We start from the raw sequence: 72,089 nt of genomic DNA on the forward strand, positions 1-72,089 counted from the left end.
TAGTACCAATATACCTGGCAAACACTTCACCATTCTGATTCTTAAACAGTTTATAGTTTGCATCAAAGGATTCATCAATAACAATGGGATTAGCACAAGTGAAGCCAGATAGGGTGGATGGATCCGCTGAAGGTTCCTTTGCAGCAACCCATGTGGTTTTGGGGTGCTTCTCAGGTTTCCAGTAAGAGCCATCAACATTCACTTTCCTTTCGAACCCAACACCCTCTTTCCTAGGGTTTCGGTTCAGGATCGGCCTTTTGAGGACATCACAAAGTGTTTGATGCCCTTTGAGACTTTTGTACATCCCTGTTTCAAGCAATGTCTTCAACCGAGCATTCTCATCAGCAATAGCAGTGGTATCCTCAGCAGAGTGGTTAGTTACCACATCAACAGTTGAAGATATTGCAACAGTAGCAATAGTAGAACATTCAACAACAGAAGTAGCGTTATCACGCTCAATGCATTTAAGACATGGTGGTTCAAATCCTTCCTGAGATGAACTGATCTGTTCGGCGCGAAGTGACTCGTTTTCCTTTTGAAGATCTTCATGAGCCGCTCTCAATTTCTCAAGATCTTGCTTCCTTTGAATATAATCATAGGAAAGCCTTTCATGAGTTGTTGAGAGCGTTTCATGATGACTTTCAAGTTCCTCATACTTAACGTGAAGATTTTTATGTCTTCAATTAAGGACTGAGATCGAGTCATTTCAGCGTCTAACAGATCATCGCTTTTGTCTAACAGTTTTTGAATGTGTTCCATAGCTTTCTGTTGTTTAGTTGCAATTTTAGCAAGGGTTTTGTAGCTAGGTTTGGAACCACAATCAAAGTCATCGTCACTAGATGTTTGATAGTGAGTAGTGCGTGTCTTTACCTTGGCACCACGTGCCATGAAGCAGTAGGAAGGAGCGGAGTAGTCCATGTCATTTGCATCGGTGTCGGTGATGAAGTCATTGTCTTCATTGTTGAAGATGGACTTGGCAACGTACGCTGTAGCCAGACTCGCAACGCACGTGTCATTGTCCTCAGACTCCACCTCCGCCTCCTCAGAAGCAGACTCCTCCTCAGAATCCATTTCCTTGCCAACAAACGCACGTGCCTTGCCAGATGAGCTCTTCTTGTGTGATGAAGACTTTGAGGAAGACTTGGAAGAAGACTTTGAGTATTTCTTCTTCTTCTTGTCGTCAGAATCATACTCCTTGCTCTTCTTCTTCTTGTTCTCATTGTCCCACTATGGACACTCAGAGATGTAGTGGCCAGGTTTCTTGCACTTGTGACATGTTCTCTTCTTTTAGTCATGAGCAGAAGCTTCATCATTCCTTGAGCTTGATCATGAAGACTTTCTGAAGCCTTTCTTCTTGGTGAATTTTTGGAACTTCTTCACAAGCATAGAAAGCTCCTTTCCAATGTCTTCAGGACCATCAGAACTGCTGTCAAATTCTTCTTCAGATGAGGAGACAGCTTTTGCCTTCAAGGCATGAGTTCGCCCATAGTTGGGACCGTAGATGTCTCTTTTCTCAGAAAGCTAAAACTCGTGTGTGTTGAGCCTCTCAAGTATGTCAGACGGATCGAGTGTCTTGAAATCAGGACATTCTTGAATCATCAGGGTTAGGGTGTCAAACGAACTGTCAAGTGATCTCAGGAGTGTCTTGACGACTTCATGCTTGGTGATCTCAGTAGCGCCGAGGGCTTGAAGCTCATTTGTGATGTCAGTGAGTTGATCAAACGTGAGCTGGACATTCTCATTGTCATTTCTCTTGAAACGGTTGAAGAGGTTGCGAAGGACACTGATTCTCTGATCTCTCAGGGTTGAGACGCCTTCGTTAACCTTGGAGAGCCAGTCCCATACTAGCTTAGATGTTTCCAAAGCACTCACGCGGCCATACTGTCCTTTGGTTAGATGACCATAGATGATGTTCTTGGCAGTAGAGTCCAGTTGAACAAACTTCTTGACATCAGCAGCAGTGACACCTTCTCCAGCCTTGGGAACGCCATTCTTGACGACATACCATAGGTCAACATCAATGGCTTCAAGATGCATGCGCATCTTATTCTTCCAGTAGGGATATTCAGTTCCATCGAAGACGGGGCACGCAGCGGAGACTTTAATTATCCCTGCAGTCGGCATAGCTAAAACTCCAGGTGGTTAAACCGAATCACACAGAACAAGGGAGTACCTTGCTCTGATACCAATTGAAAGTGCTAGTGATCGACTAGAGGGTGCTGAATAGGCGATTTTTATGAAAGTCTTCAAAACATGGAAGTTTCGAAGACAAATGATAGAAATAAACCTATTACCATGCAGCGGAAGGTAGACTACACTAGGCAAACCTTAGTCAAGTATTCAATGAAGTGAAAGCATAATGACTAATAGCAGCTAGGCAGTAAGATCAGGTAGGAAGATATTGTGAAGCCGAACAGAACAGGTAGTCACTCAGTGAAGACAAAAGATAATGCAATCATACAATGACTTCACAAGGACCAATAGTAAGCAAAGGGAAGGGAAGGATGAAACCAGTGACTTGTTGAAGACAATGATTTGTTCAACCAGTTCCAGTTGCTGTGACAACTGTACGTCTGGTTGGGGAGGCTGAGATTCAACTCAGAAGACCTCGTCTTCACCTTATTCCCCTTGAGATAAGGACACCCAGTCCTCACCCAATCACTCTGGTAAGTCTTCAAGGTAGACATCCAAACCTTCACAGACTTCGTTCACCGGCGATCCACAATGACTCTTGGATGCTCAGAACGCGACGCCTAACCAGCTGGAGGATTCACAGTCCTCAAGTTAATAAGTCTTCAGATCACACAGACAGGAAAACTTAAGTGATGCCTAACACTCTTTGGCTCTGGGTGGTTAGGGCTTTATCTTCGCAAGGAATTCTCTCTCAAAGGCTTCGAAGTGGGTTGCTCTCAAACGACAAAAGCCGTGCTTTAACTCTGAGCAACCAACCATTTATGGTTGTAGGGGGTGGGCTATTTATAGCCACTCAGCAACCCGACCTGATTTGTCCGAAATGACTCTGGGTCACTAAGGAACTGACACGTGTTCCAATGGTCATATTTCAAACACACACGGCAACTTTACTTGGGCTACAAGCAAAGCTGACTTATCCAACTCTGGACAAGATTTGCTCTCATAGTCTTCACTCGAAGACATAGGATTTTGGTTAAGAATCACTTTAGTCATTCTGACTGGTTCTCTTGGACCCCACTTAACAGTACGGTGGTTCCTATGAGTCAACAAAGAAAAACACAGAACAACGAAACTGCTAAGTCTTCGCGCTCCATAGTCTTCATGCGATGTCGTCTCTCGTCATAGTCTTCAATGTGAATGTCTTCACATACCACCTTTTACTTCAATGTCTTCATACAATTTTAGGGGTCATCTCTAGTAGGAAAACCGAATCAATGAGGGACTTCTACCTGTGTTATCCTGCAATTCTCACAAACACATTAGTCCCTCGACTAGGTTTGTCGTCAATACTCCAAAACCATCTAGGGGTGGCACTAGATGCACTTACAAGACTCCCATGCAGGCGGCCGTGCCATGCAAGCAGAGACAGAAGCCGGGTGCACGGAGAGCGATGGGTCGATGGCCAGCGCCTCCGCGTCCGCTGCCATCATCGAGGAGAAGTAGAACACGGGAGGCCGCCGCCTCTTGGGTCCCATGAAGGCCACCGCGGAGGCGTCGCCGGCGCACACAACAGGTGTCTTGCCGGATCCTTTTGTTGCGAGGACCTTCGTCGACCCCGCATGGGCTCCACAGAAGCGGAGAATCCCCCTTCCACCATCATCTTGGGCATCAGCCAACCATATCAGTTGGGCGGCATGAAGTGAGCCGTCCTTCGTGCTGAAGCATATACCTCCGGGGCTCCCGGTAGTCCGGTGATCGTGCTGTCGGACATGAGGAACACAAATCAATTGGCGGGCGACCATTTAGGCCAGGTATTATATACCTTTGCTGTCTAGAACTAGCACCGCTTAGTTGATTTGAATGTAATGAAATCCGTCATGTTTGTATGAAAATCCAGTATTTTATATGAATTCTGTCATTGTTTATGAGAAATATCGCCGTGTTTATATGAAGAATATGTGCGGCTACGATTGGATGGTGTAATATGCGGGTCGCCGGACGGTCTGCGGCCGGCTCGGGCGGCGTGGTGGGACAAGAAAAGCACAGCTCATGCGAGCTCGTCTCCAACATGCGCGCTGGAGGATGCATGAGCTCCTGAGCCATTCCTCGTTCATCGGTGGCAAAGGCACCGATGGACAAAAGGGTCGCCAATATTTTGGCTACCCCGGGCAAAATCCAAACAGCCCCTCCCAGCATATTCAAATCCCTCGTTCGCCATGAAATTTTGCCATGTGTTGTTTTCATGGACTAGCAAGATGCCCGTGCATTGCAGGGAACATCAAGATGCATTTTTAACAAACACTTGTTGTGATTGACCCATGCAGGAGTAATCCCATGTGTAAAAACTAATGATATCTCGAGAGTTTTATCGGAAAAATGGTATCTCGAGAATTTCATCGAAAAAATGATATCTCTACTCCTTTAAAAGACTTAGTTGGTGATGATGGTGTGTCCGCCATCCGTCATTTCTAACCATTAGATCTACATCTAATGGCTGCAAGGTAAGTTGTGGCATTTTGCAACAATAGCCCACTTCTCTGCTCCAATTTGAAGAAAATCCCTTATTATCTTGAAAGCAACCACATCCCTCCCTCGCCTCATCAAAACAACCTGAGAAATATATTTTGAGTGAAACGTAATATATTTTTAGTTGTGTATATGTATATCAAAACAAGAGTGTTTTCTTTCAAGTTTGTGAACAAGTACTATTCTACTTTGGATCCGTTGCAACGCACGGGCACATTGCTAGTCTCGAAAAAGATGAGAGATAAGGTGAGGAGGAGTGGGGCGTGGTGGTGACTGGTGGTCGGACTGGGCGGAGGCATGGGGATGGACGACGCATTATGTCTAGGTTTGTATCTCTGTCTCACACACCCACGTAGGTGGGGGACATGCACGAAGAGAAGAGGTGCACGCATGGCACACGTACTCCCGTCTCTTTCCCAACCACACCCGCGCGGGTACATGGTGGTGCTCATTTCTGTACGAAAAGGCAGCCCACGTGGTAATTTGACACGTGTACTGGTTGTCCACTTTATGGAGGATCGTCTACCATGGGTGAACAAACAAATTGTGACTTGACGCGTTATGTTAAAAAAGAGGCAAACCATGTGGGGCCTACCTTAGAGGCAAGGTTCTATACACTCGAGATGCACTGTACGTATTACTTTTGATGTGTCCCGTCAACTTGTAGAACAAGGAGAAGTTTTCTTACTACGCCGTCTCCCCCGCCCACGGGCGCGGTGGCTCGCGGGACGAGGTGAAGCTTGCTTAATACTCCTCATTGTATATTGGTTTATTGGTCTCCATTGTATATTGTGTCAAATTTTGACTATATATTGAACTAACAAAACGTTCGTGCATGTTACCAAAAATTATATTGTTGAAAACTATGTTGAAATACGAATCCAACTATATATTTTTTGTTGACATGCATTAACGTTTTTCTAGCTAAATATTTGGTAAAAATTTGGCACGAACTACAAAAGTGACCTATAAACCAGGACGGAGGTAGTAGTACTACGCCTTATACGCCCGGTCCCTTGCCCACACGCGCGGTGGCTCGCAGGACGAGGAGAAGATTTTACTACTTCCTCCTCGTCCCTACCTTGGTTAGAGAGATTATCATATTGTTTGGAATATATGTCCTTTAGTAGTACTCCCTCCTTTCCAGTTTATGGCTCAATTTCCTTGGAGTAGTATATAGGAGTAGTATTACTACATCAATTTCCTTGGAGTCCGTGGTGTAGCAAGCTACCCTAGGCTATGTTACTACTCCCTCCTTCCCAATTTATGGCTAAATTTCAAAATCTCTCCAACCAAGGTAGACGGTGAGTGGTGGAATTAATTTCGTAGTTTGCACAAGTAATGTATGCTCGTTTTTCTCAAGAATTTATGTCTACCGAGGTATTAATTAGAACGAATGCATGCATGAACACTAAATTTCCATGAACTTCTACATGCATTGGTGAGTTTTCTCTTGATAATGCTTGTATGGGGCTACATGTGATGGTACTACAACAACTACTAGTAGTAGAATTGAGACTTATAATACAGAAAAACAAACTTTTTTAGACAAGCCCTACATACCGGAAAGGAGGGAGTAGTAAGTAGTATACTACCTCCATAGTGGGTACGTACTGAGTAAAATCAGATTTTTCCAAAACTAAGTCGCTCAACCTTTATTTTCTTGTTTCCCTTCCTGCCTCATTGCCTCAAACAGACTATGCCAAACTCCCTTGCCTGCCGCGTGGGAAAAGACCCGCCCTCGCCTTTTTTAGTCCGGGTTTGTATCAATGGATCACGCGAAGCAGCAAAAACCAAGTTGTGTCTTGTACTCCTCCGTCAACGCTCGCTTTCATGAATTATGTACTTCCTCTCGCCGACATGTGGGACATATAGCAACCGGGTCGACGTGTCATGCACCAAGTAACAGTGGAGAACAGCAGGGGGACGCACCCCAGTCGTACCGCCCCAGTAGTAGTAATGAGCAATGAGACATCAAATCACAATGCCGCACCTTCCCAGACGGATGAAGCAACCATTATTTCACACTTCGCTTTGCCATCATATCCTTCAAGAAAACCATGTATAGTATTGCTTCTGCCTCAAGAGGGACACACGCATCGCCTTGGTACATCATGACATGTGGGACCGCATGACAGGCCATGCCCCCCGTGCCCATCGCTCGGTAAAATCACCTCATTTTTACTAGTACTTCCTCCGTATCGGTTTATAGGGCATGCACGTCGTTCTAGGTTGAGAATTTAACTGGCTATATATGTGATGAACAATATATGTTTAGAAACTACATCCACTTAAGAATCGAATGATATACTTTTTGTCAGATAGTAACTCATTTTAGTTAGTTAAATGGATGACCGAGAACTATGTGCGCGCCCTATAAACTGAGACGGGGAGGGTAGTACAATACGTATCTTTTTAGATCAATATAGTCGGGATTCACCAAGGAGCAAAACCAAGTGGTAGGCTGCTCCTGTCATGTTGGCGTAGCAACTCAAGCAGGGTCAGTCCGCACATGAAATGGTGACACACTTAACAGGACCCCTTTGGCCGACATGTGGCTCATCCACCGTCTTGTTCCACGTGTGATGCACCAAATTACAGTTCGGAGCAGCGGTTGGACTTGGAGGCACCCCGGTCGTAGCGCTGCAGTAGTAGTAAATGAGCGATGAGGGGTCAAATCACAAAGCCCCACCTTTCCCGCATTAAGTTGGATGGGCGAAGCAACCATCATTTCACTCTAGGGCACAAGAGCATAAAGAAAAGAGAAAACCAATGATGTGTGCGGCAGCTACCTAGGGTACTCTAGGGTAGGGGCCTCCACTACAAATCCTTTTTTTGAAAGCGCCTCCACTACAAATCCGCTTCTCCCTCGTCCTCATGAAGAAAACAGATGATGCGTGCGGCGGTAGGGTTTGTAGGAGTACTACGGCGTGCGAGCCACGTCGTAGTAAATGGGAGGGGGATTGAGTTCGAGTCGACGCCTTAATATATATGTGTGGGCCGCTTGGTTTTACGGGAATGAGGAAGCATCTTGGGTTCGGGGACCAGTGGAGATATACGTACAAAAAATTGTGGATGTAGGTTCGACCGAAAGGCAATGATGCATGGGCCCTGCATTTTGATATACCCGCGGCCGCATGAAATTTGCTACTCTACTCAAAACTAGTAAGGTACATGCATTGAACGCATGAGATTTGGAAACCAAATTATGAATAAATACACACTATAGCATGTAAAGCTTTAAGTCATAAATGCATGATGTAGATGTTCGTTTAGTTCTTAAAGTTGATCTCATTCAAAATCAATTAGTTTTATAAAAACTTTAAGATTCATGGGATTGTGCATTGTAAAGCATAAAGTAATAAACACATAAATGGAAATTCATTTAGAAAAAAAGTTTTGGCAATTATGATACGGAAGATTCTAGAACAAAGGAGAAGTGCTTGTGTTTTGGGAAAGCATGCACGACCCACATCTCTTATTGGTTGATATGTCACGAAACAAGAAATGAGGAGGGAGTTAATGTACCATGCCCAAGTGTTTTGGGATTATTTGGTTTTCGGAAGATGACTTACACACCTGGACGGAGTGAGTACAAAGAGAGAAAATGAATTGTAGTTAAAAGAATGGTATTTCTAACAAAAATGTGAATGTGAACTACATATATGTGCACGTGACCAGCACATACATTGTCAATGCAAAATTTAATGCAAGAAATAACTTATGAGTAACATGCACAAATTGATGATGTAGTGCTTGCATGCATAGAGTAGAAAAAACAATGTGATTTATGACTTGCATGTCTAGGAAAAAAGCTACTAGTGGGTTGTACTAGCTATTTAGGAATAGAAGATGTATACATGGAAGTTGTAGGGAAAGAGATGACATGTATCTCAATTCCCATGAGTAGGGATTGGAAAAGAGATGTCATTTGGTTCACATCATAGGATCTTCTCTATTGAATCTAGAGATGACATGTATCTCAATTCCTATGAGGAGGGATTAGAAAAGAGATTTCATTTGGTTCACATCATATGAACTTTTCTATTGAGTATATGCTAATGTTTATTTTCCTTTGAAATTATGGGAGTATAGGAATCCATTCATATAAACCAAGTGGCTCTAAAGCTATAAAAATTATATCACATTCATTTCCTTTGAAATGTGGAGTATATGAATCAATTCCTATGAACCAATTGGCTCTAAAGGAAAAAATCCTATAAAAATCATATCATATAGAGTTCCTATGATATTCCTCCACACCAAAGGATGGTTGAAATTGCTGCAGGTGATACGGCGATCTTTCTTTGTAGACTCCTCCTCCATCTTTATAGTTACCTCTCGAAGATGAATGAAATGATATATACTGGGTATACTATATGTGCATTTTGGTACACGAAAACTCGGTAAAAGTTTGCGAGGTTCAAATTTTCAATAAAGCTATATGGATTACATTTTGGAACGGAGGGATGAGAATATGACACTTGCTAACACTCACGTGGAAGATTTTTGTGTAGTAGGAGTGGCTGCTCTGTTAAATGACATGGCAAAACTGACACTGTCGAATGCCGATCTAACGGTTCTTACGGCGTTTGTCAGGAAACGGCTTGTGGCGAACGTTTGTCGGATAATGATTTATGGACACATGCATTGCATTGATACGTGCCCCCTCTTTCTCACGCACACACGCACCCTCATGAGTCACGACTCTCTCGAGTCCTCTCGTACCCACCGTCTATCTACAGGTAGACGTCACACACATATGTGCTCTTCACACCTACCCTGAGAACTTCTAAAAACAAAAGACGTCGCGCACCTTTTACTTTAGCTCACACGTCACACACTTATACTATTACTCTTGTGGCGAACGTTCTTTGGCATAGTATATTGTAAAGAAGCGGTGCACGCACGCACGAGTTCTCTCACACCCACTCGCGGGTACATGTAGGAGCGCATTTTTTTGAAGTTGGTACAACAAAATCACTCCACTATATATAAGCAGGAGCCTTAGGTTCCTCTCTTTCACTCTCTCATGCTCTCCAGATCTAAGCAAAACATAGGTGGCCACACTCTCTCTCTCTGCTCACGGCTGGTCACAAATCCGGCCGGACCACCTCGACCGGGGCAGGGGTGTAGGTGCATCATTCACGCTATCGTCGGCGGCGAGGGAGGAGACCAACGGCTTCCCGTGCATCCCGATCGACGACCGTGCCTGCTCCCTACGGTATTGTGCCAAGATGCGGCCTCCCGACACCGTCTTTGCCACATGCCAACGACCCTCAGGTATATATTCCTTCGAAACCTGCCTTGCTCTACTGCCCCAGCTCCCCACGTGGATGCGTGTGGATCTTTTTCTACTTCCGTCGGCTGTTCCAAAGCCACCTAGACTTTTACTATTATTAGAGGTAAAGCTAGTTCATACAGTTGAATCTAAGAGTTGGTTCAAACAGGGAAGAAACTGGGAAAGTTGAAGCATGAATCTAGGACTTGGTTCTATGAGGAAACGGGGGAAGGTAGTAGATACTGGCTACCCAACCGGTCTATTGGTTGAAAAGGCGAACAAAGCATGGTGGATGGCGAAGAGTGGGGGGAAGTGGACCTGTCTCTTGGTTGAAAAAGGAAAATAGTGAGGGGTGTTGGGGGACAACGCAAATGAGAATGAACAGGTCTAGATTTACTGTGCTCACATAGGAAAATGTCGCCGAGGAGATAAAAAATGGGACAAATGCAGACATGCTGCCTTAGTGTTTGCCGCTCTCGGCAACCACAACTGCCTCACCACTTTATGCCCTTGCCGGCCCTATGCCCATATCGCTACCGTTAATGTAAAATCACATGAAGCATTAAGCAATGCCACCTAATGTCACTATAAGTAATGGTCTAGTGCCGTCGATAAATTGAAGCAATGCCACCACCATTTTATGAAGTGCTTCCTCTTGCTTTATATGCTCGCTAACATTGCTTAATGCTTCCGTTTTTGCAGTTACACTTAAATCTCACACCGCTAACATTACTTCATCCCAGTGGAACTGCACAAATTTGATTGCACATTTACTGACCATGTGCTACTCTCATGATAGTAATACAAATGCTATTGTTCTGCATGTTAATCTAGTGGCAGTGTTGATGTGATGTGATGCTACTTACTTAACAACACTTTCATACTATCAATCTAGTGCCAATTATGATACAATAGATGTTGTTGTTAACATACGCCACTGCAAATATCTGTCACTGTTTAAATAATCATATTTCCTATTTGTGCAAAGTGGGATGTCTGTCTCCATATCATTTCTATCTGCACAATCAAAAGTAAACACCTCAGTTTTAGTACAACTGCACAAAATGATATGGCTATTCCTAGCTGTCGTCCTCTAACCACCAGTGTTCCAGGTATTCCTACATTGGTAGTAACTAGGTAGAATGACCAGCGCAATCTAAAAGAAGTTGATTCGTACGTTTTACTTCCTGATTGCAGTGCAGGGACGAGCGAAAACAACTGCATCCTAGTCTGGAATGCACTTTCTACGAGTTGATCCATGGACCGAGGACTAGCTTGCACGGCTGCACAAAGGTTTTTGGGATAGGTGCGCGGACAAGAGGCATTGTGGTCTGCTTATTTGTGCAAATAGCGGTGCTTAAATTTAGTGGAATGCACAAGAATTTCAGCTGGTCAGTACACTACATGGTTCAGTTCAGCATTCCAGCTGAGAACACAATTATAATTGGTTATTCTTAAATGAGAGAACCTAACCCTGGATGGTGGCAACAAGAAAAAACCAGAGTGAACTCCAGGAAATTTAAGCCTGCCGGGAGGCCTTTTGCTCAGAGAAGCCTTGCTTGTTTTTTCCTGATTTGTAAACCTTCTCACAAATTTGTCTTTTGATGTGAACTAGTATATGTTTGTTATGTTCTATGAATCATTCAGATGTATAAAGTTGCTTAACTTATGCTTTTCGAGTTTTTTATGAAGCCGAGTTTAATGTGAGTGTTCCACATAAACGCTGGACTAGCGTGTGAACGTTTGGAATTTACATTGTGGCCTTAGTTAATTGCATGAACCACTGTAACAAGATACATAGTTGCTTATATGTCAGACAACAGATTATTAATTGTTAGCTGGTCGATAGCCTAGTGTTGAAGTGAGTTGAACCAATGTGCCGTGTTTTGCACAACTGCTTACAAGTGGGGTAGCACCAAGAGTGTTTACAAGTACTTATGTATATGTCGGCGCACATTTCTCAACCACACACTGCTCGTATGATAAATCGTGACAAATTATGTCTTACAATGCCATATTCATGAAAAAACTAGTGAGGACGCATCTGTTTTGGCAACAATTATGATGGTTCTCACATGATTCATAGGCACATGAAAGTAGCAGCAGTTCCCATAGACGGATTCAAACAGAGTACTAACCCCAGAGGGCTTGATAATAGGCAAGGTTCGGATAAGTAGACACAATCCAAACTAGTATTAAACACTAGTTGGGGAAACTATTTCATGCCTTGATCTAATTTGGGCTCGACAGATGACGGACCTTGCCATTAACATCATCGAGGACGTCCGGCAGCAGCTCAATCTTGTGAACCTTCATGAAGATAACCTTGTGGCCTTGCCACTCATAAATTTGTTTGTGGAGGCATCCCACGTCATCTTCCTGCGTAAGCTTGACAAGAACAGTATGCCTCACAAACGAAGGAGTAGCTTTGAACTTCTGGTGCTCCAGTACACCCTGGACAACACGCCTGACAATAGTGAGGCTGGAATACAACTCGACATCGGTATAAGCGCGAATGGCTTCCATGATCCAACATCCTAAGAACTCTATTTTCCCAGTGCGTACATTCAGGTCATCCGCCTCATAGCGAGTGACATGTACAACCACACAATCCTTGTCTGCATCAAAGCTCTAATTGAAACAGAAACAAATTCTGAATTACTTTCCAATATAAGAAACACAAGTTATTTAAACCACTATGTATAGCATGGCACCGAAGCTAATAAAATTTTGCATTATTCATCACCACATACTTAGATAAAATACCACAATCGAGATCAGCAAAGAAGAAAATGACCTTGAGCAGCTCAGTGGGGGGGGCACATCCTCGAAGGGGGAAAACTGCTCCTGCAGTGCCAAGGGGGCTGTAACCTCAAACGGGGCATTGACCATCTTAGTAGTGGCTGTGAGCGTATCTAGGTTTGGCTCGGTGGCTGCCTCCACCTTCTTGGAGCTCTCTGTCTCATGGGGATCAACCTCCCACGTCTGCTCCAATATTGACAGATCTTTGCCTGGTTCCCCTTGGTCCATCATGAAACTAACGAATACTAGGAGACCACTGAAAGGAAAACATAATCGCAATGACAATGAAACAAAAATGAGAGTGAGGATCAGTTACCTCTTTGCAAAAGTTATTTTTTTTCTCCGAACGAAAATATACCAATATCACGGATCCGCTTACCTTCCCTTCGTTGGGAGAGAAGAACAGTGGCAGATGCGAATGTTGGCTTTCTTGAAGACGGTGAGGGAGAAGGAGATTCGGCGAAGAGTGAAATGATGGTTGCTTCGTCCGTCAAACTTAGACTGTGGGGAGGTGGGGTTTTGTGATACGACGGCTCATTTTTTAAAATATATACTGCAAGGCAGCAACCTCACAGCTCTTTATTGAATGCAACAAAGGAAAAAAAGAGTCATGTTACAAGTCAATTACAAGGAAAGAAAAGAAGAAGGCAGAAATACTTACAACCCAAGCTGGGTAAAAAAAACTAACTATGGGAGATTAGAGATCCAAGTTAGTAGGCTATCCTTGTATTTACATTTTATCCTATGAGAAAGTAAAGTTATGCCATGGATAAAATTATGCCTCCAGGCTCTGAAATAGGGCCTCTCATTCCTGAAAACCTTGCCATTCCTCAAGATCCAAATATTCCAAGCAACTGTAAAGACCACTTCAGTGAAGAAAGTATGCCCAAAATCCTTCCTAGCCTTTGCAGCCATGTTGTAGGTGGTCATCCCAGGCTGAGGATCACAGTGAATCTGCAAGTAATTCCAGACTCTAACACTAAAATTACAGGAGAAGAACAAATGTGCAATGTCCTCATGGATGAGATATGGGCATAGAACACAAGAATGATCCTCCACATGCCAATGCCTCCTCTGTAGCATGTCTCTAGTGTTTAAATGACCCCTCAGCAGAATCCATCCAAACATTTTAATTTTCAAGGTGCATGAAGATTTCCAAATCCATTGGAAAATCGGATCTACAATAATATCTTGATGCTCATGCACATAAAAAGGATTTAGGTCTGAAGCAGCCCTTATTAAAAGGCCATATCCATGTGTCATGATATGCAGAGCAAGTATAAGAATTTTTCAATTGTTGGAGGCATTCAAGTTCAGCAAAAGCTTGTATAGACAGGGGTAGATGCATATTTGACAAAAACTCTTGAGAAAGCACACCAGACACTGAAAGCTGTCCCTCAATAACAAATGAGAAGAGCCTGGGAAATTTTTCACTGAGGGAAGAACCCTTAAGCTCAACCACCCATCTATCAGTCCAAAAGAGAATAGACCTGCCATCCCCCAACATTGGAGCAGCTAGTTGACAATATTTATGTGCCAGATTAAACACATCACGCCACCAAAAGGACCCACAAAGGCTGGTAGTATGAGGGACAGAGCTATCATAGTAGGTGAGGGAGTCCTGGATTAGGGGGTCTCCGGACAGCCGGACTATATCCTTTGGCCGTACTGTTGGACTATGAAGATACAAGATTGAAGACTTCGTCCCCTGTCCGGATGGGACTCTCCTTGGCGTGAAAGGCAAGCTAGGCAATATGGATATGTAAATCTTCTCCCTTTTAACCGACCTTGTGTAACCCTAGCCCCTCCGTGTCTATATAAACCAGAGGGTTTAGTCCGTAGGAAAACATACAATCATACCATAGGCTAGCTTCTAGGGTTTAGCCTCTACGATCTCGTGTTAGATCAACTCTTGTAGTACTCATATCATCAAGAACAATCAAGCAGGACGTAGGGTATTACCTCCATCAAGAGGGCCCGAACCTGGGTAAACATTGTGTCACCTGCCTCCTGTTACCATCCGCCTTAGATGCACAGTTCGGGACCCCCTACCCGAGATCCGCCGGTTTTGATACCGACATTGGTGCTTTCATTGAGAGTTCGACTATGTCGTCACCATAAGGCTTGATGGCTCCTTCGATCATCGATAGCGATTCGGTCCAGGGTGAGGTTTTCCTCCCCGGACAGATCTTTGTATTCGGCGGCTTCGCACTGCGGGCCAATTCGCTTGGCCATCTAGAGCAGATCGAGACCTACACCCCTGGCCATCAGGTCAGATTCAGAAACTTAAACTACACTGCCGATGTCCGCAGAGACTTGATCTTCGACGGATTCGAGCCCGTGTTAGGTGCGCCGCACAGTCACGACGAGCACGACGTAACTCTGCCCTCGGACAGTGTTCGAGAGATCGCATCTGCAACTACTCCGGCTGTCAATCCGGAGCAAATCGCGCCATCCGATAGAGGAGGGATAGACCCTGCCATGGAAACCGCACTCTTAGTGGCGATAGAGCCGGATACTAACTTTACCCCTTACGAGAGCCGTGTTGCCGAACCACTGGATTCATCTCCGGCCATGGACTCTGAGCCGCTTATATCCGTGCCCGTCGAACCCGACTGGGCGGCGATCATGGAGTTCACCTCCGGGGATAACTTTCAGCACTTGCCTTTCGGCGATGCGCTAAATTCATTAAGGTCTCCCTCCCTATCAGGAGAACCTTGGCCAAACTATGTTCGGCTAGAATGGGATGCGGACGATGAATAAATTCGCTGCCCACCCACCACCACCTTGGTAGCCACTGTCGACGACTTAACCGACATGCTTAACTTTCAGTCCGAAGACATCGACGGCATGAATGAAGATGCAGGAGACGAACAGGAACCAGCGCCCACAGGGCGCCGGACAACCACTTCATCACATGACATATACATGGTGGACACACCCAAAGAAGGCAATGGCGAAGAGACAGCGGAGGATGCCCCCTCCAAGCAACCCAAGCACCGACGTCAGCGGCACCGCTCTAAGTCCCGCCATAGCAAAAACAGCAATAACAGCACAAGACAAAATAGCAGTCCAGTCGACTTTAGAAGAAACGACGACTGTGCCGCCCTGCTGGCAGAGCACGATCAAGCAAACGGCAAACACAGTGCGGATCCGGCGTCCGAACACGGCGACACCAAGGATAAGCCTCATCAAACCCCGTCTGGGGTGGAAAACAGTCCGGACGAATATGCACACATCACCCCGGAAACGCACTTGGAGCAAGAGAACCTCCTCAAAAGGCTTATTGCCACAGCGAGGAGCCTCAAGAAGCAGAAGCAAAGGCTTAAGACCGCACAAGATACGCTCAACAGCAGGTGGAACAAAGTGCTTGACAACGAAACAAAGTATGGTGGAAGTTACCACAGAAATAACTATCCAAAGCGCAAGCTATTACCTGAATTCGACGATGAGGCCTTAGAGCCCACACAGCCGAAAAATGATACGGCTAACCGGCCGGATCCACCACCTTGTGACCGCGATAGAGCGGCTAACAAAGTCGCACATAAGTCAACACACGATCTATGTAAGAAATTGTGCCAAAAATCCGGCGCGACCAGATCCATCTATGGATCTAGGAAGCGCGCTCCGGCACAAAATCAAAACCGAATAATACAACCGTCCGAACACCATGGCATATCCCAATACAAGAGTGCCGCACACCCCCTATGTTTCACCGATGAAGTGCTGGATCACAAATTCCCAGAAGGATTCAAACTAGTCAACATAGAGGCATACGACGGGACCATAGACCCTGGAGTCTGGATCGAGGACTTTATCCTCCATATTCATATGGCTCGCAGAGACGATCTCCATGCCATTAAATACTTAACCCTCAAGCTTAAAGGGCCAGCTCGGCACTGGAAGTTGGGAGGAGCTCGAGGATGCTTTTCGGGCTAATTTTCAAGGGACTTACGTCCGACCTCCGGATGCAGATGATTTAAGTCATATAATCCAACAGTCCGAAGAGTCCGCCCGAAAGCTTTGGAATAGGTTCCTCACCAAGAAGAACCAAATCGTTGACTGTCCGAACGCCGAAGCCTTAGCAGCTTTCAAACACAGTGTCCGAGACGAATGGATCGCCAGACACCTCGGCCAAGAAAAACCGAGAACAATGGCAGCCCTAACAAGCCTCATGACCCGCTTTTGCGCGGGTGAAGACAGATGGTTGGCCCGTAGCAGCACCAGCGACCCAAGCACATCCGAAGTCAAGGATGGCAATGGAAAACCACGACGCAACAAAAACAAGCATCGAAATAAAGATGGTAGCCCAGATAATACGGCGGTAAACGCCGGATTCAGGGGCTCTCGACCTGGTCAGCGGAAAAAGCCTTTCAAAGGCAGCAGAGAAGGACCATCCGGCTTAAAAAAGATTCTTGACAAGCTCTGTCAGATTCACGACACCCTCGACAAACCTGCAAATCACACCCACAAAGAATGTTGGGTCTTCAAGCAGGCCGGTAAGCTAAACGCCAAACACAAAGGGGAAGAGACACCAAGCGAAGATGAGGATGAACCTCGCTAGCAAAGCACCGGAGGACAGAAAAAGTTCCCACTAGAGGTTAAAACGGTAAACATGATCCATGTGACGAAGAGGAGAAGCAAGCATGCACTCCGAGATACACACGCCATAGTGCCCGTCACCCCTAGGTTCAACCCCTGGTTGGCCTGCCCGATCACTTTTGATCGTAGGGATCACGCGAAAAGTATCGGCACGAAGGACTGGCGGCCTTGGTGTTAGACCCAATAATAAACGGGTACCATTTCACACGAGTCCTCATGGACGGCGGCAGCGATCTAAATCTGATATATTAGGACACAGTCCACAAAATGGGAATAGACCCGACACAAATAAGCCACAGTAATACTACCTTCAATGTAGTAATACCAGGCCAAGAGGCTCGCTGTACGGGCTCTCTAGTGCTAGAGGTTGTATTCGCTTCTCCCGAAAACTTCCGAAGCGAAAGGTTAACTTTCCACGTTGCTCCATTCCGAAGTGGTCATCAAGCACTACTCGGAAGAACGGCTTTCACCCGTTTTAATGCAATACCGCATTATGCTTTTCTCAAGCTTAAGATGCTAGATCCACGTGGCATCATCACAGTTAGCGGAAATACTAAACGTTTTTTACGTACAGAAGAGGATGCGGCGGTTTTAACAGCCGCGAACTAGACGGCCTCACCAACCAGAAAAAAGATAGGTCGTCAAGACCATGGACATGGTTCGACGAGTCCGGCGCTCCACCACATATACATGAGACCGATTTGACGATCAAAACCTCATAGACGATACCAGGGGCTTCCCGCATGTACTCAGGGCCAGCCCGGCCCAATTTGACTTCTCTTGAATTTTGATAGTTCATTGATAATAACCAATTCTTCCTTTTTTTGGCACGATAACTTTCATCTAAGTTCTTTCCTTTTACAGATGACAACCGTGCTACACCCGTCCAGGACACGACACAACGGAGACACAGGCGCAGACGTGCAGCAGGGACCTGCCCAAAGGTTTCTTTTTAGATTAAGACCCTGCGTAAAACTTTTTACTGTCTCTTGTTGCTCACATCCTCCGGATACTCCACACAACCGAGAAGGATGCTGGCGTTATTGGCATGTGGCCACGTCAGGATATTGCACGTACCTGGACACATGGGATTTATTATTAAGGGCATTGTTTAGCCCGGTATATGTCATAAAGACCGAACACCTTAGGGAGTGTTCAGCGTCGCAAGTTTGGCCCTATATGCATCAGCTCTGAATCATATCTTTGGTCAAATGTTGGGTTTGCCCAGCTCCCACGTTTTGGTACCTTACATTCCGTTATATCGGCTAAGGTAGCACTGGAAGAACTACTGCGATTGTGCCCTGGATCATCCGGATGAGCACCTCAGTAGAGAAAGTCGAAAACTGACTGTCATTATATAGCGAGAGACTGGTAAACAACTCGATGACTCAGCGGAATCTTCGGGATTCCTCTGCATTAACGAAGGGCCATTTCCCAGTCATGTACATACGCGCCCCGTATTCAGACGAGCACAGAAGTACCAGGGGCTATATAGTAGCCCCACGGTCAAACTCCTATGGCTAAGTGAAAGTGTTAAAGCAATATAGTCCGATTGCCTCGTTCGCTGCGCTACCACCTCCTTAATGGACCAAGACGTTGGACCAAGTGTGGATTTGCGTTTTCTGCGAACACCCCCGCATTATATGCTTGGGGCGGAAGCCGATGACTGCAAACTTTCAGGTTATATACATATATACATAAACGGCCGCACAGGAGGCATCATAGTACTTTCGGGCAAAAGTATAAGTACAGCCTTGATAACTCAATAAAACATTGTTTTTACAATGGAAGTACATGTCACTAGAACATAATATTCTTCGAGCACTGAGCCTCTATCGAACGAGCGCCTTCAAGAATTTCTTCAAAGTAGTGCTCGGCAGCCACTCGGCCTACGGACGAACCCTGTGTCGCAATAGTGGTGGCCTCCATCTCCGCACAGTATGTCTTGACATGGGTAAAGGCCATCCGCGCACCCTTTATGCATGCCGATCTCTTCATAGCATCGATGCGCGGCACAGCACCAAGGAATTGTTGCACTAAACTAAAATAGCTATTCGGACTTGGCGCTCTCGGCCGTAGATGATCCACAACGGATCTCATGGAAAGTCTGGACAACCTATGGAGCTCGGCCCACTCGGCCATTCGCTCATTCAACAACAGCGGACGGACTACAGCATGAAACTGTGACAAGAATAGCTTTTCCACTTTGCGATCTTTCTGATCCTTGAAGTACTCGGCCGCATCAGCAGCACTTGCAGCAAAATCCATGTAGGCGTCCGCAGAACTCCATAGTCGGTCAAGAGGAGCGTACTTCGGATCTCTGAATTTGGTCCGCAACAAGAAGGGCTTCCCAGACATGATATCTGCAGCTTGATGCAGCTCCTCCTTCGTCGCTCTAATTTTGGAGCAAGCTTCCTTGGCAGCTACCAGTGCCTTCTCCAGGTCCGTCGCCCTCGCTCGTCTTTCTTCTTCAAGAAGCTGGTAACGGTCAGTGGCATCTTTTAACTCTACAACCATTTTGGCAATTCTTTCCTTGCTCCCGCAATGCACGCCCTGTTCAGCCCTCAACTCTTCGGCCGCCTTTAGAGCGGCCGCATTGCTACTCCTTGCTTGTTCCTTGGCTTGGGCAAGCTCCGCCCAAAGTGTCTCCACGGTGGCAGCTCCATCTGCAGTCACAACATATTAAAGGTACTGGCATCTTTCTCCTCTTATTATGTGACGATCACCAAAGAAATCACTTACCCTGTGCCTCGTCAAGCCGCTAGTTGACAAGCATGATATCGGCATCGGCCGCATCAAGTTGCCGCTTTAGCTCGGCAAACCCATCAGTTCGGCTAGCCACCGGAGCCTCAACCGCCTGCACATAAAGGAAGTCGGGTTATTACCTAGGAATATGATCCTTGGGTTCCCGCCGTTCTCGACGACAACCAGAGTCTCAGGGGCTACTATCTGCATAGGGCACACCCAATGTGTGCAGTGCTATCAAAAACATACACTATTCCATGTACCTCAAAGCCTTTCAGCAGACTCATAAAGGCTTCGTGCAATCCATTTTCAGCGGATGAAATCCTTTCAATTACCATACCCATCAGTGTACGATGCGCTTCCGAGATGGCCGCTTGCCCCAGAAAATCTTCAGTGCGTCCGACCGCACACTGTACGGTTCCAGACTCTTGCTGCCGCTCTCCTTAGGAGCCGGATACTGGGGATTCCGAGTAGCCAAAGGGTTATCCTCTAGCCTTGGCGAATCCGAAGGCACCCTCCGCGATGACACTTCAGGGTCGCCGCCTCATGAGGTGGGGTATCAGGGGGAGGCGTTTCGCTCTCCATCATCTCCGGAAGAAGATCCCCTGAAGACGAACTCTGTCGAGAAGGGCTACGATCCGGACTACAATTTATAAGTATTGGTTATTGTCTTCAGAAGTAAGGTAGGATATTTTCACTATTAAGTAATTTTTGATTACTTACAACTCGGTAGAGGACTGATCCCCGGGCAGACATTGTGCGGCAAGAATACCCTCCAAGGCAGGACCCTCTGGCGGAGATTTCTTCTCTTGTTTGGAAACCTTAGTTTCCGGATCTTCAGAGGTAGTCCTCTTCCTTCCCTGGGGAGAAAGAATGTCAGATTCTTCCCCTTGGTTATCCTCCCTCACGGAGGCGCTCATCCCTTCGGTTGGGACGAGTAGCGAGTGAGGCCCGTTGTCGGCCTCTTTATTCCCCCCTTCATCTTCCTTTGAGGGCACTTGATAAGACGCCGGCTCGAGCATTTTGTTCAGTACCAGATTGTCCAAGCCTTCAGGAAGGGGGGCCGGACACCTGATCATGTTCGCCTTTGTTATCCAGTCCTGGTCAAAGAGCGACTTTTTAGAATGATGTCATGATAAATAAAAGGACAGTGTGTTCGGCCATGGGATTACTTACTTGGGTAGCAGGGCGGTTGCAGCTCAAACCCACATCCTCGGTGGTGTCCGGACACTCTATTTGGGGTCCAAAGAACGATTTGTACATCTCTTCGAGCGTCATGCCGAGGAAATGTTGAATAGATCGCGGTCCTTCCGGGTTGAATTCCCACATATGGAGGGGCCGACGTTTGCAAGGCTGGACTCGACGAACTAGCATAACTTGCATTACCATAACCAGACTGAAATCTCTCTCAAAGAGATCTCGGATACGGCTCTCCAATATTGGCACGTCCTTTGCTGGACCCATCTCAGCCCCCTGCTGATCCATGACATCAGTTGCGATGGGGGCCCGAGCGAAAGGTGGGGGCGGCTACCCACTTGGCACTTCGGGGAGCTGTGATGTAAAACCACTCCCGCTGCCACAACCTGGACACCCCTCTGGGAAGGAACCCTCTGGCCATGGAGCATCAGCGATTTTGCTTATTAAAGCACCTCCGCACTCCGTGTGCCGCCCCTCGATCATCTTCGGCTTCACATTGAAGGTCTTGAGCCACAGGCCGAAGTGAGGGGTAATGCGGAGGAAGGCCTCACATACGACAATAAATGACGAGATGTGAAGAAGGGAATCCGGGGCCAGATCATGGAAATCCAGCCCATAATAGAACATAAGACCCCTAACAAAGGGATCCAGAGCGAGGCCTAGTCGTCGGACGAAGTGGGAGATGAACACAACACTCTCGCTGGGTTTGGGAGTAGGGATGACCTGCCCTCGGGCAGGCAGCCTATGCGAAATTTCGGCGGTCAGATGTCTGGCCTCTCTCAGCATCTTGATGTCCTCCTCTGTGACAGAGGAAGGCATTCACCGACCTTGAAGGTTGGATCCGGACATAGTTGAAGGTCCGAAGAGCCTGACCTGAGCTTTGGGTGTTAGAACTCGAGGCGCGGGAAGGATTCGATTGAGCACGAGAGGGAAAAAAGAAAAAGCCTCGTCCTCTTTATAAAGAGGGTGAATATCAAGCGTCCTGCTCGTGGCCGTTTTGGACTTGCCTAAGAGCTAGGAGTCATACCAACAGGCACGTTTGGGTTACCCATGTCCGTATTGATGAGAATCCCGTAATAAGGGGGACACGATCTCTGCTTTGACAAGACATGACAGAAAAACCACCTCGCAATATGCGCAACACTGGTTGAGAAAAACGGTTCAGATAAGGACCGGGTCGTGATGTAATGTTGTGCTGCCAAAACGTGTCAGCAGATTAGATTTATAGAAATATTATTCTCCCTACAGTGGGGTGTGGAACTTGTTTTGCAGAACCGAACACTATCCTAGTGTTCAAAAATCTTCCATGAAGTATTTGGAGAAGAACCCGCCTTACAATGCCGAATACAATACTATGCGCTGGACTCGTCATCATTGAAGCCTGGTTCAGGGGCCACTGAGGGAGTCCTATATTAGGGGGTCTCCAGACAGCCGGACTATCACTACTAGGGAAAACGTTATACACAGAACTTTAGCAGTAGTGCTTGTTAAAAGAGCACGCTACTAATAGATCGCAGTAGCACGTGCAAAATAAGCGCGCTACAGATGGACATATATCAGTAGCGCGTCTCACCGAAAACTCGCTACTACTAAAATTCCAATCACTTACCCGATGGGCTACACATAGTAGTAGTGATCTTCCAAAAACCGCGCTACCACTAATAAACTTATAGCAGCGCGTTTATGTGTAAATCGCTACTGCTAAGGAAAAGAAAATGAAATGAAAAACGAATAGAGAAGTAAATGAAAATGAAAGAAATGGAAAAAGGAGAAAGGAAAAATATAAAATGTAAAGAAAAAAATGAAAAAGGGAAAAAATGATGAAGACGTAGCAGTAACACGCTCTCTGAAATGCGCTATAGCTAACTTAGCTATAGCGTGTTTTCTATAACGCGCTACCGTTACTTTTGACTTAAGCAAAAACGGTTTCCCCCCGGCCACCACTTCTCCCCCAAATCGATCCGTCGCTTCGCCGCCGTCTCCCCCACTTTGCTGTCGTCTCCTACTGGCGTCGACGCCGCGCTCATCCTCACGGTCGCCACCCGAGGCCGCCCAGCCTCGCCGCCGCCGCCTCTCGGGCCGCCCTCGACCTCACCGTCGCCTCCCTCGACCTCACCGCCGCCGCCCTCGACCTCACCGCCCCCAAGCCCGCCAAGACTGCCGCGTCCCGATCCTGAGCCCGCCCACCCTGCCCCTACCTCCGCCACCAAGCACCTCCCCGCCACCGCCTCTCCCCTCTCTGTAAGCCCCCCAACCCATCCTTTTTGGTTAGTAGATGTTAATGTTAAGTAGTAGATAATGTTGATGTTTTTTAGTTAGGGTAATAGTAGACGATGTTAAGTAGTAGATAATGTAGATGTTAATTTGTTCAGTAGGGTTTAGTTTTTGAATTGAGTTTGTTTAACTAGATGTTAATTAGGGCAGTAGGGTTTAGTTTAGAGTAAAGTTTAGTTCAGTAGTTAACTAAATATAACCTATATTTGGTTTTTGAATTAAGTTTGAGAGAGCATGTATGATTTGTATAGATTTTCTTGAAGTATCAAACGCTATAGGACATGCAAATTTGAAGTGGTCAGGATATAGGAAAATTCCTGAATTGTGTTTGCCCATGTTTCGATTGTGCCCAAGTGGCCTTTTGTTTTTTCTAGGGAATGAAGCTGACTGGCCTATGATTTGCCGGAATGTTGATTCATTTCTGTTCTGGCAAATTTCAGGTTCTCGATTTGTCCACTTTTTAGCAAAGGTCATGCCGAAATTTTCCATGAATTTCGGCATGACTTGTGCTACAAACTAGGACATATCGAGTGCCCGGGATTTGCCGCACCAGGAAGGAGTCAACGTTCCTGCAAAACATAGGCCATTTGTATGTCATTATTCATTTATTAGGTCTAGAATTAATTTACTAGATTTAATCATAGGAAACATGGCTAGCAACGATGAAGGACAGGGTTCTGGTGATTACGACGACGTCTACCGGGCGGCAGACGAATTTTTTAGCCTTGCCGATGATCAACCGGTGGCATCGGGGACTGAGACCAACACGCAGACCGGTGCTGAGACTAAGACCGGCGCTGAGACTCAGACCAACATCGAGACCGGTGCTGAGACTGAGACCAGTGCTGAGACTGAGACCGGCGCTGAGACTCAGACCGGCATCGAGACCGGTCCTGAGACTGAGACCGGTGCTGCCTCGGGGAGCGGAGCCGGTGTAGAACCGAAAGTAAAGAGGCAACGGCTTCCTAACAAACTCAAGACTACTAGACTGGTGGTCACGGAGGTGGAAAACGACAATTTTGAGCCAAAGGTGCCCGAGGAAGCGCGTCGATGCTACGGCAATCAAATAGGCTGCACCGTACGGACAACCGCCACCATCAACGATGAGAAACTACCGAAGATAGAAAATATGAGGAGCTCCCTCCTAAAGAAGTTTCAGCAGATATTCTTGTTCCCGAGCCGGAATGAGAAGGATTATGAAGATCCAGATGAGGACCCGGCAATGAAGAAGATAAACAAACACGCCATGACCAAGTTTAGCAATGCATTGGCCGCCTGGAAAAATCGAGTGAAAGCAAAGATCATCGACAAGAAGGAACCCTACTCCGAGATTGTAAAGGATAACCCAACAATCACGGAAGAGCGGTTTCAAATATTCAAGGAGGCTTGCGAGGCCGAAGCTGCCAAAAAAAGTCTCAGTACATGAATGGGCTTCAAGAGAGGAACATTGGGAGCCACCACCTCGGAAGTCGTGGTTACGGCGGAAAGAGGTCCAAATGGGCTAAGGAGGACGCGGAAGCCGCGAGTCTTGGCATCCCAGACCCCTTGGCGGATTTCACCGTCCCACAGGAGCGTGACGTCCTCAGGGCCCGACACCGTTGGGACCCAATGAAGAAGGTTTACGAGACAACACCGGTCATTACGGAGTTCATGAGAGACTGCTAGTAATTTTAGTTTCTGATCAATTCGACGTCACACGTTAGTCATATTTGTAAACGATCCTTGTGCCTTTTGCAGAGAGAGCAGCACCGGATTGCGGCCAAAAGCAACTCACCGTCTGAGGCATTGGCGAGGCCCAAGTGGGACACTCCATTCAACCGGGCGTTGAACATATTGAAATGACAACGGTGGATACTCGACCGTCGTATAGACGCGTGCACGGTGTCGGAGACGGCACCACGTGGAAGAAGTACTACCGTGAGACCACGGAGGAGAGAAAGGAAAGACGGAGGTTAACTGAAGAAAACATCGACAAGAAGGTTGAGATTGCGGTTGAGACGAAATCATCTCAGACAGTCACAACAACGGTAGCTGCCGCAAAACAGGTGGTTGCAGATTTGTCTACTTCCTTGGTGACGGGCGTTATCACTTGGACAAGGCAAAATCCAGAAAAAAATGCAGAGGACTTTCCCCTTGCCGACTTCTTGGAGAGCAGCTCGACTAGCGTTGCACCAGCACCTGCTCCCGCACCGGCTCCCGCAACGGAAGCTCGGTGGTGCTTCGTCTTTGGCTGAGCTCGACGCCCTCACGGTATCTGTCACACCACCCCCCCTTCAATATAAATGTATAATCTCCCGTTTTCGTTGCCTTTCGGATTTCTCACGTCGCAGACTTTTCTTTGCAGGCCGACGAAACCCCGTCCACCATATTGTACACCATCGGCGACCAGAAGGTGGACGTGGGGAAGGCGACGATAATGAAGCCGAAGGAACCATTGTTCCACAGCTGGCCGATCCCCCCGAACGCCTTCAAGGTTTCCGTGGCCAGTGTCAAACCGGGCCACGAGAATTTGCCTCCTCCAATACTAGCGGGGGATGCCGATGAGACACCGCGGCGGCTAGGTGATTGTTGCAATGGGTGGGTCATGTTGTGGCCAAAGAGTCTGCTTCGTCTGGAGGCGGCCGGGAGCACACCAACAAGCACGCAGCCTCAGCAAGGTATGAACATCAACACCCCACCTACCCAATTAGCGTCGGGTGTCGGGTTGGGTGATAGCGGACGGGGTAAGGAGGAGGCTCCATTAGTCACTGATGACGTCGCCATGGATGAGGATGAGGACGATGATGGCGCTGAACAGTATGTCTATACTGGCGCCTCCTCAAGGTTTGAGCGTCATGAGTCGGTGCCTGAATTGCCGTCTCAACGTATTATGGACGACCTTCCGATAGTAAAGAAGTCTAGGAAGAGAGCAAGGAAAGGCAAAAAAAGCTGATTCTATGATCCAGCCGCCTCGACTTCAGGACCGTATAGATATCCCGATGCGGATAAATGGCATATCCCCGGTCAACCAATCCTACCGGCAACAGCGCTACGAGCCAGATTCGGCGATCTAAGGAGACTTCATGATGATGTGCTGCGGGTAGAGAAAGGCCTCATCGCCTCGAAAGATCCAGGATACCCACTCTACGTGGTTAACATTCCGCAGCAAATGTCGTACGTCGATAGCTTCCCCGCGGATAAGTTCTTCCTCCGATTCGATTACATATTCAACATGTTTCATGTGAAGAAGCTAGATTTTACGTTTGTCTGCCTTTATGCCTTGCACATGAACTACATCATCGGGGTTGAGCAGATATCTAATATCTGTGTCGCTGACCCGTACTACATGCACGAGGGCTTCTTGGGAGTCTGCGCAAAGCACAGTGAATACGCGAGGGATTACATCGTCAATTTCATGCTCGCCAATAAGGACAAGGAGGCGATTCTCGTGCCTTATACTCCCGTGTAAGTCATCCGCGCTGCTATCCTTCCTTAGATTTCAATCATTCATTTGCACGGTGGAGGCTAATTAATTTGAGGTGTACTTATTTTGCGCAGCGGCGGGCGCGCTGTCCTCATCATCCTCTACCCCCGATTCTCCCACGCTCTTTACTTGGACTCGTCGAAGAACATTCACAAAAAGGATTACACCCACATCAAGGATGTTCTCGGCAGTGCTATGTTTTACTACCAAGCAAGGGGTGGAGAGGTCAGGGACAAGAAGACAAGGGGCGGTAGGGCCGCCTTCAGCCATAAGACCGACTTCTGCTGCATCCAGCAACCGAACGATTCTCTTAATGATGGATTCTATGTCCTACACCACATGCTGGAGTACAGACGGATCACCAGAACCTTCGCATGTCACCTAGATCTGGCGATGCCCATATTCTGAAATGGGCAAAGGACATAGGAGATATCGAGGATCATCGACTTCGAGCTGAGTTCTATAACATCCAGCGCGAACTTGCCCAAATCATCATGGAGGTCGTCGGAAAAACAGGGATGTTCTACGGAGAAGGACAAATGTCGCGGGAAGATGTCCGAACATGGATAGCCTCTCAGCGTCTCGACATGAAGCCTTTCACTAAGCTCAAGGACTATCTCCCTGACTTGGATGGATGGAACGACATGTTGGAGTGATTGTCGATATATGACAATGTGCCCGTTTAGTCCATACTTTCTGTATGAAAAAACTTTGAGTTATGCACGGTGAAACTTTATTTGTGATGTAATTAAACCGTCCTCCTCCTCGACTAGCGAAAATCACTCTAGTTAGGGCATTTTGGGGTACGATGAACTTTGTTATTTATGCTTATGATATGTTGTTTCTATTTTTGCCAAGTCTGTCTCTTTCTGTTGCTCAACTATATATGTTGCGTATCATCGACTCATGTGATGATGCAGGTGCATAGATCATAGATGGCGAAGAAGTGCTACGCCAGGAGTATATATAAGACAAGTGGCCGGAATGTCAGGCCCAGATGTACCGGTTTCCGAGCGACAGGCAGTAGTTAGTTTAGGTTCACGCTAATGCGAGAGAGGGATACGAACTCATGTACTCAAAGTGATAGCTCTTCTCGCGTATATCATTGTTTAGATGGATGACGATGTATTTGCAAGTAATCGAGACTTGTATCGCTATTTTCGAGATGATGACGAGAGACCACTTTGTGTTGGATGATGATTATGACATGATTTGATGAGACTAATTGTATGTATATGCTATGATACATTTGTATGTGTATGATACGCTAAACATTATTGTATAAAGCCTATTCAAATACAAAACAAATATGCAGGGAAAAAAACTAATAAAACTAGTAGTAGCGAGGGGGGAAATTTAGCAGTAGCGCCGCCTTACGAGTAGCGCTTATAAGTAAACAGCGTTGCAGATAATATCAGCAGCGCCCTTTTCTAAAGAGTGCTACATCTATTCATGTATAGCAGTAGCGTGGGACAACAGGCGCTACTGCTATACGTTAGCTGTAGCGCATTATTAGTAGTGCCGGTCCCTGCGCTACTAATAGGCCCAAAACCCGCGCTGCTGCTAGGCTTTTCCCTAGTAGTGTATATCCTTTGGCCGGACTGTTGGACTATGAAGATACAAGATTGAAGACTCTGTCCCGTGTCCGGATAGGACTCTCCTTGGCATGGAAGGCAAGCTAGGCAATATGGATATGTAAATCTCCTCCCTTGTAACCGACCTTGTGTAACCCTAGCCCCCTCCGATGTCTATATAAACCGGAGGGTTTAGTCTGTAGGACAACATACAATCATACCATAGGCTAGCTTCTAGAGTTTAGCCTCTACGATCTCGTGGTAGATCAACTCTTGTAATACCCATATCATCAAGAACAATCAAGCAGGACGTAGGGTATTACCTCCATCAAGAGGGCCCGAACCTGGGTAAACATCGTGTCCCCTGCCTCCTGTTACCATCCGCCTTAGACGCATAGTTCGGGACCCCCTACCCGAGATCCGCCAATTTTGACACCGACAGTAGGCATTCCAGATGAGACCAACCCAGGGGATGTCATGATGATTATAAAACTTATGCACGAACTTCATAAGTAAGGCCTCATTCTGTACCCTTAGATTGAGCACACCAAGACCCCCCTTATTTTTTGGTAGGCATACCAAATCCCAAGCAGCCAGAGATTGTCCTGGAGTATCAGAGTTCCCTCTCCAGAGGCATTGTCTCTGAATCCTTTCAATTTGTTTTAGAATTCCAGGTGGGATGACAAGTGTGCAGAGGAAGTATATGGGCATTGAAGTTAAAATAGACTGGAGCAACTATAACCTACTTCCTTGGTTCAGAAAGCAAGAAGTGGCAGACAATCTCCTTTCAATCCTATGCACAAGAGGCATGAGATCCTAAATTGAGGGCCTGGTAGTCCCCATGGGCAGACCCAAATAAGTAAAAGGCATGACTCCCACATTGCATCCTAGAATTGAAGCCAACCTATTAGCTTCATCAGCTGATATGTTCATAGGCACCATAAGAGATTTTGCAAAATTCACAGATAACCCTATTGTAGCAGCAAAAACATCAAGCATGTCTTTAAGAGGAAGTAGCTGATGGTCAATGGCAGGCAACACAATTAGTGTATCATCAGCATACTGCACTATGGGAAAATCCTGGCTGTGAGAAGGGATTGGGAGAGTCAAAATTCCTTTACTACACATATCATTCACTATAGACTGAAGCAGGTCAGCAGCAAGCACAAAGACTAGAGGTGACACTGGGTCTCCTTGTCTAACTCCCCTCTTACATTTAAAGTGGTGGCCAGGTACACCATTAAGAAGCACAGAAGATGAACCAGATGACAGAATGGATTGCATCCAAGATATCCATTTATCATTAAAACCCTTGTATCTTAGAATTCTAAGAATGGCATCATGCTCAATAGTGTCAAAGGCCTTAGTAAAATCCAATTTCAGCAAGACAATTGGTCTTTTTGAAGATTTACATTGGTGGATGTACTCAAAAGACCAGGCTAGACAATCCTGAATAGACCTAGATTTAATAAATCCATATTGGTTTTTATGAATACAGGAAAGAATCACTTTCTGAAGTCTGTTTGCCAGAAGTTTAGTGAGAAATTTCAAACAGGTATTTATCAAAGAGATTGGCCTGTAGTCATTCAAACCCTCAGGAGATAGCTTTTTGGGATCAAGGTTATGAGAGAGCTGTTGATACACTCCAGATCAAGGTGTCCTTCAGAAAACTCTTTGACCAATTGATGAAAATCATCGTTAATGATGTGCCAGCACTTCTTAAGAAAGAGACCAGTGAAACCATCTGGCCTAGGAGCTCTGTCAGGAGGCATCTCTTTAATAACACAGTTATTTTCCTGCTCAGAAAAAGGCATGGTCAAATCATCAAGTCCCTCAACCTTTTGGATAATATTTGCATATTAAAACCCATTTGGGTGTTATTAGTACATCCCATCCTCTGTTTGAACTCTTGCAAAAATAGTCCAGCAATTGATACATGATCAGAGATCACTTGCCCATTATCAGAAGTTATACTAGAAATAGAGTTGCTCCTATATCTCTCAGTGGCCACAACATGGAAAAATTTAGTATTTTCCTATCCCACTTTAATGCTCCTAATAGTGCACCTCTGCTTCCAGTAAATGTACTACAGTCTGAGAATTTCCTCCAAATGTAGCTTAACAATCTTCCTGAAAATTTCCTCTGGCCCAGACAAAGTCCTCAATTCCTCTAGACCATCCAAACAAAGTATGATTTGTTGCAATTGGAGATCAAAACTTTAACCTTAGAAAGGCTAATGTGCCAATGTTTGAGTGCCTGCCTGAGAGCTTTAAATTTTGCAGAGATAACAGCAGCAGAAGAAGATTTCTTATGAACTAACCTACTCCAAGAGTCACTAACACAATCAAGAAAACCAGGCAAATTAGTCTAGTAATTTTCAAATCTAAAAACTTTGGCCTTAGGAACAGAAGTTCTGTTTTGCACCATACGGGGCACATGATCAGAAGCGGTTCTAGCTAAAGGTAAGACCATAGTGTTAGGATAATAGCAGGTCCATGAGGGAGTTGTGAAGAACCAATCAATCTGTTCAAGAAAAGGAGATGTTTGCATATTTGTCCATGTATACTTTCTGCCCTTGACAGGAAGTTAAATTAAGCCCAGATGCCCAATAACATCATTAAAAATAAACATGTCATTAATGTCACCACCATGTTTGTTCCTATTGTCCATCGTGCGCATGAAATTGAAATCACCCAATAACAGCCAGTTAGCATCATCAGGGATAATTAGATCATGCAACCAATTAACAAAATTATCCCTAGCGGGTTTTTACAGGACCCATAGACTATGACCAATGTCCAGGTTTGAGAAATATGAGTAGAAGTGAACTCCACCACAATACCAAAACTAGTGGACTCAATTAATTTACTAGCAAACATAGCAGTATTCCACACTACCAACAGCCCACCCGAAGCTCCAGACGATGGCACATGAACAAATTGATCAAAACGTCATGGACAACACTTGCGAATGAAACGCTAATCAATGATCTCATATTTGGTTTCTTGGAGACAAACAATGGAACATGCACTTTCATCGATTTTCTGACGAACTGCACGATGTCTATCATCCGAATTCAGATCACGAACATTTCGGCATAGCACTTTCCAATCTCTAATGTCATACTAATTCATTGCAGAACCAAATAAAGCAACAGCAAAAGACTGCCACATAATGGCGGTACCAGTTCAGCCAAGCAACAGCATAAAAGTTCAGATAAAGCCTAAATTATAAAAGTAGATATATGGTTTTCATAAGGGTTAACCATAAACCCCACCATATAAAAGATTCAGCTATCATTAGAGCTAGAAGAAGCAGATGAGGGCTTGCAAGAAGAAGCCTCAAGATTCTCCTTAGTGAGCTTCTCAGTTCCAATGCCGAGGCGAAGTCCAACCCATTTGCAGCACATTGATTGGCGTATGAGGTGGGACAGCAGCTTGATTTGCATCTTGAGGAGGAGCCTGCAGTAGCTGTTCATCGGTTGAAACCTTGTGCTTCTTATGAGATTTTGTTGCAGGTTTCTTCAAAGGGGCAGACTTGGCCGGAGAGGAATGCATGAAACCATCCCATAGGGCAGAGAGTCTGGCACTGCGTCTGACCTCACACTCAACTATCACAGGCTTAGGTTTGCGATCTCGAATTGGGCGCCCAATCAGAGCAGCAGATAAGTTGAAAGCAGACATCTCAACAGCAGTCAAGGCTGAATCATCCATGGCACAGTCCTCATCAACAACGTTAAAACAAAGAACATGAGCAACAGGAGGCTTCCTTGAAACAGACAGGGTCCGACGAGCAGGGGAAGGATGAAAAACCAACTTGTTACTCATAGCAGAGTAAGAAAAAGAGACTTCCCAAGAGCGTTTTGACAATATAACCGGTTTAAAAGGACTAGAGAACTGCAGCCCTCGAGGAATTTGCATCAGTTCAAAGATGGGCAGCATGCGCTAAAAAGATCTAGTCCATTGCATCATGGGAGGAAGCTCTAGTCTGAAAATAGTCAACAACCAATAACAACAGGAGGCTGGATGAGAGGAGGCACATAGGCTGCAATAATCCCTTGCTGATTGTTAACTGACCCCTCGGCAAAATCAATATGACCAGAGTTCTGCAAAACCACTGACTCTTGAGAAGCAGGCTGAGCTTCATCCTCAAGAACTTCCTCAATAATGGCATTGCCTTGTTGGTTATCATGCTATTGATCATCGTTGTGAGCATGAGGGGCCTCGTTCCATCCCAGTTCTGGAAACTCAGGCATGAAAAAATTAACATCATCAAAAGGCATATCTCCAGGCAGCGGATGAGGGTTTCCATTGAACGACATCGGATCTTCATTAGCTGGCAGAATATCAGCAAATTCTGCAGAGAGAACATAGATCGGTGCAGTCCAAGAAATACGTGTAGCTCCAAAATCAGCATACTCACGATAAACTATATCTCTAGGTACTTGCTGAGGGCATGGGAAAGAAACATAAACCAAAGTCCCGACCATCCGAGGATCATCTTGATGCCAGATATGATAGCGACCAAAATTGCTAACTGCCTCAGAGATATGTTGTGTAGTGCAGTAGTACAAAGGAACACCCATCATCATAATCCAACCCCTACGGAAACCCTGAGTGGCTCTGTGATTGATGCCTTGATCATGAGGAACAAACCGAACAAAGTGACCAATGCCAAGATTAGACGGAGGATGGTTCATAATAGCATGTCTAGATGCAGGAGATCGAAACTCAAACAAACCCACACCCTCAATCCATTGCTGATCACTAAGAACGTCACGGTGAAGCTGAGTCATCACAAAATCACTAACCAGTTGTCGAAAGTGATGAATCTGCCCAGGCGGCGGTAGAGGCTCGACAAAGACAATGGCGAACTACTCGTGCCGGCGCTCAGGTGCAATGGCCGGAGAATAGAAGGTCCAAGGCAGATGGGTTGGTCCTCCATCGATGATCTCAAACCCTGGCGGAAGGAACTCGAGAGGATCCAGGGGAAAATTTGCCATATCTTGCTCTGGTGGAGGTGGAACAGGTTGGTGATGCACGGGAAGAGGTGAAGACGTGATGGGACTCGTCTGCACCAGCGCGTGGGTCGTCTCTATACCCAAGGAGTCCCTAGACAAGGGAATAGGAGGCTGACTCATGGCGGGTGTGGGAATCAACAGTGTAGATTTTTCTGGATTTTGTTTCGGTTGTTTAACTCTCCAAGCACAACCATTATCTCTTGCCCAATTAATACAATCACGTCGAAGGTGACCATTGCGTGAGCAAGCCAGGCAGACAGGATAAGAGCCCGATAGGTGGCCCCGTTGGTGACATTTAGATAAAGTTAGAACACGGTCCACCATGTCATTAACCATATCATCAAACATATCAGCAGCTTCCTGGGTAGATGGGATATCCATTGGCTGGGTGGTGGGCTGTGGCCCATCATGTAGAACTGGCCCAACATGGGAAGCAAGAGGAGCAGGGGCCAACGTAACCAAACTAGCCTACATAGACGGGTCACAAGGCACGTGAGGATCACGAAGATGAGAAACCTTGGCTGGAGAAGTAGGCCGCTGAATCCGCGGCGATCCAATAGTGCCAAAAATAGTAGGTGGAGAAGCCACCGTCCACTTGAGGTTCCCCGACGGCGAGGGTCGAATGACCAGACGCTCATTTACAGGGAGCACATATCCAGCATCAGAAACTGTATCAATACAAACCTGCGTGGCCGGATATCTATAACCCTTGCATGCATGATAATTCTGAAAGGTTGCAAAGGAAACCTTCTTTTGCACAAAACCAGAAGATCTAAAATAGGACTTAGATGGTGGTTTATGCATAGCAGTCATCCCAAGTGATGCCCTTCGCTTAGATGGACTAAGATCCATTTTGCATCACATTCTAACTTCCAATTGTTAAACTCACATTCCCAATTTGGTCCTCCACGACCCCAAAGATTAAAATAACATTTAAATTGTGGGCAAGCAAAGGATATAAGATAAACAATATAGAAACCAACTTGCTTGGAGGAAACCTTGAAATAATAAACCTTGTCATGTATGCATGAGACGCCCAACTCAATCGCAAATCCACCAATAGCGGCCTCTAGCGCCGTCGCCACAGAATGATCATTGAGCCTGAAGTCATGACGGCTAAAGGACACCAGCAACGTGAAGTGACCCGTGTCGTTCGTAGGGTAGACCAAAAAACTAGTAGATCTGAAGATATTATCCGCAAATTCCAAACCCTTGGAGAAGTCCAAGCCAAGGGTTGATCCCGAAGAGAAAACCATGACCCCTAGGAGAGGGAGAGACGCCGGAGAGTTTGATCGGAGAGGATTAGGGTTTTAGTGGTGGAGGGAGGAGATCGCCGTAGGTGGGTGTGGAGGTGGGTGTGGAGGTGGGAGGTGGAATCTACATAGATACGACGGCTCGTTACTGCCGCTCTATGACCGGGGTGACTCTCCGCCTGCATACTGCCTTCTAATTTGGTGGATGTCATTTGGGCCTGCGCGGCATGGCCCGCATGTCGGTGAACAAAAGTAAAACAACATTCAGTAGAGGGAGACGTCTCAATGACCTAGGAGGAGCCAGAAGCGGTAGTGTATCCACTGTACTAGTAGTATAAGTAATTTTTTTTCTGCTAGCTATAGAGTTTCTCCACTGTACTAGTAGTAATTGTTTCTATTTAGGCAACAGGACGGGGTAAGAAAGATATAACCAATCGGTGGATGTGCCCGTTGTTGTTGCTAATGTTACTATTTTGACTGACTTTGTTATACTTGAGATATGCCCTCATGATTACCCTTTGACCAAGGTCTAACTAGATAGTGCAGCCATGGAGCACCATCATTTTCTTGCATGAGATTATCCTGACATTCCTATTCCTTATAACCTGGTTTTTAGCGTTAAAACTCGTGATATTATTCCACTGCCTGCACCTACTTTGTTTGATTCTGCTGCCAGGGGCGGATATAGGACCATGCTCGTGGACATCATCACCTACCGAAACGCTCAGGCTGCTGCGGAAGCGGCACAGGAGGAGCCTCCACAGTGTGATGAGTGGATGCCCGCTCCTCAACACCCCTACTACCCTCCAGGCTACTGATCGACTACCAAGTTAGGCCAAAAGCCTAAGCTTGGGGGAGTACGTGTTTCCACCGACCTTACATTTATGTTCACTTATTCCATTTGTCGGTGTCCACACTTTTCGTTGTATCATCCATGCTTATAATTTTTTCTTGCTTTCTTCTTGTGTGTTTGATAAACTTTAGAAAAACCAAAAAAATAGTTGTAGTTAATTTACTTTCTATGCATGCTTAGTTGTAGTATTAAATAGAAAACCCAAAAATATTTCCTTGTTCTTCTTTTGCTTGTTGGGAGCTTTCCTGTGTAAATAGTTTTTCTTGTTTTTGTTTTTTCCCTTATTTGCTTGTTCAAGAAAACCAAAAACTCCAAAAATATTTCAGTGTGTTTCTCTGAATTTCTTTTCTTTTTATTCAATTCGTACCAAGGAGAAGACCACGATGAAAATGTTAAGTGTCTCTCAATTGAATAATCGTTGAACTAATAAAGAGCACATTTTACCTTGTCTTCTCCTGTTGAATAAAATGTTTTGCAGATTCCAGCTTAGTCCATGGCACTCTTGCACTATTGTTATTTTCATATCATTCAGTCGTGCAAATGAAAGGCAATAATGATGACATTCAATGAACTGGCCGTGGCAGAGGGAAACTAGTATGAACTCGACTTGTTCTGTCCGTGTAAATATGTTTGACCTGGCATCCATGATTCAGCCCATTATGAATAAACATGTTTGCAATGACAATTAGAGATTATAGTTTCTCATGCCATGCATAAGTAGCTGGTAGTTGATAATGATTTATATTGGATATCAACATAGCGTTAAAATGATTGTGATGTAGTATGATGATATGGTATCCTCCTCTGAATGTTCAAGTGGATTGACTTGGTACATGGTCATGCATGTAGTTGAATCAAAACCAACATAGCCTCTATAATGTTTATGTTCATGGTGATCATATCCTACTCATGCTAGTGTCCAATGTTACTTATGCATAATGCATGGTCATGATCGTTGTTGCTCTCTAGTTGGCCGCTTCTCAATCTAATTGCTAGCCTTCGCCTGTACTAAGTGGGGATTCTGCTTGTACATCAGAAACCTTAAACCCAAAGTTATTCCAGACGAGTCCACCATATCTACCTATATATGGTATTACCCTGCTGCCCCAAGTAAATTTTCATGTGGCACCTCTAAAAACTTCTAAAAAATTATACGTTTTGTGTGCCTGGATCGTTCATGGAATGACAGGAGGTGGTCGGTATCTTCCATTCTAAGCGGGTTATTCTCAGGTCGAGTGTTTATTCACTCACCATCGCACTAGAAAAGGCGGTAATAGGGATGCCCAGTCCCAAACTGCAAAATACAAAAAGAGTTAATCGCTCGAATAATCAAACAAAAACTCCCAATGGAGTAAAAACCTTTACTTTTATCGCTTGGGAACCGCCACTAGCCTGTTTAGCATGGGAAATATTGATAACTGATGGTCGTGAAGTAAATGAGAAGGGTGCATGTCTCAAAATATCATTTATCTCTATTTTGAAAATTGAGCTCTGGCACCTCTGCAAATGACTGCTTCCCTCTGCGAAGGGACTTTATATTTACTTATATGTTGTGTAACCACCTTCTAAAAAACAAGCGCCAGAAACTGAGTAGAGCACAGTTGTCATGATTTATGCATTGTGTATAACTAATGTTGGGTGCATCATTACTGGATCTTTTCTACCATGAATTACAATGTTTATTCGCAGCTTGAACATTGGAGGTGCTCTGCATTTATGTTTTGCGGTCTCAGAAAGGGCTCGCGAGATACCACTATTGTCATATTATATCATGGTTGTTTTGACAATGTGTTGCTGTTTGAGACACCTTATTATTGCTCGCTAGCTGATTATGTCATTGATATGAGTCATTATAATCTTTAAGAGTTATGGTCCACATGGTTAGTTATAATGTTGGCTGAAAACCTGGGTATTGTTTAAGCTTATTTATGCAAACAAGAGCAAAAGATTTCATAAAAGTTTTTCTTTTTCATTTTCAGTTTATCAACTAAATTGCTTGAGGACAAGCAAAGGTTTAAGCTTGGGGGAGTTGATATGTCTCCAACGTATCTACCTTTCCTAACACTTTTCCTCTTGTTTTGGACTCTAATTTGCATGATTTGAATGAAACTAACCCTGGACTAACGCTGTTTTCAGCAGAACTACCATGGTGTTGTTTTTGTGCAGAAATAAAAGTTCTCCAAATGGAAGGAAACTTTGCGAGGAATTTTTATATAATATATAAGAATTTCTGGAGCCAAGAGCTACCGGAGAGGGGCCCCTGGGTGGGCACAACCCACCAGGGTGCGCCCCCCTCTCCTGGCGCGCCCAGGTGGGTTGTCCCCACCTGGTGGACGCGCAGACCCTGAAACCAATGCTATAAATATATATTTTTGGAGAAAAATATCAGGGGGAAAGAATTATCGTGATCCACAAGATGGAGCCGCCGTCAAGCCCTGTTCTTCCTCGGGAGGGCAGATCTGGAGTCCGTTTGGGGCTTCGGAGAGGGGGTTCTTCGTGTTTCATCATCACCAACCCTTCTCCATCACCAATTCCATGATGCTCCCCACCGGAAGTGAGTAATTCCTTCGTAGGCTCGCTGGTCGGTGAGAGTTGGATGAGATTTCATCATGTAATCAAGTTAGTTTTGTTAGGGCTTGATCATTAGTATCCACTATGTTCGTAGATTGATGTTGCTATGACTTTGCCGTGCTTAATGCTTGACACTTTGGGCCCGGGTGCCATGATTTCAGATCTGAACCGTTTATGTTGTCATCATTATATCTATGTTCTAGATCCGATCTTGCAAGTTATAGTCACCTACTACGTGTTATTATCCAGCAACCCCGGAGTGATAACAACCGAGCCACTCCCGGTGATGACCGTAGTTTGAGGAGTTCATGTATTAACTATGTTTTAATGCTTTGTTTTGGTTCCCTATTAAAAGGAGGCCTTATTATCCCTTAGTTTCCAATATGGACCCCGCTGCCACGGGAGGGTAGGACAAAAGATGCCATGCAAGTTCTTTTAATAAAGCATGTATGACTATTTACGGAATACATGCCTACATTATATCGATGAGCTGGAGCTAGTGTTGTGTCGCCGTAGGTTATAACTGTCACATGATGAATATCATCCAACAAGTCACCGATCCAATGCCTATGAACTTTTCTATATTGTTTCTGCTAAGTTACTACTGTTATCATCACTATTACACTTGCTACAAAATTAATGATATGACTGCTACTGTTACTATTGCTGTTGTCACTACTATCAAAACTATCAAACTAGTTTGCTACTGATCACTTTGTTGTAGATAATTAATCTCCAGGTGTGGTTGAATTGACAACTCAGCTGCTAATACCTTCAAATATTCTTTGGCTGCCCTTGTGTCGAATCTATAAATTTGGGTTGAATATTATACCCTCGAAAACTGTTGTGATCCCCTATACTTGTGGGTTATCAAGACCTTTTTCTGGCACCGTTGCTGGGGAGCATAACTATATTTGTTGAGTCACTTGGGATTATTATCATATTATCACTACGAAGAATCTGAAGGATCCTAAGACTAATGTATTTACCTCAAGAACGAGGGGAGGTAAGGAACTGCCATCCAGTTCTGCTTTAGATTCACCTTCTGTTATGAGTAAACTTGCAACACCACCACATGCTATTAATTCTGATATGTCACAAGTTATTGATGATGCTACTTCTACTATGAATGATGCTTATGATGATGCTAGTACCTTGCTTGATAATGATGATGTGCCACTTGGTGAATTTCTTGATAAACAAATTGCAAGAGTTATAAAACATGATGTTGTTGAATCTAATGATGAGCTTGAAACTGAATCTCCTGAAACACCTGTTAAAACTAGCCTTCCTAGATATGAATTGCCTAAGGTACTGGAAGGTTATGTTATGAGTGAAGAAAAAACAAGAGATATTCTTGCTTGCAATGATAGAGATGATCTAGAGAAATTATTACACAAGTATAAAGAAAAATCTTTGAATGCTAGAATGAAATGTGATCCTAAGTTTCCTACTTCACCTATCTTCATTGATGATAAGGATTATGAATTCTATGTCAACCCAGAGTTAATTACTTTGGTTGAATCTGATCCTTTCCATGGTTATGAAACTGAAACTGTTGTGGCACATCTTACGAAGTTGAATGACATAGCCACCCTTTTTACTCATGATGAGAAAACCCGCTATTACTTTGTTCTCAAATTATTTCCTTTCTCATTAATGGGTGATTCTAAATCTTGGTACAATAATCTTGCTCCTAGTTGCATGCGTAGTACCCGGGATATGATTTATTACTTCTCTGAAAAATATTTTCTTGCTCATAAGAAACAAGCTGCCTGACAATAAATATTTAACTTTGTGCAAACTAAAGAAGAGAGTCTCCCACAAGCTTGGGGGAGGCTTTGCTAGTTACTTAATGCTTTGCCTGATCATCCTCTTAAGAAAAAGGAAATACTTGATATCTTCTACAATGGACTAACCGATGCTTCTAGGAACTTCCTAGATAGTTGTGCTGGTTGTGTTTTCAGGGAACGAACTGTTGGACAAGCTGAAGAATTATTGAATAACATACTAAAAAATTATGATGATTGGACTATTCCAGAACCACCAGCTAAACCTACTCCGAAGAGGGGTATATTATATCTCAGTCCTGAAGATATGCAAGAGGCAAAGAAATCTATGAAGGAAAAAGGTATTAAAGTCAAGGATGTTAAAAATTTACCTCCTATTGAAGAAATACATGGGCTTAATACACCACCACTGCCTAAGGTGGTAGAGGTAAATTCTCTTATGAAGTTTAATGATAATGAGAATCCTCACAATATGCATCCTAGTCAATGCCTTTATGAGTTTGAGAACTATATTAGAAAACAAGATCACTTCAATGCAAATATTATGAAACAATTGAAATATAATTTTGATATGATTGCTTGCTTGAGTGACTTGTTATTTAGAATCTCAAATGATATTAGAGGTGTTGGAAAACATGCTTCTATGGTTCAAACACAATTAGAACAATTTGCTAAGTGTCAAAGAGAATTACTTGATGAAATGAATCATAATATGCATCACTTTGTTGTTAGAGTTGCAACTAGATGAGGTAAAATGACTCAGGAACCACTTTATCCTGAGGGAAACCCTAAAATAATTGAACAAGATTCACAAAGAGCTAACATTAGTGCACCTAGTCCTTCTAAAAAGAAAGGGAAAAAGAAAAATGATAGGACTTCACATACTCATAGTGAACCTGAAATAGAGAAACCTCCTGATAATGATAATGAAATTTCTATCTCTGATGCTGAAACTCAATCTGTCCATGAACACTCACCTACTGATAATGAAAAAGTTAATGATGGGGTTCATGAAGACTCTCAACCAACCAATGATAAAGAACCAGATAATGAAGTTGAGATAGAACCACCTGTTGATCTTGATAACCCACAAACTAAGAATAAAAGATATGACAAAAGAGACTTTGTTGCTAGAAAAGATGGTAAAGAAAGAGAACCGTGGGTTCAAAAACCTATGCCTCTTCTACACAAGTCAACTAACAAGAATGATGATGAAGAATTTGAACACTTTGCTAAAATGCCGAGGCCGGTCTTTTTGTGTACTCGCTTCACTGATATCTTGAAAATGCTTCCTTATGTGAAGTATATGAAAGACATCATCACAAATAAGAGAAAAATACCGGAAGCTGGAATCTCCACTATGCTTGCTAATTATAGTTTTAAAGATGGAGTGCCTAAAAGACTTGGAGATCCGGGAATACCAACTATACCTTGCACTATCAAAAAGAATTATGTGCAAAAAAATTGTGTGATTTAGGAGCAGGTGTTAGTGTTATGCCTTTCTCTTTATATAAAAGAATTGACTTGAATAAAATCACACCTACTAAAATATCTCTGTGGGTCAATTATACGATATGCATACAAAAAATGCAGATTCATAATATTCAATCCAACACAAAGAGCCTCAAAGAGTGCCCCAAGATTCCTACCGGAGATACAAGGACGAAAACTTGCATCAACCCATATTCATAGATTACCACAATGTCACCTCAGGAATCCATGAGTTGACTGCCAAAACATACATCAAGTGAATCAATAGAACACCCCATTGCCACCACGGGTATCCCACGCAAGACATACATCAAGTGTTCTCAAATCCATAATAGTATTCAATCCGACAATAGTGAAACCTCAAAGGTAAAACTCAATTCATCGCAAGAAGGTAGAGGGGGAGAAACACCATATGATCCAACTATAATAACAAAGCTCGCGGTACATCAAGATCATGTCAAACCAAGAACACGAGAGAGAGAGAGAGAGAGAGAGAGAGAGAGAGAGAGATCAAACACATAGCTACTGGTACATACCCTCAGCCCTGAGGGTGAACTACTCCCTCCTCGTCATGGAGACCGCCGGGATGATGAAGATAGCCACCAGTGATGGTTTCCCCCTCCGGCAGGGTGCCGGAATGGGCTCCCGATTGATTTTTCGTGGCTACAGAGGCTTGCGGCGGCGGAACTCCCAATCTTGGTTTCTTTCTAGGGGGGGAGGGGGGTTGTATTTATAGGAATTTTTGGCATCGATCTCACGTCAAGGGGGTCCATGAGGCGACGACAAGCCAGGTGGGCGCACCATCCACCCTTGTCATTGCCTCGGGACTCTTCTTGCCCAACACTTGTACTTCGGGTGTCTCTTTTGTTCCATAAAAATCACCATAAATTTTCATCCAATTCGGAGAACTTTTATTTCTGCACAAAAAACAACACAACGGTAGTTTTGCTGAAAACAGCGTCAGTCCGGGTTAGTTCTAATCAAATCATACCAAAATCATATAAAATTATTGTAAACATGGCATGAATACTTCATAAATTATAGATACGTTGGAGACGTATCAGCATCCCCAAGCTTAATTCCTGCTCGTCCTCAAGTAGGTAAATGATAAAAGAAATAATTTATGAAGTGTGAATGCTAGAAAGTGCACAAGTTTGATCAATGATTATTCCAATCACCTTTTCTAGCATCATTATATATCGTAAACAGTTGTTCATCTCATAAAACTTTTCATGATCAAGTAACAAGCTATTCACATGTTAAAGTATAGACCATAAAGTTTCTTGGAAACTAGCAAACTATGTACTCAGTCACCAAACAATTGCAATTCATCTTACTTTCAGGAAGGGTTAAGAGCTTTGATTTAGCAAATTCCACATACTCAAGTATCATATAGCCTTCCATGATTGCTACCACTCAAAGCATATTTTTATAACAAAATAGCATCCATTGAACACAGAGAAAGATAGGGGCTTAATGTTTCGCCTCCCAACTTATTTATCATATAGATAATTGCCAACAATAATAATTCATGATCAAATATATTTGAATGGCAATATATGCTTAGATCTTTCCCCATCACATGATTCTTGCCAACTAAAGAGTAGGTTGGAACAAGAAGGAATACTACTGACTCTTGCATAAAAGTAAAAGATAGGCCCTTCGCAAAGGGAAGCAGAGATTTGAAGAGGTGCCAGAGCTCGAAGCTTTTAAAACAGAGATGGCTATAATTTTGAGAAGTATGCTTTCATTGTCAACGTAACGACCGAGAGTTTTCATTATATTCCATGCTAGACACATTATAGGCAGTTCCCAAATAGAACGGTAAAGTTTTTACTCCCCCTCCACCGACAATTCACTCCACGGCTGATCCGAAACAATGAGTACCGTCCATACCAACAACACTCCTGGGGGAGTTTTTTTATTATTTGAAATTTTGTTTTTTATCTTTTGATCATAGGACTGGGCATCCCAGTTACTAGCCATTCTCTCGTGAATGACAAGTGAATAAACACTCATCATGAGAAAACCCACCTAGCATGGAAGATACTGACAGCCCCTAGTTGCCACGTGAGCGATCCGGGCATACAAAACAGATTATTATTTGAAGGTTTAGAGTTTGGCACATGCAAATTTACTTGGAACGGCAAGTAAATACCGCATATAGGTAGATATGGTGGACACTCATGGAACAAACTCGGTTCAAGGATTTTGGATGCACAAGCAGTATTCCCGCTTAGTACAGAAATTTTGGCTAGCAAAAGATTCTAAAAAACAAGCACCACATGTTGGAGGATCCATAACATTATAACTTCTATAGAAATATACCCAAACATAACTCATTATGTTGTCTTCCTTGTTCAACTTCAACTAATGTGATCAAGTTTGAGAATAATTAATGGGGCTCACAATAATAGAATATGTCCAAGATAGTATATTTATATGTGAAATCTCTCTTCCTTTAATATTCTTTCATGAATTGTTCAAGTGACCGATACTATGTTTCCTAACTTTCAATAAATTTACTACCTATACTTCTTATATGTGAAGTTATTACTCCCCATGAGATAAGCATATGAAACATATATAATTTCAGATTTATGATATTAAATTAATTCAACCATTTACTCGTAGGATATAAGTGAAGCACGAGAGTAAATGACAAACTACTCCAAAAAGATATAAGTGACGATCAATGAGTAGTCAAATAATTATTTAGCTATGTGAGGACTCTCTCTCATAAAGAAAATTTTGATCTTAAGTACTTTATTCGAACATCAAGCAAAATAAAATAAAATGGCATTCTAAGGATAGCACATATCATGTGAAGAAGCAAAAACTTAGTCTCAACTAAAACTGACCGATCATTGTTGAAGAAGAAAGGTGGGATGCCAACCGGGGCATCCCCAAGCTTAGATGCTTGAGACCTTTTGAAAAAATATTTTGGGGTGCCTTGGGAATCCCCAAGCTTGAGCTCTTGTGTCTTCTTAATTCCTTTTATATCACAGTTTCCCTAAATCTTAAAAACTTCATCCACACAAAACTCAACAAGAACTCGTGAGATAAGTTAGTATAAATCAACGCAAATCTTTATCGTTATCAACTGTACAAAATCACTAAAATTATCATTTAACATTTCATACTAAATGCCTCTGCATATTTAAGAGTCCTATCCTCAAATAGAATCATTAAACAAGCAAACATATGCAAACAACGCAAATGTAACAGCAATATGTCTAAACAGAATAGTTTGTAAAGAATGCAAGAGGAATCATAATTCTTTAACTCCAAAACTTCTAAAAAAATTACCACACTGTAGAAAATTTGTTGTTACTCACTATGTAAAAATTTCAAGATTTTATCAAGTTCTGACTTTCCAGAAGAATTCAGACAATGATAGAAAACTTTCTGTTTTCAAAACAACAGCGTATAGACTTGTGAAATAAGCATGGTAAAGGCTATACTTGACCTTTTTATTGAAATAAAAGACGCAAAACATTACTATAAATAACAACAAGTAAATTCTTATAAAATAAAATGATGCTCCAAGCAAAACTCATATCATGTGGTGAATAAAAATATAGCTTCAAGTACTTTTACCGATGGATTAAAGACGAAAGAGGGGATGTCATCTGGGGCATCCCCAAGCTTAGTTGCTTGGGTATTCCTTTAATATTACCTTGGGGTGCCTTGGGCATCCCCAAGATTTGGCTCTTTCCACTTCTTATTCCCTAGTCCATCGAAACTTCACCCAAAACTTGAAAACTTCACAACACAAAACTTAAGAGAAAACTTGTACGCTCTGTTAATATAATAAAGCAAATCACGACTTAGGTGTCGTTGTTAACTCATTATAAATTTATATTGGTATTATATATAATGTATTCCAACTTTTCCATGGTTCTTACCCTCCGATACTACCCATAGATTCATCAAAATAAGCAAACAACACAATGAAAACAGAATCTGTCAAAACAGAATACTCTGTAGTATTCTGGAAACTTCATATACTTTTGTAACTCCAAAAATTCTGAAAAATTAGGAAAACCTAGGCAATTTGTATATCAATCTTGTGCAAAACGAATCAGTATATTATCATGCTTCTGTAATAAACCAAAAGTATTTTACTAAGCGCAAAACTTTTTGTTTTTCAGCAAGTTCAAATCAACTATCATCATTGACCATCCCAAAGGTCTTACTTGGCACTTGATTGAAACAATAAACATGATTAATACAATAGCCTAATCATGTGAACACACAAAAACATTAGGGGTAAATATTGGGTTGTCTCCCAACAAGCGTTTTTCTTTAATGCCTTTCTAGTTAGGCATGATGATTTTCAACGATGCTCACATAAAGGATAAGAATTGAAACATAATGGGAGTATCATTAAGAATATGACTAGCATATTTATGCCTAAACCACTTCCTATGCATATGGATTTTTTGAGCAAACAATTTATGGGAGCAAGAATCAACTAGCATAGGAAGGCAAACAAGAAAAACTTCAAGGTTTTCAACACGTAGAGAGGAAACTTGATATTATTGAGATACGTAGAAACATAAGTTCCTCTCTCATAATAATTTCTAGTAGCATCATGAATTAATTCAACAATATAACCATCACATAAAGCATTCTCTTCATGATTCATAGGTATAGAAATTTTATTACTCTCCACATAAGCAAAATTCTTCTCATTCATAGTAGTGGGAGCAAACTCAACAAAATAACTATCATGTGATGCATAATCCAATTGAAAATTAAAATCATGATGACAAGTTTCATGGTTATCATTATTATTTATAGCATACAAGTCATCACAATAATCATCATAGATAGCAACTTTCTTCTCATAATTAATTTAATCCTCTTCCAAAATAGTGGAATCATCACTAAATATAGTCATGACCTCTCCGAAACCACTTTCATCAACATATCATCATAATAAATTTCTCAATCAAAACTTGGGGGACAAAAATATCATCTTCATTAAACATAGCATCCCCAAGCTTATGGCTTTGCATATCATTAGTATCATGGATATTCAAAGAATTCATACTAACAACATTGCAATCATGGTGATCATTCAAAAGATTTAGTGCCAAACATCTTATGTTTCTTGAAGGTATATCTTCTTCTAACACTTGAGCACAAATTTCCTTTCCATCATTTTCACGAAAGACATTAAAAAGATGAAGCATATGAGGCAACCTCAATTCCATTTTTTGGAGTTTTATTTTAGAAACTAAAATAGTCAATTGCAAGATCTAAAGATATACCTTCAAGCACTCACCTCCCCGGCAACGCCGCCAGAAAAAGAGCTTGATGTCTACTACACAACCTTCTTCTTGTAGACTCGTGTTGGGCCTCCAAGCGTAGAGTTTTGTAGGACAGTAGCAATTTTCCCTCAAGTGGATGACCTATCAATCTGTGGGAGGCGTAGGATGAAGATGGCCTCTCTCAAACAACCCAGCAACCAAATAACAAAGAGTCTCTTGTGTCACCAAGACACCCAATACAATGGTAAATTGTATAGGTGCACTAGTTTGGCGAAGAGATGGTGATACAAGTGTAATATGGATAGTAGATAAAGGTTTTTGTAATCTGAAAATATAAAAACAGCAAGGTAGCAAGTAACAAAAGTGAGAGAAAACGGTATTGCAATGCTTGGAAACAAGGCCTAGGGTACATACTTTCACTAGTGCAAGTTCTCTCAACAATGATAACATAATTAGATCATATGACAATCCCTCAACGTGCGGCAAAAGTCACTCCAAAGTTCCTATCGCGAAGAACATAAGATGAAATTGCTTATAGGGTACAAAACCACCTCAAAGTTATTCTTTCAAATCGATCCATTGAGCTATTCCTATAACTGTCACAAACAGCCTTAGAGTCTGTAGTAAAATAGCACCATATGATACACATCAATCAACCCTAATGTCACCAAGATACTCCAATGTCACCACAAGTATCTGTGGGTCGATTATACGATATACATCAAACAAATTCAGATTCATAATATTCAATCCAACACAAAGAACCTCAAAGAGTGCCCCGAGATTCCTACCGGAGAAACAAGGACAAAAACTTGCATCAACCCCTATGAATAGATTATCCAATGTCACCTCGGAAATCCGCAATTTGAGTGCGAAAACATACATCAAGCGAATTAATAGAACACCCCATTGTCACCATGGGTATCCCACGCAAGACATACATCAAGTGTTCTCAAATCCATAATAGTATTCAATCCGATAATAGTGAAATCCCAAACGTAAAACTGAATTCATCACAAGAAGGTAGAGGCGAAGAAACACCATATGATCCAACTATAATAATAAAGCTCGTGGTACATCAAGATCGTGCCAAATCAAGAACACAAGGGAGAGAGAGAGAGGGAGATCAAACACATAGCTACTAGTACATACCCTCAGCCCCGAGGGTGAACTACCCCATCCTCGTCATGGAGACCGCTGGGATGATGAAGATGGCCACCGGTGATGGTTTCCCCCTCCGGCAGGGTGCCGGAACAGGCTCCCGATTGGTTTTTCATGGCTACAGAGGCTTGCGGCGGCAGAACTCCCGATCTAGGTTTCTTTCTGGGGGTTTTGGTATTTATAGGAATTTTTGGCGTCAGTCTCACGTCAAGGGGGTCCACGAGGCGGCGGCAAGCCAGGGAGCACGCCCTGGGGGGTGGGCGTGCCCTCCACCCTAGTCGTTTCCTCGGGACTCTTCTGGCCCAACTATTGTGCTTCGGGTGTCTCTTTTGGTCCATAAAAAATCATCATAAATTTTCAGCCCATTCTGAGAACTTCTATATCTGCACAAAAAAAGACACCACGGTAGTTCTGCTGAAAATAGCGTCAGTCCAGGTTAGTTATAATCAGATTATAAAAACATCATATAAAGTTTTTGTAAACATGGCATGAATACTTCATATATTATAGATACATTGGAGATGTATCGCACAACATTGTCATGTCTCCTACCTGCACAAGAGGAGAAGCATGTGAATAAGCCGGCCAACACTTAACCCGGATTTTGACTACAATAATATTAACACTTACCAAAGATGGCCACTATCATATTGGTTGTATGACGCTTCAGCGTGTTCAACTCTTGATTCATCGGCTCAAGTTTGCCATCAGCCTCTTCTGCATGTTTCAGCATTGTTGTCTTCTCTTCTTCATAGGCGGCTGAGGGAGTCCTGGACTAAGGGGTCCTCGGGCGTCGGGCCTGTTGGACATGGGCCGAACTGTTGGGCCATGAAGATACAACACCGAAGAATCTCACCCATGTCCGGATGGGACTCTCCTTAGCGTGGATGGCAAGTTTGATATGCGGATATGAAGATTCCTTTCTTTGTAACCGACTTTCTATAACTCTAGTCCCCTCCGGTGTCTATATAATTCGGAGGGTTTAGTCCGTGGAGACAATCATAATCATATAGGCTAGACTTCTAGGGTTTTAGCTTTTACGATCTCGAGGTAGATCAACTCTTGTAATGCTCATATTCATCAAGATCAATCAAGCAGGAAGTAGGGTATTACCTCCGTAGAGAGGGACCGAACCTGGGTAAACATTGTGTCCCCTGTCTCCTGTTACCATCAACCTTAGACGCACAGTTCGGGACCCCCTACCCGAGATCCGCCGGTTTTGACGCCGACATTGGTGATTTCATTGAGAGTTCCGTTGTACCATCATTAGAAGGTTCGATGGCTCCATCCATCATCTACAACAACGCTTCCTGGGTGGCTGTCTTTCTCCCTGGCCAGATCTTCATATTCGGCAACTTTGCACTACGGGCCAACTCACTTGGCCATCTAGAGCAGATCGGACCTACGCCCCTGGCCGTCGGGTCAGGTTTGGAAGCTTGAACTACATCGCTGATATCCGCAGAGACTTGATCCTCGATGGATTCAAGCCCATGGCAGCCGCTCCCTGCCAACGCGATGAGCATGACCTAAATCTATCATCAGATCATACCCAGGAGATCGCGCTTGTAAGCGCTCTGACCCTAGATCCGGAGCAGCTTGCGCCATCCGAAGACGGGAAGCTTAACCCCGCCACAGAAGCTATAGATTCAGTGGCATTGGAGCCGCACACAGACCGAACCTTGAGCGGGGTCTGTGTCACCGGACCCCCGGATCCATCTCCGGCCACCGGTTTCGAACTATGTGCATCTGCGTCCGCCGAGCCTTACCTGGCGCCAATCGTCGAATTCAGTTCCGCGGACATCTTCCGGCACTCACCTTTAGGCGATGTGTTAAACTCATTAAAAACCCTCTCTTTAGCAGGGGACTCATAGTCGAATTATATCTGGTTTGAACTGGGGGCTGATGACAGGGATTTTTGCTTCCCACCCACCTCCCACTTAATAGCCACTGTTGAAGATCTAACCAACATGCTCGACTACAACTCCGGAGACATCGACGGTATGGACGACGATGCCGAAGAGGAGCAGGCCCAAGACCTGCCATTTACTGGGCGCTGGACGGCCACCTCCTGCTATGATGTATACGTGGTGGACACACCCAAAGAAGTTAACGACGATGACAAAGAAGACCCAGTGGAAGATAAACCTCCTGAGACACAGACAAAGCACCGATGACAGCGGCGCCATTCTACGTCACGCCGTGAGAAAGACAACAATACCGGCACAGGAGAAAATAATACTCTAGACGATGCCGAAGAAAATGAAGACCCTGTCGAGCCAACTTCCGGACAGGACAAACAGGAAGATGGGCAAGTCAGCCCTGATGAACAAGTCATGCATGAAGACTCGGAGTACAACAATTAATTTCCACTCTCCGAGGATGACGTGAGCCTCGGCGACGAAGACTATATCATGTCTGAGGAACCTCTCGAGAAGGAGCGCTTTAAGCAATAGCTAATAGCCACTACAAGGAGCCTGAAAAAGAAGCAGTATCAGCTTCAAGCTGATCAAGATCTGCTCAACGATAGATGGACTGATGTCCTGGCAGCAGAAGAATACGGCCTCGAGCGCCCAACCAAAAGTACTCTGAAGCGTAAACTGCTACCCCAATTCGATCACGAGGCACTTGAGCCCACACCATCTGCGCATAATGCGACTGATCGACCACCACGCAACCAGGACAAAACTGCAACTCAAGCCGAACACCAGCCCATACTACCTCGCGGTAAAGGTAGGGATAAAACAGCTCGGGCATACATGTATGATCTCTGGCAAGGCCTGAAGAATAAAGCAGGTCCGACCAGATCGATCTATGGATCACGGGGGCGTGCCCCGATGCGCGACGATGGCTATCAAGCCGAACATGGCAAGCACAATTTGAAGGAAATATGCCCTAGAGGCAACAATAAAGTTGTTATTTATATTTCCTTATATCATGATAAATGTTTATTATTCATGCTAGAATTGTATTAATCGGAAAGTTAGTACATGTGTGAATACATAGACAAACAGAGTGTCACTAGTTTGCCTCTACTTAACTAGCTCGTTGAATCAATGATGGTTATGTTTCCTAACCATAGACATGAGTTGTCATTTGATTAACGGGATCACATCATTAGAGAATGATGTGATTGACTTGACCCATCTGTTAGCTTAGCATGATGATCATTTAGTTTGTTGCTATTGCTTTCTCCATAACTATACATGTTCCTATGACTATGAGATCATGCAACTCTCGAATACCGGAGGAACACTTTGTGTGCTACCAAACATCACAAGTAACTGGGTGATTATAAAGGTGCACTACAGGTGTCTCCGATGGTGTTTTTTGAGTTGGCATGAATCAAGATTAGGATTTGTCACTCCGATTGCCGGAGAGGTATCTCTGGGCCCTCTCGGTAATGTACATCACAATAATCCTTGCAAGAAATGTAGCTAAAGAGTTAGTTACGTGATGTAGCATTACGGAATGAGTAAAAAGACTTGCCGGTAATGAGATTGAACTAGGTATTGAGATACCGACGATCGAATCTCGGGCAAGTAACATACCAATGACAAAGGGAACAACGTATACAGTTATGCGGTTTGACCGATAAAGATCTTCGTAGAATATGTAGGAGCCAATATAAGCATCCAGGTTCCGCTATTAGTTATTGACCGGAGACATGTCTCGGTCATGTCTACATAGTTCTCGAACCCGTAGGGTCCGCACGCTTAGCGTTCGGTGACGATCGGTATTATGAGTTTATGTGTTTTGATGTACCCAAGGTAGTTCGGAGTCCCGGATATGACCACGAACATAAAGAGGAGTCTCGAAATGGTCGAGACATAAAGATCGATATGTTGGAAGCCTATATTTGGACATCAGAATAGTTTCGGGCGAAATCGGGATTTTACCGGAGTACCGGGAGGTTACCGGAACCCCCCGATAAATGTATGGGCCTTATTGGGCCATAGTGGAGAGAGAGAGAGCAGACCAGGCCAGGCCGCGCGCCCCCTCTCCCTCTAGTCTGAATTGGACTAGGAGGGGGGCGGCGCCCCCCTTTCCTTCCTCCCTCTCTCCCCCTTCCTTCTCTCCTAGCCCAACTAGGGAAGGGGGGAAATCCTACTCCCGGTGGGAGTAGGACTCCTCCAGCGCGCGCCATAGGTGGGCCGGCCCTCCCCCCTCCTCCACTCCTTTATATACGTGGCTAGGAGGCACCCCTAGACACACAAGTTGATCATTGATATTTTAGCCGTGTGCGGTGCCCCCTTCCACCATAATTCACCTCGGTCATATCGTAGCAGTGATTAGGCGAAGCCCTGCATTGGTAGCTTCATCAACACCATCATCACGCCGTCATGCTGACGAACTCTCCCTCGGAGCTCTATTGGATCGTGAGTTCGTGGGACGTCACCGAGCTGAACGTGTGCAGATCACGGAGGTGCCGTACGTTCGGTACTAGGATCGATCGATCGTGAAGACGTACGACTACATCAACCGCGTTGTCATAACGCTTCCTCTTACGGTCTACGAGGGTACGTGGACAACACTCTCCCCTCTCGATGCTATGCATCACTATGATCTCGCGTGTGCATAGGAATTTTTTTGAAATTACTGCATTCCCCAACAGTGGCATCCGAGCCAGGTTTATGCGTAGATGTTATATGCACGAGTAGAGCACAAAGGAGTTGTGGGCGTGGGTATATACATATTGCTTGCCGTCACTAGTTGATTCTTGATTCAGCGGCATTGTTGGATGAAGCGGCCCAGACCGAGATTACGCGTACATTTACGTGAGACTGGTTCTACTGACGTGCTTCGCACACAGGTGGCTAGTGGGTATCTGTTTCTCCAGCTTTAGTTGAATCGGATTCAATGAACATGGTTCTTTCTGAAGATCAAAAAGCAATCACTATGTCGGATTTCGGGTTCCGGCAGACCCTTGAGGTTCAAACACTGGGGTGCGCGCGGAGATTTCACCTCCTACCTACCTGCACCCCTCCGCCCTGCTAGGATCTAAACTGAGGAAAGATCAACACAAGAGACACAGGGTTTATACTGGTTCGGGCCACCGTTGTGGTGTAATACCCTACTCCAGTGTGTGGTATGTGGATTGCCTCTTGGGCTGATGATGATGAACAATACAAGGAAGAACAGCCTCGCTAGGGTCTGTTCTTGGCTGAGGCGATGAACTTCTGGGAGGAGTTCAGCCACCTTTCTCTCTCTCTCTCTCTCTGCTCTCCTTTGGCTGACCCCCTTTGTTGTGTGGGTGGCTGGTCCTATTTATAGAGGCCCTGGTCCTCTTCCCAAATATTGAGCGGGAAGGGAGCCAACAATGGCGGGCTAATTTGAAGGGGGACAACAAGTATCAGCTATCCTAACAAAAGTAGTCTTCGCCTGCGCAAAGCTCTGGTGGTGACGCCGTCTTGGGCTCCATGGTGACCTCCGTCTCGTAGTCCTCCTGGTCTTGGTCTCGTTGCACCGAAATGGCAACCTTTGCCTGATGCCTCGGTACTCTGCGGATGCGCTTGCCCCCTTTGCAAGAAAGAGGATAGGAGGACGCCGCGCGGGCTGGCACCCGCCTGGCGCCCTGAGTTGTCACGGCTTGCGTCATGGGCACCTCGTGAGGTACCCCGCCTCGATCTCTCCGCCTCCTCGTGAGCCAGCCTGACGAGGCCGTGCCTGAGGAAGCTTCGCGTCATCCGCCCCGCGAGGCTTGGCCCCTCGCGACGGTCTTGGGTTTGTGTTGGTGAAGATGGGCCGTGCTGGGCCCCCCTTTGAGCCACGCCGCAGGCCGTAGGCAGGCAAGTCTGGGGACCCCTGTTCCCAGAACGCCGACAGTAGCCCCCGGGCCCAAGGCGCGCCCGGACTTGGCCGTGCAGGGAGGCGGAAGGGCAAGAGCGAAGCGCCGCGGGCCCTAACAGCCTGCGGCCTTGGGCGCCGCGTGGCGGTTGACTGGACGTGGGCGCCTCAGCAACCATGCGAGTTGATAAAGGAGTGGCATCCGCCTAGGCCCTGCTTCTTGCTTTCTCCGGTTGCTGCTCAGATCCCCTTTCTTGCGCCTCTCCTTCCTTCCTCCGAGATTTCCATATCTGCTGTGACCACGCGGCCTAGGGAGCCATGGCGCCTCGTCAGCCCCGGCCGCAGCTTGGTACTCGTCTGCCCTGGACTCGCCGAATGTGTTAGAGGCGGGCCTTGCCCGGTTGCGTCGGATGGCGACGGCGTGGGGCATCGACGGGGAGAAGGTGTTCAAGGCCGGCTCCGCCACCCCTGAGGGTCAAAGGAGCACCTTCTATCCGCTCTTCCTAAGTGCCATTGTTGCTGGCCTGGTGCCTCCCTTCTCCGAGTTCTTCTTCTCTGTCCTCCGCCATTACAAGCTACAGGCTCTGCATCTCCATCCCAAAGGCGTGCGCGAGCTTCGTCGCGTCTGGCGGCGCCATTGCCATCTCAAACTCTCGGAAGAGGATTGCGGACTTCAGGAGCAAGTGGATCTTGGTGGATGCTGGGCGCATCCACCCTCGGCTGATCCTGCCCACGGAGCAGCCCACGAGCTCCAGCGACTGGGGTCGAGTGGAGCTCACGAATCCCCGCGCGAAGATGGTGTTGGAGAAGATGGACGCGGATCTGAGGCCAACCGACATGGCAGCGGCGAAGTTGACTGGTGCGTCACAGCTGAGGGAGTTCCTGGAGCACCGGCTGGCTCCGCTTCGGCAGTACTCGCTTCCAATGTGGAGGCCCCGTCCGAACCCCGTGGCCTTGGTCGACGAAGACCTAGCTGCGGTTCTCCAATCTCTGGTCGGGGGCAATGTGGCGAGGCTGGAGGGCGCTCCTACGCCCTTGTTCCTCTGCAATGACTGGGAGCGGGTGGTGAAGTCCATGCCCGTCTTCAACGGGGATGGGCCAATGCCCCTGGAAGCTCCCGAGGAACCGGTGGACATGCCCTCCGGCAACTCCAGCGAAGAGGAAGAGGGAGGGGAGCACAGAAAAGGGCCTGACTCCGAGGAGACTAATGGAGAGTCGAGGGCTCCCCTCCCCCGGTGCAGGTCCCGCGTTCTCCGCCTCTCTCCGAATGATGACGACGAGGATGACGACGAAGACGACGACGAGCAGGACGGCGGGAGCTCGCCCCCGATCCCGAAGAAGGACAGGACCGGGCTGATCTCCCGCGGGTCTCCCCCGGCCCTGGGGCGAACCGCAGACGCACCTTCTGCCTCCAAGCTTCCCGAGGTCGACCCTTCCAGCCGACTTTCAGGCTTCAAATTTGGCCGGAGGCCACTTGAGCTCACTGGCGATGACCCGTAAGCATTCGATTCTTGTCTTTATCTCTTGCTATGCTTCTGAGGCTTGACGTCCGCATCTTTGGATAGGTTGGTGCCCGCAGCAAAGAAGCCGAAGGGGGCTCCCGAGGTTCCATCCGTGGCGGCGCTTCTGCCCGTGAAGGAAGGTGACCGCGACGCACAGGCTTCTCCTGCCCGGTCGTCCTCGCGAGGTTTGGCTGAGCCGGCTGGGGCGAGCTCAGCCCCCACAGCCCAAGTGGCTCCCGAGGTGCTCTTGCCTGCCGCCGCCACTACAGCTGTCGGGGCGCGGCAGACTCCGCCTGAGGATGTTGCGGCTGCGCTGTCGCATTCTCCTCCTACTCCACCGGCTGCTGTCCCTCCGACTCCTTCTGCCGTTCTAGATCGTGCTGTTGCTGAGCTGGACCGACTGCGGCAGGATCTTCTTGGCGCCGACACCCGCTTGGTGGCCGGGCGTTTGGAGCTGGCTTCTGGATGGGTTCGCTCCAACGCCTCGATTCGGGCGGTGCTGGTCCAGGCCTCAACGGCATGCGATGAGGAGAAGCGGGCCGTCCTGGAGGCGAAGGCTGCCCGTGATGCAGCCTTGGGGGAGGTGGTCGACGTCCGCGGTCGCTGCAAGGCACTGGAGGACGAGCTGCAAGGCCTGCGGGATCGGCTCGCGAAAGAGGTCTGCCTTCGCCAAGAGCAGGAAGAAGGCGTGAAGGCTCACGAGGCAGCCGTCGAGGGCCGGGAGGCCAAGCTTAGGAAGCGCCGCGACCGCCTAGGCGTGCTGGAGCAGGAGTTGGGGGCGAGGAAGGCCGAGCTGGACGACAAGGCCCTGGTTCTTACCGAGGACCGCGCGGCCTTCACAGAGTTGGAGGCAAAGGCTCGCTCCTCGCTGAGGACGCTTTACGACAGCGGCCTGGAGAGCCCGCTGGCTGGCGCCGAGGACGGCCCCGCCAAGATGCTTCCCTTCCTGGTTGACGCTCTTGAAGATGTCGCCCTTGGCCTTGGCCCCACGGCCGAGGCTGAGGCGCGTGTCCTGTCTTCTGCAGCACTGACGCGGGTCCTCACCCACATCTACCTTCGCGATCCCGGTGTCAACCTCGACAGCCTGCTGGAGCCAGTGAGCGGTGAGCGTGCCGCCGCCGATGCCGAGGCCGTGAAGGGTCGTGCGGAGGTTCTGCTGGGGAAGTTCCGGGCCTTCAGCACCAAGCCGGAGCAAGGCGCTGCCGACCCCGCTGCTCCGTGAGGCGAACCCGCTCCGCGCTGCTCCTCCGCCGCCAAGTGACTCCGTCGTGGCTCCTGTCCTGCTTTTAATTCCTGCACACGTATCATGCCTCAGGGAGGCGTTTAAACTTGCGTTTGGCATTGAAATAACAGTGGGGACTATAATATTTGCTTTTGAATTCCTTGAAATTAGCGCTTTTCCTTCCTACTTGCTTACGCTCTATGCCGGCAGAGCCCGGCCCCGCGCGTACCTCACCCAGCAATAGTCCCGACCGGAAACCAGGACGGGACCAAGGAGTGAGGGGCTACGTGACAAGTTAGGCTCCTGAGTCGCGATGCTCAGGAGTCACCCTTGGCGCACGAACAGCAAGTAGGGAGGTGTGATGCGGGTGGATCCATCGTTCTACGTCTGCAGGGCCCGGCCGCGCGCGTGCCTCACCCAGCGATGGTCCCGACCAGAAACCAGGACGGAGCCACAGAGTGAGGGGCTACGTGACTAGTTAGGCTCCTGAGTCGCGATGCTCAGGAGTCCCCCTTGACACTCAAACGACCTTCGTACCTTGGCTCCACTCGGGGAGAGACGTCCGACGAACCAGGCCCGGGGGGACCTGGCCGGGCGGCGTGCGTCTGGGTGTGACCCAGGCGCAGCCCCCGTGCCAAGACCCCTCGCGCGGCACTCCCGAGGGGAGGCGTTACGATGAGGCTAGACACTGAGCTCTGGGCTCCCTGAGGTTGATGCGGCCCGGGGGCCACCCTCAGTTGTTTATCACCAGCGCAGAGCATAGTGCTACCGTATGTGTACGGGCATAACCGCTCCTCGGCAGTGTCGTCAGCCAGCGTGGAGCATGGTGCTTCCACTGGTACGTGGGAGGGGGCCCCCTCCGGGAGGAGCCCAGGGGGCATGTACAGCCCCACCCTGACACGTGGCTGGCACGGTAGGGCCTGGCGAGGTGTATCTGGGCACCCGTGAGCCAGCGCGGGACTCACGGGGCCCTACCTCTAGGCGGGTTGCGCCTGGCACTGGGCCTTATCTTGTGATGTGTCCCTGCAAATTTGGTTAGATGTCGGCACTCTACGTCCTCGTGTCCCGGCCCTCGAGCTGGTCTCAGCCGTCGCTGGTATGCCAGGTCGCGATGCCATGGACAAGGCCAGAGGGTGAGGGCTGGAGAGCCAGTAAGAGCCCTGAGTCGCGATGCTCAGGTGCCCACCCTTTAACGTGCAAGCGGTCGGCATGGAGGAGAAGAGGTGTCGTGGACCGGCGTCAAATAATCAAGCATGGTGGGCCTAACGCATGATCAGAAATAAATGCAAACGGGATACATGCCACTGGGCCTGGCCCAAGCGGCTTGGGGATCATGCAGCCTGAGGGGCGCCCCCAACAAGGTAAGCTAACAACATGGAACCAAGGGATACACGCCGCAGGGACGGACCCACGCAGCCTGGGAATAATGCAGCCCTGGGGGCGCTCCCAGCTGGAAGTAAAACTCGAAAGATGTCACCTGATGATGTTGAGGACGAAGGGGTGTTGGTGTAGCAGGCTCGGGGGGCTGCGAGAGCCGATCCTCACGAGCCCCCAGGCCCAGGGGCCTCGGGAGGCTCCGAAGGCGCTGGCGGCTCCTCGCGGGCCATCTCCATCTCTGCTAGGGCTGCGGAATGCCTGGCCTCTCGTACCTCCGTGATGCCCCTCATGAGGCGCTGTTACGCGTCAGCCGCGTTCGGCAAGCCGTAAGGCATGCGAACGTAGCTGTGGGGTGGACCTCTGCAGCGCCCCACTTGCGAGAGGCAGAGGCGCTCCAGAGAGACGACTCGGTTGAGCCCTGGTATGTCGATGCAGACGCACAGCCCACCATCCTCGCCTGGATGGGGGGCCACTGCTGGTAGGCGGCGGGCGCCTCTCATGACTCTTGACTCCTGTAGCTCCTGAATGGCCTTGCTGACAAACTCCTGTGGGTCTGGATCTCCTTGCCTTGCTCCTTCTTGAGGGAAATGTGCTTCAAAACACGCCTCCATGTGGTGCCCAAGAGCCTCCCTCGTGACCCTAGCTAGGTCGGTGGCCCCCCAGGGGAGAGCCCCCGAGCCCTGCCTGAGGAGGGCGCTGGGCGCGCTTTCCTATGCGATGGAGGGAGGCTCCCCCTGGGCAGGCGCGGGCCCAGAGGGGCCTACCTCCTGAGTGGTCGAGCCGGACAATGTCTTCTTCTTCTTGGGGGTGGTCTCGGGAGGCCTCCTACTTCCACGACCCGGGTCTTCCAATGACGCGGCCTGAAAGGCTCGTTCCAGGGAACACACCGCGTCCTTCTCTTCACAGGGCACCGTGATGACTCCGCCGCTTCCTGGCATCTTGAGGACGTTGTAGCCGTGGTGAGTTACGACCATGAACTTGGCCAGCGCTGGGTACCCAAGGATGGCGTTGTACGACAGGCAAATGTGAGCGACGTTGAAGTCGATGAGCTAGGTGCGGTAGTTGTCGCGTGCCCCGAAGGTGACAGGGAGGCGGACCTGCCCAATCGGGACCGTGGCGCCGTCAATGATACCGGAGAAGGGCTTGGTTGGCTGAAGCTGGCTGTAGGGCACTTGGAGGTTGTTGAACGTCTCCACGGACAGGACGTTGAGCCCTGCCCCGCCATCGATGATGGTCTTGGTGACCACCACGTTGCTGATGATTGGGGAACAAAGCATCGGGAGGACTCCGGCTGTTGCCGCACACTTGAGCTGATCTACTGAGCTGAACGTGATGGCGCACGCCAACCACCTGAGAGGGCATGTGGCTTCGAGTATGGGGAGTACTGCGTTCACTTCGCGGGCGAACTGCTTGAAGATGCACTGAGAGGCTGGGGCTTGTGCTCCGCCCAAGATGCAGGCGATCGCACGCGGCTCCTGAAAGCCCCCAGCCTCCTCGTCCTGATGGCGGTCCTCGTTTCTCCTTGGCCGCGGCGGCAGCGGTGGGAGGCCTGCATTGCCTAGCGGGCGATCCTCGCGAGGTTGATCCCTCCAGCCTCTCTCGCGAGGGAGGTCTAGCCAGCGATCCTCGCGAGGTTGGTCGCGCCACCCTTGGCGCGGCCCACGGTCTTCCCAGCATCCTGCGTTTCCTCCTCCTCCTCGATCGTAGCCCCGGTCACCGCGGTCGGGGAGATGGCCGATCCTTCCTTCACGCACGGCTCGGAGTTCTTGGCATTCGTTGGTGTTGTGGGTGTGGAGGTCGTGATACACGCAGTACCGGCTGCCCTTGGGAGGTTCGGGCCGATCTCTGCCCCGCTTGGTGTCTGGTTCTGCCGCGAGCACTGCAGCCCCCTTGCACTTCACATCCTTGTCCTTGAGCTTCTTCTCTTCTGGGTCTGCGGCAGGCAGCTCATGGAGGGAGAGACGCCCCTCCTCAGCCCTGGCGCACTTGTTTGCCAAGTTGAACAGCTCCAAGGAAGTGCACAGGTCTTCATGCATCGCCAGCTCCTCCTTCATCTTGATGTCGCGCACTCCGTCGGAGAAAGCTGGGATGATGGCCTCCTCAGTCACCTTGGGGATCTTGAGGCGTGCGTTGTTGAAGCACTGGATGTACTTCTGCTGGGTCTCCCCGGGTTGTTGCTTGATGCGGCGCATGTCGCTCATGGCGGGTGGCCGGTCGCGAGTACCTTGGAAGTTGACGATGAAGCGGGTGCGCATCTCTTCCCAGGAGGAGATTGTGCCTGGAGCCATGTTTAGGAGCCTGGTGCGGGCCCCGTCCTTGAGCGCCATGAGAAACCAGTTCACCATGACCTTCTCCTCTCCGTTGGCAGCTTCGATGCACAGCTCGTAGAGCTGGAGGAACTCCGCAGGGTCGGCCGTGCCGTCGTAGCGAGGAGGCAGGTCTGGTTTGAACTTGTCGGGCCACGCGACACTGCGTAGTTCGGTGGTGTAGGCGCGGCAGCCTGCTGTGGCCATGGGAGGCCTTAGGTGATGGAGAGCCTCGTCTTGCATGTCCCCACGTGCTAGAGCAGGGGGATGGTCGCGACGTGCTGGAGCAGGGAGCGCCCGGGCAGCTTCTGGCGGGCGAGGGACTTCTTGGCAGCTCTGTTCTTGCTGTGCTGGCACCTGACGGAGCGGGTTCCGCCCAGGGGCCATGCGCCTTGGAGCCATGGCGTCTTCTTGAGGAGGAAGCGGCCGGGGCGCCGCCGGAGCCTCTTCGCCCGCGCGGGGCGGGGTGCGGTGCAGCAGAACGGACGGCGCGGAAGAGCCCCCTGCAGCGTGGACGAGCTCGGCGACGCGGTCGAACCATTCTTCGTAGACGTCGTCAATGGGACGGTAGCGCAGGAGCTCGTTTGCCACGATGAGTGCAGCCCGAGCCTCCATGGGCGCGCGGAGCGTGCGGGACGAAGATCCAGCTGGGGCGAGCGAGGGAGTTGCAGTGCAGCTGTCTTGCCGCACGGACGGATGCTGGGACGATGCTTGCCGCTCGTCCCCCGCCAGGCCGGTGGCGGCGATGACGGCAGGTGATGGGGAACGGCGTGGATGCCCGCCGACATGGGCCGTCTGGGCGACGCGGGAAGCGAGTGCGGCCCGGCGCTCGGCGCGGGCCCGACGAGCGTCAGACATGGGCGTGACGGTCGGAGGAGAACGGGGCGGTGGAAGACGAATTCCGGCGCACCCCTACCTGGCGCGCCAAATGTCGGATTTCGGGTTCCGGCAGACCCTTGAGGTTCAAACACTGGGGTGCGTTTGGAGATTTCGCCTCCTACCTACCCGCACCCCTCCGCCATGCTAGGATCTAAATTAAGGAAAGATCAACACAAGAGATACCGGGTTTATACTGGTTTGGGCCACCGTTGTGGTGTAATACCCTACTCGAGTGTGTGGTGTGTGGATTGCCTCTTGGGCTGATGATGATGAACAATACAAGGAAGAACAGCCTCGCGAGGGTCTGTTCTTGGCTGAGGCGCTGAACTGCTGGGAGGAGTTCAGCCACCTTTCTCTCTCTCTCTCTCTCTCTGCTCTCCTTTGGCCGACCCCCTTTGCTGTGTGGGTGGCTGGTCCTATTTAAAGTGGCCCTGGTCCTCTTCCCAAATATTGAGCGGGAAGGGAGCCAACAATGGCGGGCTAATTTGAAGGGGGCCAACAAGTATCAGCTATCCTAACAAAAGTAGTCTTCGCCTGCACAAAGCTCTGGTGGTGACGCCGTCTTGGGCTCCATGGTGACCTCCGTCTCGTAGTCCTCCTGGTCTTGGTCTCGTTGCACCGAAATGGCAACCTTTGCATGATGCCTCGGTATTCCGCGGCTGTGCTTGCCCCCTTTGCACCAAAGAGGAAAGGAGGATGCTGCGCGGGCTGGCACCCGCCTGGCACCCTGAGTTGTCACGGCTTGCGTCATGGGCACCTCGTGAGGTACCCCGCCTCGGTCTCTCCGCCTCCTCGTGAGCCAGCCTGACGAGGCCGTGCCTGAGGAAGCTTCACGTCGTCCGCCCCGCGAGGCTTGGCCCCTCGCGAGGGTCTTGGGTTTGTGTTGGTGAAGATGGGCCGTGCTGGGCCCCCCTTTGAGCCACGTCGCAGGCCGCAGGCAGGCAAGTCTGGGGACCCCCGTTCCGAGAACGTCGACACACTATACGTGTTGTGGTTTTTGATTCGTAGGTAAGAACGGTTCTTGCTCAGCCCGTAGCAGCCATGTAAAACTTGCAACAACAAAGTAGAGGATGTCTACTTGTTTTTGCAGGGCATGTTGTGATGTGATATGGTCAAGACATGATGCTAAATTTTATTGTATGAGATGATCATGTTTTGTAACACAGTTATCGGCAACTGGTAGGAGCCATATGGTTGTCTCTTAATTGTATGAAATGCAATCGCCATGTAATTGCTTTACTTTATCACTAAGCGGTAGCGATAGTCGTGGAGGCAATAGTTGACGTGACGACAATGATGCTTCGGTGGAGATCAAGGTGTCAAGCCGGTGACGATGGTGATCATGACGGTGCTTTGGAGATGGAGATCACAGGCACAAGATGATTGGCCATATCATATCACATTTTGATTGCATGTGATGTTTATCTTTTATGCTTCTTATTTTGCTTAGATCGACGGTAGCATTATAAGATGATCTCTCACTAAATTTCAAGGTATAAGTGCTCTCCCTGAGTATGCACCGTTGCAAAAGTTCGTCGTGCCGAGACAACACGTGATGATCGTGTGTGATAAGCTCTACATTCACATACAATGGGTGCAAGCCAGTTTTGCACATGCAGAATACTCGGGTTAAACTTGACGAGCCTAGCATATGCAGATATGGCCTCGGAACACTGAGACCGAAAGGTAGAGCGTGAATCATATAGTAGATATGATCAACATAGTGATGTTCACCATTGAAAACTACTCCATCTCACGTAAAGATCGGATATGGTCTAGTTGATGTGGATCACGTGATCACTTAGATGATTAGAGGGATGTCTATCTTAGTGGGAGTTCTTAAGTAATTTGATTAATTGAACTTTAATTTATCATGCACTTAGTACCTGATAGTATTTTGCATGTCTATGTTGTTGTAGATAGATGGCCCGTGATGTTATTCCGTTGAATTTTAATGTGTTCCTAGAGAAAGCTAAGTTGAAAGATGATGGTAGCAACTACACGGACTGGGTCCATAACTTGATGATTATCAGCATTGATGCACAGAAGAATTACGTCCTGGAAGCACCTCTAGGTGCCAAACCCGCTGCAGGAGCAACACCAGATGTTATGAATGTCTGGCAGAGCAAAGCTGATGGCTACTCGATAGTTCAGTGTGCCATGCTTTACGGCTTAGAACCGGGACTTCAACGACATTTTGAACGTCATGGAGCATATGAGATGTTCCAGGAGTTGAAGTTGATATTTCAAGCAAATGCCCGGATTGAGAGATATGAAGTCTCCAATAAGTTCTACAACTGCAAGATGGAGGGGAATAGTTCTGGCAGTGAACGTATACTCGAAATGTCTGGGTAAAATAATCACTTGATTCAACTGGGAGTTAATCTTTCGGATAATAGTGTCATTGACAGAATTCTTCAATCACTGCCACCAAACTACAAGAGCTTCATGATGAACTATAATATGCAAGGGATGGATAAGACTATTCCCGAGCTCTTCGCGATGCTAAAGGCTGGGGAGGTAGAAATCAAGAAGGAGCATCAACTGTTGATGGTTAACAAGACCACCAATTTCAAGAAAAAGGGTAAAGGGAAGAAGGGGAACTTCAAGAAGAACGGCAAGCAAGTTGCTGTTCAAGTGAAGAAGCCCAAGTCTGGACCCAAGCCTGAGACTGAGTGCTTCTACTGCAAAGGGACTGGTCACTTGAAGCGGAACTGCCCCAAGTATTTGGCGGATAAGAAGGATGACAAGGTGAACAATGGTATATATGATATACATGTTATTGATGTGTACCTTACTAATGCTCGCAGTAGTACCTGGGTATTTGATACTGGTTCTGTTGCTAATATTTGCAACTCGAAACAGGGACTACGGATTAAGCGAAGATTGGGTAAGGACGAGGTGATGATGCACGTGGGAAATGGTTCCAAAGTCGTTGTGATCGTGGTCGGCACGCTACCTCTACATCTACCTTCGGGATTAGTTTTAGACCTAAATAATTGTTATTTGGTGCCAGCGTTGAGCGTGAACATTATATCTGGATCTTGTTTGATGCGGGACAGTTATTTATTTAAATCTGAGAATAATGGTTGTTCTATTTATATGAGTAATATCTTTTATGGTCATGCACCGTTTAAAAGTGGTCTATTCTTGATTAATCTCGATACTAGTGATACACATATTCGTAATATTGAAGCCAAAAGATGCAGAGTTGATAATGATAGTGCAACTTATTTGTGGCACTGCCATTTAGGTCATATTGGTGTAAAGCGCATGAAGAAACTTCATTCTGATGGACTTTGAAATCACTTGATTATGAATCACTTGGTACTTGTGAACCATGCCTCATGGGCAAGATGACTAAAACGCCGTTCTACGGAACAATGGAGTGAGCAAAGGATTTGTTGGAAATCATACATACTGATGTATGTGGTTCGATGAATATAGAAGCTCGCGGCGGGTATCGTTATTTTATCACCTTCACAGATGATTTGAGCAGATATGGGTATATCTACTTGATGAAACATAAGTCTGAAACATTTGAAAAGTTCAAAGAATTTCAGAGTGAAGTGGAAAATCATTGTAACAAGAAAATAAAGTTTCTACGATCTGATCAAGGAGGAGAATATTTTATTTTGTTCTTTATTTGAAACAATGCGGAATAGTTTCACAACTCACGCCACCCGGAAAACCACAGCGTGGTGGTGTGTCCGAACGTCGTAATCGTACTTTACTAGATATGGTGCGATCTATGATGTCTCTTACTGATTTACCGCTATCGTTTTTGGGTTATGCTTTAGAGACGGTTGCATTCATGTTAAATAGGGCACCATCTAAATCCGTTGGGACGATGCCTTATGAACTATGGTTTGACAAGAAACCAAAGTTGTCATTTCTTAAAGTTTGGGGCTACGATGCTTATGTGAAAAATCTTCAACTTGATAAGCTCGAACCCAAATTAGAGAAATTTGTCTTCATAGGATACCCAAATGACACTGTTGGGTACACCTTCTATCACAGATCCGAAGGTAAGACATTTGTTGCTAAGAATGGATCCTTTCTAGAGAAGGAGTTTCTCTCGAAAGAAGTGAGTGCGAGGAAAGTAGAACTTGAGGAGGTAACTGTACCTGCTCCCTTATTGGAAAGTAGTTCATCACATAAATCTGTTCCTGTGACTCCTACACCAATTAGTCAGGAAGCTAATGATGAAGATCATGTAACTTCAGATCAAGTTACTACCGAACCTCGTAGGTCAACCAGAGTAAGATCCGCACTAGAGTGGAACGGTAAAGCTGTTCTGGAGGTCATGTTACTTGACCATGACGAATCTACGAACTATGAGGAAGTGATGATGAGCCCAGATTCCGCAAAATGGCTTGAGGCCATGAAATCTGAGATGGGATCCATGTATGAGAACAAAGTGTGGACTTTGGTTGACTTGCCTGATGATCGGCAAGCCATCGAGGATAAATGGATCTTCAAGAAGAAGACTGACGCTGACGGTAATGTTACTGTCTACAAAGCTGGACTTTTTGCGAAAGGTTTTCGACAAGTTCAAGGAGTTGACTACGATGAGACTTTCTCACCCGCAGCGATGCTTAAGTCCGTCCGAATCATGTTAGCAATTGCCACATTTTATGATTATGAAATTTGGCAAATGGATGTAAAGATTGCATTCCTGAACGGATTTCTGGAAGAGGAGTTGTATATGATGCAACCTAAAGGTTTTATTGATCCAAAGGATGCTAACAATGTGTGTAAGCTCCAACGATCCATCTATGGACTAGTGCAAGCATCTCAGAGTTGGAATAAACATTTTGATAGTGTGATCAAAGCATATGGTTTTGTACAGACTTTTGGAGAAGCCTGTATTTACAAGAAAGTGACTGGGAGCTCTGTAGCATTTCTAATATTATATGTGGATGACATATTGTTGATTGGAAATGATATAGAATTTCTGGATAGCATAAAAGGATATTTGAATAAGAGTTTTTCAATGAAAGACCTTGGTGAAGCTGCATATATATTGGGCATCAAGATCTATAGAGATAGATCAAGATGCTTAATTGGACTTTCACAAAGCACATACCTTGATAAAGTTTTGAAGAAGTTCAAAATGGATCAAGCAAAGAAAGGGTTCTTGCCTGTGTTACAAGGTGTGAAGTTGAGTCAGACTCAATGCCTGACCACTACAGAAGATAGAGAGAAAATGAAAGGTGTTCCCTATGCTTCAGCCATAGGCTCTATCATGTATGCAATCTTGTGTACTAGACCTGATGTGTGCCTTGCTATAAGTTTAGTAGGGAGGTACCAAAGTAATCCAGGAGTGGATCACTGGACAACGGTCAAGAACATCCTGAAATACCTGAAAAGGACTAAGGATATGTTTCTCATATATGGAGGTGACAAAGAGCTCGTTGCAAACGGTTACGTTGATGCAAGCTTTGACACAGATCCAGATGACTCTAAGTCACAAACCGGATATGTGTTTACATTAAATGGTGGAGCTGTAAGTTGGTGCAGTTCCAAGCAAAGCGTCGTGGTGGGATCTACCTGTGAAGCGGAATACATAGCTGCTTCGGAAGCAGCGAATGAAGGAGTTCATATTCGATCTATGTGTCATACCTATTGCATCGGGTCCAATGAAAATCTTTTGTGATAATACTGCTGCAATTTCCTTGGCAAAGGAATCCAGATTTCACAAGAGAACCAAGCACATCAATTCCATCCGCGATCAAGTCAAGGAGGGAGACATAGAGATTTGCAAGATACATACGGATCTGAATGTTGCGGACTCGTTGACTATGCCTCTCTCACGAGCAAAACATGATCAGCACCAAGACTCCATGGGTGTTAGAATCATTACCGTGTAATCTAGATTATTGACTCTAGTGCAAGTGGGAGACTCAAGGAAATATGCCCTAGAGGCAATAATAAAGTTGTTATTTATATTTCCTTATATCATGATAAATGTTTATTATTCATGCTAGAATTGTATTAACCGGAAACTTTGTACATGTGTGAATAAATAGACAAACAGAGTGTCACTAGTTTGCCTCTACTTAACTAGCTCGTTGAATCAATGATGGTTATGTTTCCTAACCATAGACATGAGTTGTCATTTTATTAACAAGATCACATCATTAGAGAATGATGTGACTGACTTGACCTATCCGTTAGCTTAGCACGATGATCATTTAGTTTGTTGCTATTGCTTTCTACATAACTATACATGTTCCTATGACTATGAGATCATGCAACTCCCGAATACCAGAGGAACACTTTGTGTGCTGCCAAACATCACAACATAACCGGGTGATTATAAAGGTTCTCTATAGGTGTCTCCGATGGTGTTTGTTGGGTTGGCATGAATCAAGATTAGGATTTGTCACTCCGATTGTCAGAGAGGTATCTCTGGGCCCTCTCGGTAATGTACATCCACTACAAAAAAAGACACATCCGTGACATTTTGGGCCGAACGAAATAAATTATGTCATACTTATGACACTTCTATGACTATAATTGTGACAAAACCCGGTATCATCATAGATGTGGTGGGGTCCTACTTCTATGACAAAAAATCATGATAGAAAATGGGCTTTTCATCCTAGGTGGGCCAGAGACGCAGCTGCATGACATTCTTTGGGCCGTCCATGACGGATAAAACCGTGGTAGAAGCGAGGGCGAGGAAAATATCGGGGTGTTCCCGGTTATGGTGGGTGGTCGGGGCCGAGCGATGCGCATTTCTCTCGTACACACACGCGCGTGGGTGCGAGGCGTTGGGCTCTAACTGAACCCGAGCGATTGCACTGCAGGCTATGCATTACTGAACCCGAGCGATCAAACGTATGGCTTTTAACTGAACCCGATCGAGCGATTCCTTCGCTACTGCTGCTAACTGAAGTTGATCAATGCTGCCTCTGGATGAACAGTGAGCATTGCCGGGGGGGTTGGATGAACAGTTCCCGGTGGGGGTGGATGAACAGGACCCCAAGGTGTTGCCTTTGGATGAACAGTACCCCGATCGATCGAGCCGGTTGGGGCAGGATGAACAGGACCCCGTGGAGGGCAGGATGAACAGGACCACCCCGTGGAGGGCAGGATGAACAGTAGACGGTGGAGGGCTAGATGAACAGTAGCCCGTGGAGGGGTGGTTGAACACGAGCCCGTGGAGAGGGCTGGTTGAACAGTAGCCAGTGGAGTAGCGCGCGGTGGAGGCTGGCTGAACAGGAGCCCATGGATGAACAATCATAGGTGGAGGCTGGAGGAGGTCGATGGTGGATGAACAGTAGCCCGTGGAGGCTGGAGGGGGTCGATGGTGGAGATGAACAGTATCCCGTGGAGTCCCGTTTTTTGGTACGCCACACCCCTCCTGATGAACAGGACCCTATTTTGACCGTAGCACTCCAACAGAAGTCTGTTTCCTCCGTTTTGCGGTATGCCACACCCCTCCCGATCAACAGGACCCCCGTTTCGACCGTTGGAGGTCCGTTTCCTCCGTTTTGCGGTATGCCAGACCCCTCCCGATGAACAGGATCCCGTTACGAACGTGGACAGTCGAACACAAGGCCGTTTCCTACGTTCTGCGGTACGCCAGGCCTCGTTTCCATCGGCTGTTCTGTCCAATCCCTCCCGATGAACATGACGACACATTCCATTCCGACCCAGCCGGTTGGCTCCACATGAACACGACGACGACGCTGTTTCTCCGTTCCGTCCCAGCCATGTACACGAGCCCTGGTCGTATGTATGCACGAGTAGGCGTTCGAGACCCTTCCCGTATGTATGTGTGTCACCATATTTTCTTTCTTGCACACTGGCCGCTGTTCATACGTGTATATGCTACGTGTGCGCCTCTACTACGACACGTGCGCACCTCTACATCGACCAGTATGTACGTACACGTTCGCGACCAGAATGACAATGCTACGTATGCTTCGACCAGGTGGGTCCCGACTGTCAGGCACTTCCTTGCGTGCGAAGATGTAGCTGGTGGGTCCCAGCAGTCAGGGGGAAATGTTTTTTCACAAAATACGGTGGCCCGTCCAGTGGGTTCCCACTGTCAGGTGGAGGAATAATTATTTTGCGCATAATAAGGAGGCACTTCCTTGCTGCGGCCGTGGACCCAGCTGTCAGCCTCTCCACGTACAATCCACGTTCGATGGAAGCCGTTCCTTGACCACGTTGACCATGCAGCGCCGAGAGCACCAGGGCGGTGGACGACGGCGAGGCCTAGGAAGGGGACGACATGGAGCCGGGGAAGACGCGACAATGGATGCCCACGCGTAGAGGAGTATGAGGGTTCACTGGTTCACTGTGGTGTGAGGCTGCCGTCACCACAGAATAACAGGGGGTGTGAGTGAGTAGAGGGATGGCCTGGCCAGCGGTGGGAGTAGTAGGGGGCGGTGCGGCCTCCGCCGCATCGCAGCCGGCCACGGGAGGTAGGAGCACGAGGCACGACCGGCACTGGTTTGGGCGGCTGGAGCAAGAAGACCAGAGGTTGATGAAGCACTACGGCCATTGGATGGACATCGTACGGTCACTAGAGATAGAATCGTTCAGATTGACTAAGTTTACAAAGCACTCCATCCCCGTCAACTTAGTAGGCCGAGAAGTCAGCCTCCCACCAAGGTGGGTCCCAACTAGCAGGGGGAGTGTTCATTTTTTGTGCGTAATAAGGAGGCACCTCCGGTGGGTCTGAGCTGATAGTGCGGGGATTGTTTTTTCGTGAAATACGTTGGCCCGTCCGGTGGGTCCCAACAGTCAGGGGGGAAACATTTTTTTCCAAATACGGTGGCCCATCCGGTGGGTCCCTACTGTCAGGTGGAGGAATAATTATTTTCCGCGTAATAAGGAGGCACTTCCTTGAGGTTGCCGTGGACCCAGCTGTCAGCCTCTCCACATACATTACTCTTCTGATAGAAGGCGTTCCTTGACCATGTTGACCACGCCGCGCCGAGAGCACCAGGGCGGTGGACGACGGCGAGGCCTAGGAAGGGGACAATGCGGAGCCGGGGACGACGCAGCAGTGGATGCCCACGCGAAGAGGAGTACGAGGATTCACTGGTTTGCTGCGGTGTGAGGCTACCGTCGCCACAAAATAACAGGGGTGTGCATGCGTAGAGGGATGGCCTGGCCAGCGGTGGGAGTAGTAGGGGGCGGTGAGGCCTCCACCGCGTCGCAGCCGGCCACGGGAGGCATGAGCATGAGGCACGACCGGCGCTGGTTTGGGCGGCTGGAGCAAGAAGACAAGAGGTTGAAGAAGCACTACGGCCGTTGGATGGACATCATACGTTCACTGGAGCTAGAATCGTGCATATTGACTAAGTTGACAAAGCCCTCCATCCCCATCAACTTAGTAGGCCCACAAGTCAGCCTGCCACTATACTGGGTCCCAACTAGCAGGGGGAGTATTCATTTTTTTGTGCATAATAATGAGGCACTTCCTTGCGTGCGAAGATATAGCTGGAGGGTCCAAGCTGTCAGCGGCGGTAACATTTTTTTAATGAATTATAGAGGCCCTTTCGGTGGGTCCCAGATGTCAGGTGGAGGAATCATTATTTTGCGCGTAATAAGGAGGCATTTACTTGCATGTAGCCGTGGACCCAACTATCAGCCTCTCCATGTACAGTCCACTTCAGATGCATGTCGGTCGTTGACCACATTGACCAGGCCGCGCCGAGAGCACCAGGGCGGTGGACAACAGCGAGGCCTAGGAAGGGAACGATACGGAGGCAGGGAAGACTCGGCAGTTGTTTCCCATGCGGAGGGGAGTACGACTTTACGAGGGTTTACTGGTTCGTCTGCCGTCGCCGGAGAATAACAGCAGGTGTGGGTGAGTAGAGGGATGGCTAGGCCAGCGATGGGCGTACGGTGGGGCGGTGAGGCCTGCCCGGCAGCACAGCCGGCCGCAGGGAGGAGAGAGTAGGCAGTCCCGCCGGCGCTTGTTTGAGCGGCTGGAGCAGGAAGAGCAGAGATCGAAGAAGCACGACGGCCATTGGGTGGACATCCAACAATCACTACTTGTGCATCAACCTTTTTTAGGAAAGCCTCAAATCTGTGGAAAACATCATACAACCCATCTGCCATTATTTCTAATAATTTACAGCCCATTTGCTAATTCTTAAGGTTTTTTTGGAGCCCATATTCTTTCTGTTAGCATTACAGCCCATATTGTGGCCACGGTTAAAAAATTATACGAAATTTTGCATATTTCGGTGCGGTCCGGACTATTTTTAATCCCGAAATTTCGAGTCACATTCAAACTGATTTTAAAAATAAATGTATATATCAATATAAAATCCAAAAAATTGTCCACACATGAAAATCAATGCAATTTAAAATCTCGAAAGGAAAAAAAGAAATTTGAAACTAATTGCCGGTTTGATGTGTTTTAAAAATGTACAACCCATTTCTCATTACTGATAGGCCATTTTCTCGGCCAGCCGAATGAAGCTCTCCTTGTCTTGAAAGATTTGTAGCCCAACATGCCTAACAAAGCGACTTACTTGGGAAATCACAAAAAACTGGGTTGTGGCCATGGACCCAGCTGTGGATGCCACCCAGCTGTCAGCCTCTCCATGTACAGTACTCTTCCAATGGAAGTCGGACGTTGACCACATTGACCATGCCGTGCCGAGAGGACCAAGGCAGTGGATGACGGCGAGGCCTAGGAAGGGGACGACGTGGAGCCGGGGAAGATGCGACAGTGGATGCCCACATAGAGAGGAGTACGAGGGTTCGCTGGTTTGGCTGCGGTGTGAGGCTGCCGGCGCCGCAGAATAATAGGGGGTGTGGGTGAGTAGAGGGATGGCCTGGCCAGCGGTGGGAGTAGTAGGGGGCAGTGAGTCCTCCGTGGCATCACAGCCGGCCACGGGAGGCAAGAGCACGTGGAACGACCGGCGCTGGTTTGGGTGGTTGGAGCAAGAAGACCAGAGGTTGAAGAAGCACTATTGCTGTTGGATGAACATCGTACGGTAACTGGAGCTAGAATCATTCATATTG

Source organism: Triticum aestivum, chromosome 7A (genome assembly GCF_018294505.1).
Source record: "Triticum aestivum cultivar Chinese Spring chromosome 7A, IWGSC CS RefSeq v2.1, whole genome shotgun sequence".
Classification (NCBI taxonomy): Eukaryota; Viridiplantae; Streptophyta; class Magnoliopsida; order Poales; family Poaceae; genus Triticum; species Triticum aestivum.